At 36.5% G+C, this 72,089-nt stretch overlaps 4 protein-coding genes across 4 annotated transcripts; 3 read left to right on the forward strand and 1 right to left on the reverse strand.

The window, feature by feature from the left end:
* The first annotated feature begins 19,912 nt into the window (after positions 1 to 19,912).
* Positions 19,913 to 21,817, forward strand: LOC145787976 (uncharacterized). The gene is made up of 4 exons (XM_082599816.1): positions 19,913 to 20,077; positions 20,410 to 20,616; positions 20,951 to 21,077; positions 21,678 to 21,817. The coding sequence occupies exons 2-4, from the start codon at positions 20,473 to 20,475 to the stop codon at positions 21,710 to 21,712; spliced, it is 306 nt and encodes a 101-aa protein (XP_082455942.1). The 5' UTR covers positions 19,913 to 20,077; positions 20,410 to 20,472; the 3' UTR covers positions 21,713 to 21,817.
* Positions 21,818 to 23,159: 1,342 nt separating this feature from the next.
* Positions 23,160 to 32,942, forward strand: LOC145787656 (alkaline phosphatase-like). The gene is made up of 12 exons (XM_082599448.1): positions 23,160 to 23,244; positions 23,497 to 23,751; positions 25,081 to 25,239; positions 25,927 to 26,005; positions 26,476 to 26,578; positions 27,678 to 27,820; positions 28,225 to 28,375; positions 29,115 to 29,249; positions 30,516 to 30,624; positions 30,720 to 30,861; positions 31,106 to 31,269; positions 32,323 to 32,942. Exons 1-12 carry the CDS (start codon positions 23,190 to 23,192, stop codon positions 32,391 to 32,393), a joined length of 1,566 nt encoding a protein of 521 aa, XP_082455574.1. The 5' UTR covers positions 23,160 to 23,189; the 3' UTR covers positions 32,394 to 32,942.
* Positions 32,943 to 37,585: 4,643 nt separating this feature from the next.
* On the forward strand, positions 37,586 to 46,232 carry LOC145787906 (alkaline phosphatase-like). The gene is made up of 12 exons (XM_082599744.1): positions 37,586 to 37,640; positions 37,877 to 38,131; positions 38,720 to 38,878; positions 39,265 to 39,343; positions 39,847 to 39,949; positions 40,249 to 40,391; positions 41,057 to 41,207; positions 41,779 to 41,913; positions 42,472 to 42,580; positions 43,524 to 43,667; positions 44,336 to 44,497; positions 45,146 to 46,232. The coding sequence occupies exons 1-12, from the start codon at positions 37,586 to 37,588 to the stop codon at positions 45,280 to 45,282; spliced, it is 1,632 nt and encodes a 543-aa protein (XP_082455870.1). The 3' UTR covers positions 45,283 to 46,232.
* A 19,343-nt stretch (positions 46,233 to 65,575) lies between these two features.
* On the reverse strand, positions 65,576 to 71,066 carry LOC145787085 (uncharacterized). Its single transcript, XM_082598803.1, has 4 exons — positions 71,004 to 71,066; positions 68,549 to 68,654; positions 66,351 to 66,452; positions 65,576 to 65,926 (listed from the first exon to the last, which is right to left on the reverse strand). Exons 2-4 carry the CDS (start codon positions 68,643 to 68,645, stop codon positions 65,808 to 65,810), a joined length of 318 nt encoding a protein of 105 aa, XP_082454929.1. The 5' UTR covers positions 68,646 to 68,654; positions 71,004 to 71,066; the 3' UTR covers positions 65,576 to 65,807.
* Positions 71,067 to 72,089: the final 1,023 nt, after the last annotated feature.

Here is a 72,089-nt window from a genome sequence, read left to right on the forward strand (position 1 = left end):
TACTGTCACACAAGAAGTAGTTGCATGGACAATGGAGTCTCCAGGGGGGACGATCGTCTAAACCAGGGGTCACCAAACTACGGCCCACGGGCCAGAACCGGCCCGCGAACTGCTTTCATCCGGCCGCCACGTGCTGCGGAAATAACAGCTGCACTACAACTGATAAGGAAAAAAGTTACCCAACTTTTTGTAAAGAACTGACGTTGCTGTTGAGCTACACGCAACCCTGCTAATGATTTTTCTATATTGTTTCTTCTTTTGACATCTCAACCTTTGTTGCTCAAAACACCAATGTTTCATCAGTGTAATGTTTTTTCAAGAGCACGATGCCCTGCACTGTATCACAGGAGGGGATAACTTTTCCAACAACCTTTCGATTTTCATTACAACTTTGCTATTCCACCGCTGACTTTGTTATTTATTGTGCTCAATTTAAGTCAATGGAAATTTTAAATAGTTGTATATCTTTTCGCAATTTGCATCCGGCCCGCAGCTGTTAATCTCGCAGCAATCCGGCCCTCAGAGAAAAAAGTTTGGTGACCCCTGGTCTAAACCACAAAAAGTAACTTTATTTAACGCTTGACTCACAGCTAAGCATGGATTAATTAGCCTACAACTTAGTCAGGAAAGTTATAATTAAGGGTGAGAAACATAGGATTTGAATACGGTACAGATAATCTTTCTAAAATTCAATGTTGTAAACGGCCCGGAAAGTATCGGAAAGCATTATTGTAGCTCCTACAGTGCTGTATTGTCTTAATTTTTGGCTTTGTAATGATGCCTGGTGAGAGAAAATTCATTGAATTAACGTCTGTTGGGTCCCATTTATCTCATATCAGTAGCGCTTTCTGGTTGTAGAATTTAACGTGTTACGTACTAAAAGTAGTCATACTTTCAAAACAAAATCACAAATAACGTATTTCATACCATTTTCTTGGAACACATTCAATAAGCAGGAAGTGATATATGACAAAACTATGATAAAACGATAAGTGATCATAAAGTTTTACAATTTTCACAGGTTCTTGTTTAATTATTGATGATCTACAGCAGGGCGTTTAAAATTGGTTTTCGAGCGGTTTGTAAGTATAGGTTTAACAGTGCTCCTTCCACCAGATGCAATGCACTTACGGTTTAGACCTAATTAGAGAATGTGCTGGCCTCAATTTTGGTTTGGCGTAGCCTTAAAACGACGCTTTCAAAATAATAACATAGAATAAAATAAAACCAGACCTTCACAATCACATTACAAAAATTCAAGGACAATTCTTACAGTAGGAAACGACATCAAAGTTTAAATAAACCCAAGAGTAACATGAGGTCAGAAAATATATTCAGTATAGGCCTATAGGCTACGGTGTTCAGTTCATTTGTTTTTATTTCTGACCATCACAGCAAAACCAATACACGTCAATATAGCAGAAGTCTAGATAAAGGTAGAAGTGGCAATACGCGAACTGAGTTTACTAATGGATTGAAATAATTCATTTGTAAAGGATGTTTTCCTAAGATCGTGAGTCCCAGGTTCGACGACGATCAGATACCGATGTAGTGTAGCCTATAGTCAATGTGATATATGTTAAACAATATAGGAATAATCCACTAAGGATAAAACAAAAGATCACTAGCAGTTTGGGCAGACTTATGTTTAAACATCATTTTGAGTGACTAATATTTAGTGACAAACAAGAAAGCTAGATGCAGCCCAAGAAACATTGGAAAGTGCATGTTGGATATAAACAGAAAGTCCACACAACTCAAATATGTCAATTAAGTGTCACAAAATATCACTAACAATGATGTGGCCATGTTACAATAATAACGTACAACAGATGGACTAAAATTAGATTGGAAATTGGAAAAGAACTCGAGGAATATAGCCTACGGCAGATATATCAGTTCAATACATTTCAACAGAATTTTTTTTTTATTTGAAAAAGCGTTGCCCCTAGAAAATCATGTAGATCTTAACCAGTTTGTAGCCTAGCAGAACATAGTTAAATTGAATCATGTGGAATTTGGTTGTAAAAAATGTTTATTATTAGTTTATGTACCGTATCGGTAGGCTAATTTTTGTCATGTTTTAGTGTTAGCCTACAGGATGTTCTCAAATAGCATGATTTTTTACTCTCAACTTCTGCTTTTTAAGCTCCACTCAACTAATGAAGTGTTACAGAGGAACGTGAAATGTTAGCCTACAGTTACAAAAATATTGTTATACAACACTGTCCTTACCTTTCTTGATGATGACATTGGAGTCTGCATTGTCTGTAGATGGATCGCCTTGATCAGAAGTTGAAAACTATGTCTTGTAAGTTTGCAGGAACATCCAATATTTAAGATTATGCTTTAGCGGTGGGTCTGATTGCTATTAAAGACCACATTATCGCTTTTGCTTGAGATTAATAATATATGTAATTTTACCTAAGACGGATGCTGCATAAGTTTCTTTATAAATAAACAAGAAATTTCGGATATTCCTTTGCTGGAACCAAACTTTGGTACAAACAATAAGCGGTCGGCAAGCAAAACCCTTTCTCCACTAATTGAAGCAGGACACTGGAGTGCAGAAACTTGAACTATGGAGTTTGATGAGAACCAGAGATGTTGAAATAACCTGTTAGTGGCATCGGTATACGTTTGACTGAATGATGATGATAATATTTTAATAGCAGAGATCTACCAGTCTTTAAAAGTTAAAAAGATCAGATTTTCTCAAACATCCTTTTTGAAATTAAGGATAGCCTTCCAAAACTCCACAAATAGCCTTTTAAACCCACTTTGTATTTTCACAGATTCAGGGACGGATCAAGCAAATAGTTTAAGAGCAGGGCAATTTCAACAAAAAGCAATGATGTGGTTATAATAATCTCGCCCTAGATTAGGCTCACATTAAACCAACTCTGTAAATACACGGAGAATAAATTTGATTTTTTGTGTTGGGGGACGCGAACCCCGCCCCCTCCAATCTCTTCCTTATGGATGCGCTATTGCACAGATTGTAAACCTAAATCTTCAAGTGCATTTCCTGCTTTTCAGACCAGTATTCCCCAACCCAGTCTACGAAATTTTCGCAAGTTATCGATCCAGCTGTAACTGTTTTAGAAAAAGAGACAAAGGGAATGTTATCCATCAATGTAGAATCGGACATCATGGCTTATATCTTGTACTGTCACTACGAAGAGTTTGTTAGGATCCAACAGGTAATCACAGGCTATGCAAAAAGAATTAATTATCAAGATTATTAACCAACCTTCCAGCAATCGTGAGAACATAATATGATTATGTTATGAATAGTCGGCAGCAGTGTCCGAGTGGTTAGCGCGTTGGGCTCGCAGTCGAGAGCCTGCATGTTCGACTCCAGCACTTGCTGTTGTTTCTCTGGGCAAGAAACTTTAGGATAATTGCCTCTACCTAGTGATCGATTTCGAGTAATGAGTAGTACCAAATTTAAGTCATAAGTAGAGTAGACAACCGGAAACAGACATTGCCGTCGGCTGCAGCGTGGGTCAGGTCAGGTTATGTCGGAAGATGTACACCGATGCATAGCGCTCAAGTCCGCTTTCGCGCAATTCAGGATAAAGATATGAAAAACAAACAACAAAAACATATGAATTTGTTACGGATCAAAGAAAATATACTCAGTGAAAGCATCACAGCTTTGTCCAAAGAGAACTCATAAAAAATAACTAAAGTCAAAGAAACAGGTTTTAGAAACAGAAACAGGTAACTTGAAAAGGGTGTGATGGGCCGTGCCATTCAAACAAACCTTTAATTTGCCCTTTTTTGCAAATTAATTGCACTATTTTTTTATTTTTTAGTAGCTTGTAACCAAAAGCTCCCTTAGACCTGCCACAGGGTTGTCAATTTGACGCTTTCAAAGCTACATCTTCATCACAATGACATCATTATGAGACAACCCAAAAAAAGCTTATACAAATGCACAGGACCGTTGAAGGGACAATTGGGCCCGGTAGCAATGAGATCCTTGGGCTCCAACACAAGACATATCCAAACAAACTCACTATAACTAAAGAATACGCGGTGGTTTCTTTAAGTTTCCGGTACTCTTGAAAAGGTTACAGGCCCTTGAAATCATCTCGGAACAGGTTCCTAAATTACCCCCTGAATCCCCTGGTTGAAATTGCTTTCTTATTACTGGTTCAGAATTACAAGCCTTTGCATTAAGATGCAAATCGTTGAAACTCAGATCATTTAACAATTTTATGGTTAAATTACAACACACAATTTTCTATAAGGTTTTTCTTTTCTTTTTTTTTTCCAGACATATCACGTAACGATTACGTGGTCCGGAAGGGATAATAACGTCATAATTTGTGCAACGTCACGTACGAATGCTTCGAAGCTCCATCTTGCGACTCACCAATTCATTTTCTTTTATCAACAAATCGCAGAAGTATTGGTTGCAGTGCCGCTCAGTAATCACGTGACTAATATTACACTACATCAATATCATAAAGTGGTGTACGAAGTCAAGAGAAGTCATCCCAAAGCAATGATAAAAGGTTTATTCCTGCTTTGTAAAGTACTGAACGCAACGCATATTCTTAGACAACAGGTCACCATTTGTTACATCGATTTAACGTCTGCAGGCGTTGAGTCTGCTATGGATCTGGAGTTCTTTTTATATCGCAACGTACTGAACGCAACGCATATTCTTAGACAACAGATCAGTCATTTTTCACATTGATTTAACGTCCGCAGACGTTGAGTCGGCGATGGATCTATAGTTCTTTTTGTATCTAATCACACTATTATTATTATCATAATACCAAACTGCAGATTCAAGGTAAAGTGACTGGGTTGTGCTAACGAATTGCATTTTGAGTATACTGTATATTAGTCTAGTTTTTCGAATTTTTTGTGCTTCTTCTCTGAACATACTGTAACAAAAAAATGTTTGTCCATAAAATGAGCGACTGTAAAAAAAAACGAATCGTGTGCATAATATCATGTATAATGACTATTTAGAACTAATTACACTTAGTAATGACAAATGAAATGACATTAGTTTTTGTGTATTTTAGATATTAACACTAGCGGACGAATTGCTCTGTATTGTCCAATTCATGAGATGCATGCAGCCACAAGCACATTTCTGCAATCTTTGAGCGGTAAAAACTTCCTACAAGTGTCTTTTCCTGTTCAAAAAAAGTATGGAAATTCATTCCCGAAATCTAAGTATTCTCAAAATCTACCACAACATTCCAAGAGGTACAAAATCAATCATTATCACAGAGAAATCAACAATCAGCATTCCAAATCTTTTGCAAACAAGTCGTCTTCTCCTCTGGCACACATTAAATCAACTTCTACTTACTCCCAACCAAACTATCACGAATTTGAAGAAGATACGGATGCAGAAAGAACCGATTCCATTGAATGTGCTGAACTTGATTATGACAACAGAAGCAAACCATTGAAAACAAGGTGCTGTATTATCAAAACCTTTAAACCTTTGTGCTTTGTTTGCATAGAATTTATTGTTGTTGACTCCCCAGACAGCCGCTTTATCTGGTCCAGATCTTTAACAGATCGGGTACTGATCTGAACCAGATCCTTACCAGATCTGGGCCAGATAAGTGGTTGTCTGGGTCATTTCAAAGCTTTTTATCATGGACTTCTAAATAGTAGTCCATGCTTTTTATAAAATGCCGTAGAAAGTATCTGATGTAGGATGCTCAGTCTTGCTTCACAAGAAATTGAAATGATTCTTGAAAACATGTGTGGGATGAGAGAGCGACTGCTGGAAATCCTTCAGACGTAAAAGATTCCTCCAATCGATTGTATATTTTAAATTTAAATAATTTGAGTCACAACCAGGCTCCTTGTAATGTGCGACTTTAAACTGATATAGTTAAACGTACGGTAGTTATGTTACTACTAGGGCTCGTCACCCCAAGTCGTACGAGTCCCAGAGTCTCTAATAGATATAGGTTATAAGCTATACTGGTCTTTGCTTTTTTGTATGTGCTCCATCTTTAAACATTGTAAGAAAATTTAGTTGGTCAGATTTATTCAACAACTGGTCATGCAGCTGAACAAATAATTAATAAAGCGAGTTGAAATTTATTGAAACTTGTTTCAGGTTTGCGGATGAAACAGGCTCATCAAACGGATCGTCTGGATATGGAAGTCATAATGGAACAATGAATCGTCACTTTGGCTACCATGACGTCATGATGAAGCAACATTCTTATTCAGGTTAAAGTCAATAGATCGTTTGAAAATTGCTTCTATTCAACATAAATTAACGATGATTTTCAAAGTCTACTCTAGGTGTGCTGTGTCACGAATGGCATTGATAAAGAAAAAACTACTATTTTTCCAGTGGTCGAATTTTCTTTTTGTTATTTCAGCATGTTTTGATTTCTACTGTCAATGTGAAATCTATTTAGAGAACATAACATAAAGTTGAATTGAAAGCACGTACATGTGAAAAAATCTATTTAGACATCCGTAATAAAGTTTTTTCATTATCTTACATTTACTTTTTTTACTCACAATGATACACACACAGTGAGCTTTAGAAGGACAATGTATCACTATGTTGTGTTCTCCAATGTGCATGCGTTATGCCAAGTGACGAGAGCTTTGATACGTCGCTCGAAAGGACATCGGTTCAACACCGCTCAAGAGCATGCGGCTGTGTCTCTAGCAAGACACTTAAAGGCATGCCTGAAGGTAGACACGAAAATTGGCTTCCTTGCCTTCCTGTCCACTTAATCAAAATTTTCAACCACAGGGCGTAAGCCTGGATACAAAAAACATTTTTGGATTTACATAACAAGCAATAATTATGTTTTCTACCAACTAAACGGAAATGCATTCATTCTTTCTTCTTACTTTTATAAATAATATGTTCGGTAGCGGCTCTGCATGGCTACACCGACACTGTCTGCTTTGTGAAGCGATGAGAAGCGACGCATATTCGTGATGGATACAAGGCTGTATAAAAGCCACACATTACTATGGTAATCCTACTTTGCAGGTGTTTATGGCAACAGCCAATACCGTGTCCTACCAAGAATAAGTCCTCGTCGTAGACTTGATTACGCATTGAGACAATCACACAACGATTCGCCGAAGAAATATAAATCGCGCTCTCCTGACTACATTGTTTACTATTACAATGAAATACAACAGAGCGGTGAAGTTAGTCCTCCCAACTATGAACAGAGACCCAGCATTCAGGGCAGCTTCTCTGACGACTGCAGGATTCAAGGCTTTCGTAACAATGACCGCTCAAATGAGAAGCTAACTCAACAAAAGCAGCACCACTTTGAAAATGACGCAAACTTGAGGACACCAGATGCAATGAAGGTGAAATACGTTGAATAATTATGACGTAGTTGATTACGTATATGACATTGCGAAGGTATTGAGAAACTTTCATCTTGCGATTCCTCAAAATCTGGTTAAAGTAGTAGGCTATGCTATGAGCCTTAACGTAAAGGTGAATCCCATATTTGAATTCAAGCATCGAGAGATGAGAAGATGGTTCCTATTATACTTAGCCTTATGCACTAAAGAGTAAGTGCGAGCCTTAACTGAAGCTAAAAGCCAATACAACTTAAAATTTGCAATAAACAAATTTTGTTGCAAAATTCAAGATCAAGGGACGGTGGTTTGGTTCCCGATGTCTGCGCCGTATTCCAAGGAGATCTCTTCATGCAGTCGCACTTAGTTGATATTATTAGTGGAAACTTTACTCTGTCAACCTCCGTAACCGGGCCTGGGTCAGTGGTTCAAAGCTTCTACCCGTATGGGAAACTGCCAAGATTAAGCTTTCAAAGAGGTGTTCTCAGCCTGAATCGTTTTTGGGTTAGCACAAAATTTTGACTATTTTTTGTATAGGTTTACATTTACAGTGATTGTGTTTACATCATCTAGTAATACTTTTTCTTAAACTGAAATAACTTTTAGAAATCAAGTCTTGATATGAACACAAGACGACATGGACAACCATTTATGATCAAACACAAGCCTTCTGTTATACCTAAAACGGAGAGTGCTTTCAAGTTTCAACAAACTCCGAAAAAATACTTTGAAGTTTGAAAAACAATCAAACTGTAGTGAATGACGGTTGAAGTCGGGAGTTAAGGAAGCCAAGCCTAAGAAAGGCAAGGAAGCCAAGCTTCGTGTCCACCTTCAGGCATGCCTTTAAGTGTCCTGCCAAAGACACAGCCGCATGCTCTTGAGCGGTGCTGAACCGGCGCCCTTTCGATTGCCGTTCCAGGGCTCTCACCACTCGGCTATGCAGCCGACGTTTAAAGTCATGTAAGCTACTGCACATTTTGCAATATAACAATTTCTGCTATTCGCTTTTAGCCTAATTATAATCTTTCATTTTTGCCTCAAAATAATAATATTTACAGCACAAAATGTTGCAACACAGTAGGCTACAGGCCTTAAAACTCGTTTTTTTTTCGGCAGCCATTGTGGCCTACCGGGAGCTCCTTCTCGGCGGCCAAGTCTGCGTGCTTGGAGGCCAAAACAAAAATAACACAAGTAAATAGAATTAAACTTGCAACAATGCTAAAATGATCACTTAGCGTTGTTGAAGTCTGGGCCTGGGCGACGTCCTACAAGAGAATCGTTGCACCACGCAATGCTACTTTATCGGGATTGTAATCCAGTAGGCTACTATTCAAACGACACTCGCACGAGTGTCTCCAAGGTGGCTGATTTTATAGAAGTTCGCCACTCCCTTAGAATTCTTTTTAGCAACGAAAAACAACGTTCGACATGTGTTGACGATGACGGCAAGGTAATAAAATAAGTATTTCAATGATTAAAACATTACTTGTAGGCTTTAACTGCCCTTTATCAGAACTGACGATGCACTATAGCAAGTGCGAAATATTTTTTCTGTTTCATCTATTGACATCTGATCCCTGTTGCCTTAGCAATTGAGGTTTTAGCTATTTCAATGATGTACATTACTAAAAGAAGCATATAATTTTTGCAAAATATAATCAAAAAATGTTTTCCCCATTGATGTCAAATAGCTTAGTTCTCCTTTTTAACAACGGTTCAATGTCCGACAACATCGAATCGACATAAAAACGACAATATTGCCAGCCGATGTAAATTAGCACTTCGGATTAAGACTTTGTTAAAATAAACGTCGGGAGTTAAAAACAAGACTTACAGCGCTGGCGATCGCAGATGGATATATTCCATCAATAACAAATATTCCCTGCACAATGCAACAGTGGCGATTATGACGCGCTAACCTAATTTTGCGTCACTCTTTGATACTGCATATTTTCGACAGTTAATCCACGATCATTCTATTGCGAAATTAAATAATTGGCTAGAAGAGATCGGCGGCCAAACTTGGCCGATTGAGGAGGTAGCACCGGCGGTTCATTCAAGCACTACTTAGCGGCCATGGCCACAGGCTGCTTTAAGGCTTGACAGTAGGTTACATCATTATAACATAGAATGGTGCCCTTCTTTGTATACCGGATTATCATTATCGCTATATTTTATCTTGAAACTTGAAAAAAAATTGGCCTTTTACTAAACAAAAGTGCCCTTTTTTCGTAATCTTGCCCCCCCAGTCAAAAATCGTTCCGGCGCCCCTGCATGTCAGCACATAACAATCCGATTGGCCAGAGAGTGGGAATCGGTGAGATTTGTAAACTTTAAAGTTTTCCTCTTTGAAACGTAAATTACGTCACAATAGAAAATGACGTGTAAATTATTGTGACATCACACACCTTTTTTGGGACCATAGCTCAACCCTTCAATGGCTATGCTAATAACTAGGGCTATTTTTTATTACTAAAGTTACTTTTTTTTTAGTTGTACCAATTAAGAAAAGGAATGTAGAACCAAAATTTCATGGTTGTGGGGTCAATATTTAAGAAGTTATAAAGTTACCAAAAGTCACTTTTTGTGTTTTTAGGTTACTTTTCATTTGTTAGATCACTTTATTTTGCATACTTTTTTGTCTAATTCCCTTATTTACTTATCTTTCATTGCTACTGTAGATATGAATTTACATTCTTTGTAGGCCTAATGCTAAGACTTTTAATATAATAATCTTCTACTATGGTACGGATTTTAGGTTTGCACGAGCGCATGCTTGTTCGTATCGCGTGTATTCCCGAAAACTCTTAAAGTAATTTTTTCGATGAAACAAATTGTGTTAATAACACTATAACCACTTGTTTTCCCTGCAACAGCTAAAGTGTTTGATTGACAGAAACTTACTGCCAGAAAATGTAAAACATTACATATTATGTGTAATTTGAATGTGCAACTATAATTTGAGCACAAATTGAAGCTAATTTAAATGTTTTTTTATGTTGAATTGCTGCTTTTTCTTTCGCCTTCTTGTTTTCGTTAAATAAAGTTACTTTTTGGTTACTTTTTGCAAAATTAAAGTTACTTTTTTGAATATTTTAGGTTACAAAAAAATCGCCTTACTAATAACATGTTACATCTAAGCCTATTACTGCCCTTGGTTTTAAAAAGAGCAAAGTTATTTTGATTCAAAATGGTGTTTGAAAACTTATCAATACCTGTTATCTTTGTATGTTTTTCTTGAAACTGCTACAAAAATATTTTGTTTTCAGGTGACGACACCTACTGGCTTGGTGATCGAAGTTCAGGAAGGTGACGTCACCGAAGACAGTTGTGACGCCATGGTCAACGTCACAAACCAACAGTTGCACGTGGCAGGAGAATTGGCATGGGCAGTAGCCAAGCATGGTTCGTTTGAGATACCGAAGCTAACCAAGTTGCACATCGCCATGCACGGGCCTCTGATGGAATCAAAAGTAGGTATTTAAGAGTACAACATTTTGAAGACAAAGGAATGCTTTATTTTTCTTGAAATAGCCAGAGAATAAGTTTTTTCTACGGTGGCGAAAGCTGTATCAATAAATTATACTACAAGTTTCATATCGTGACTGATTATGTTTACTTAATAAGTTTTTAGTCGGAATTCAGTTTCGTTTATCAAGGGGTTCAACTTATAAATTAGGTATTATTAGCGTTGAAAGGAGATTTCCTCCAGTTCTTTTTAATCCGAGCTCAGAATTGTTTTAGATGTAGGAAAATTTTTGCAAGCCTGGTATGAAATGAAAACGCCACGGGCTTGCTTTCTCATCCTTTACATGTTCTTCCTTGCCAGAGAGACACTTAATTTTTTTTGTGGAATGAGTTTTGTTGCAGATGCCTTCTTTTGCAGAGCCCCGGATATTAACTTGGGACCAGGCCTTTAACAATTCGGATAAGATGTATAGATGTGTAAAACAGAGGCCTTAATTATGGTTCAAATATAAGTGATGGGAGCAAATTTATCATAAAAAATCGGAAAGAAATAAAGGAAACTAGAAAGGGGAAAAACAGGGCCGTTGAAATAGAAAACAGTAAAACATATTAATTTAAAACAATTTGTTTTAAAATGTTACTTGGAAAATTATTTTTGTTTTAAAATGATTTGTATTTTTGAACAAATGTTTTCCGACAAACAGTGAAAACACAAAGCCCGAAAAAATCTGTTTGCAAGAATTTTAACTGAATTTTATTCTGATTACAAAAATTACCAGAAAATATGTCCCAAAATGTGTGGGGTTGTCATTTTATTCTCCGTATTGTTTTCAGGTTATGATGACACCTAGCGTTGGTCTGCCAAGTAATCACATCATACACGCGGTGACACCAAAGTGGAATGGAAAAAAGCAAAGAAAAAGCAAAAAACTCTTATACAACACATACAAGAATATATTTAACGCAGCTAACCTCGAATTAAAAGCTAAAAGCATCGCTTTACCTGTCATTGGTTTAGAAAACGCTGCAAAGTCTGGTAATCTTCTTTATTTTAATATTGTTAATGTTGTCTTAACTTTTTGGTAGATCAAATAGCCTATTACCGTAACTAACAAACTAAGATAATTTATGGAAAATATAAAACAAAAAAATTGAGATATATTACAGTTATTCAAGTGTTAAGTAAAAAAACTTTTTTAAATTAGGCCAGTTTTAAAAATGAATGGAATTTGATTATAGCCAATCAAACGATGATAAGGCATTTCTGTGTGATTTACTTTGTAATATGGTATACAGTACATTATGTACGCCTACTTCGCTATAGCGGGACATGTATGGTGTTACTAGAAATTTTTAAAAGAAATGCAGAAACTCCAATATATTCAGCTACTTGGTCAAAGATTTTAAATAATAATATGATTTAAACATAACCAATTAGCAGAAAAATCAAAAAGGATCAAGTGTTTAATCTCAAAGCAATGCTTTTCTTTATTTTTTTAAATTGCTACTTTTTCTTTACAGGTGATTCGTTTCCCTTCCATGTCGCAACGGAAGTGATGTACCAGGCTCTTGTTGCTTTCATCAAGCTTGGTTCCTTGTCCTTACGTCACATCCGCTACATTGACAGCGACCCGGATCGTGTAAACCTCATTATGACGTCAATCAAACCAAAACTTGAAAATGTGACTTACGACGCAAGGTAGGCTACAAAACATTAAACGTTACCCAAGACACATTGATAAGGTTATAAAGATTTCTGATCCATGCAAGCCATGCCCCTGTGTAGGTATGTCTGTCAAAACTTGATTCATAAGTAAAAGTTGCTTTCTACTTGATACCAAGCATCGTAGGATGTGAATGTGAGGTTCCAGTTATACCAAACTTTCGGCACTAACAAGAGTTGTGTGGCCAGTAACTTTTTTCGCTTGCTTTTTTTGCAACTACGTACGCCCAAATAATTTATGATACGGTACCCTGGATAAATGTGAGCGGTGATACTTCTAGAATCAGCTTCAGCCTGGAGTCGGACCAGAATCAGGTGAATGGGAAGCGAACGTCTTATTCGATGAGATGGCTAAAAGTAATTCTCAGTCATATTAAAGATTCATTGTTGTATTTACTTTTAGATTTCTGAAACAAATCAATCCTCAAAGTAATCTTGCAATGAAAAGTGTCGTCATAATGGATAGCAATCGCACGGCTTGCGGCGGGGACTCATCTGGCACTGTGACATCACCAAGGCATAGTCTGCAAAATCGTCATCTTAGCGTTCGAAGCTTGCCAAGGCTGAAGGACCCCAAACAAAAAGTGAAAAGACGATAAGAGTCGAACTCCTAAGCTCTGTGATTTGCCAAACTTGAAGTCCAGCAGTTTATTTTTGTGACCACAACAAAAAGAAACAGTATATGCCAAACATACTGTAGGTCTAGAAAAAGGTAGAAGCATCTATGCTAGAAGCCACAAAACGCTGACGTTATATAACGTGCTTGATACTAAAATAGAACAACCAGTTTAAAATATGGCACGGTCGCAACACCTTAGTAGAATTTAAACATTTAGAAGTTACTTCCTACAGAAGAACCCGATTTTGTTCGCCTGCAAATGGCACTGCAGCTTTAACACACATTTGACAATATAAAATAATCATGTCTTTCTGTATTGTTCATTTTGTGCTCTTGTCATAATAAAACATAAAAACTAATACGCTATAAATGACTTGACCAATTTAAGGAAAAGATGGGAGCAAAGATCAAAAAACTTTTCGGAGGAAAGTTTTTCTGTTAATCTATAACCCTTTTGAGGAAATGCTTTGTGACTGAGGCTTTTATTTAAAACAACGGCTATCAATCAATTGACATGAATGATATCAGTTCTTTCGTGACTTGCCGGTTATAATCCATTAAAGGTTGCATGATTCGTACTGCATCATTCTATCACCTTTTTAGGTCTAACAAGTGTCTAGAAGTAGACCTCATCAGACAAAATAAAACCTCATTGTTACATAATAATTATTTCAGTCTTGTTTTGGTAAACATGTCATTGATAGGCAGACTGCTAGATATTCAATAATCTGTATTTAGTGATAAACAGATAAGCTAGAAAGACGTTTTAGTGACATGCGTTTTTGTTGCTTGACAAAAAAGAAAGATTAAGTTCAATTCACTAAATATGTGTAGCAGAGTGGTAGAAGACAGAGCGAAAAGAAATACGTAGTTGTTGGTCATGTCTTCTGTCGTGCTGACCAATTCATTAAAACACGTAATCGCCGCACCTTGAAAGCAACAAAAAAGTATTTTTAGTCTCAAACAAGTGACCTTTTTTTACTATAATCTGTAATCGGCCTGAGGAAAATTGCTTTAAGCTACTGGTTTAAACGTTTCTAGTAAAACATGTTTCCATATTTGACCAATCGATATTTCATTTTGCTTAGTGGGAAGCAATACATCAAAAAGATGTTAAAGCTTGTAGGTTTTTGCTGTAAATGATAGATCGGTGATAGTTAGGATAGCTAAAATTTGGTTTTGCACCCTAATAAAAATTAATAAAAAAAATAATTATTGATATATATTATGTACCATAGAGAAACCGATAAGTTGAGCAATAATATTGTACGGTACACACCATAGTTCCAGGTAACTTGAGCAAAGTATTGTTAGTCCGGCCCTATAGATTAGTTGGAAATAATGGATGCCATGATTCCCCGCCAACAACACTTCAACAATAGGAAACTTAACTCGGTCAATCTCAGCAACCGGCCCTGCGTCTAAAAAAGCCTCTACTGGTTGATTGGTTGGTTTTGAATCTTTATCCTCGGACTGACAAAGCCTTGATTGGTTATTTCTGGTAGTTTCGCATACTTGCAGAGGCTCTTAAAATGTTCTTACCTGGAAATTATTCCATTCACTAGGTGCCGCTGAATAAAGAGCAGTCCTGAAAGTGCGTTGCTCAAGCGCATACCAGAGAGTCGAACAAGCGCCGCGTGATTTTGAGCCAGGCGCGTAACTACTAAGCTAACGGGGCGGATTTATGGTACGCGAAACTACCAAGACAAACCTATTAAGGCTCTGTCAGTCCGAGGATTAAGATTCAAAGCCAACCAAGTCTTTTTTTACTTTGGTTTGGTCAGAACCACATCAGATAAAACGAAGTATATTTTTTATTCTATCGTTACAACAAACACCGCTTACGGTGAGTTAGACTGAGATAGTGATGAACATAAAAACCTTAATGTAAAACCGCAGTTCCTGCAAATTAAAATATAAAGAATAAAAGTATTCAATTTTGCATAAAAGAACTTAATTGAGGCGAGATAAAGATAAAGGAATTGCAGGCTAGTTGTCAAAGTAAACGAGGCATTACTATAGAGTTGTTTCGATAATTATTACCAAACTTCTTGGTTTGAAATTGGTTTTCAACACAAATTCTTCATTTATAACCAGTAGTCTATTTTATGCCATAAATTGGTAGCCTATGTTGTGCAAATGAATCGAAATTTCTTGCTTAAAATAATTGTTTGTGTATGACATCCGTAGCCTCACGATAAGTCTGCTTGTGCCCGTTACAGCTTTTTGTTGTATTTGCAAACAGAATAAGCAAAAAATGTATTGCTTCTGTTTACAACGAGCGTGTAACTTAATTTTGACATAACAAAGGCAAAAAAACTTGGCAACCCTCGACGAAAGGAAGGAACCTGATGATGGCGATTGCGATATAATAGAAAAATACTTCACTAGACAACCAGAGGCAAAGTGAAGCAGTTTGTAAATTTAGAATTTAAGCGCCCCACTTTTATCAAAGCAGATTTTGTTTGAAAAGCACAGTAAAGGTCTTCTCATTTAGGCGAAGAAAATTTACACATTAAACATTTTTAAACGATTAAAATTATGCGATCATTAAACGATCAACAGTCAAAAGGCTCATCGGGAAACTATCCAAATTTCCGTTAGGAAATTGGCCTATTTGGAAAAGTATTTGGAAAGGAGATAAAATAAAAATTGTAGCCTTAGCTTTCAAGTTATTTTCATGTTTCTTCATTTTTCATCACACGTGTAAGTGAGCACCTGACACTGCAAGCTGCCTATCCTACTAGTTGATCCCATAGTTGCGAAATACTTATATAATTTGTTTATAGTATAATTATACTATATGAACCTGGGGCAAATATTTCAGTTTACGATCTTTGTTTGACGATGGATACTGATAGACTAAAGTAAAAATAAATATTGCATGGACTGACTCTTATTTCGAAAAAAATATATTAGCAGCAGCAGGTAACGGACAACTTAAATTTCAAATTTTCGTCTTTACATGGATTCAATGTGTGCAGATTTGAAATCAGTGTAAAAAGGGATTAATTTGCTGCCTTGTCTGTTCTATACAAAACTAGCTACCTATTATGCCAGAGTAGAATTGTAGACGAAATTATCTGGAATCATGCCTGAATCTCAGACAGAACTCATAATATTCGAAAGCGCACGCACTTGCGTTTTGCATACTAAACAACTGTCTGACATTTGCTTGGACAGCAGTGCTGTTATCAGTGAGTTTAGTTAAATGAACCACTACCTTTTTCTAGACCTCTGCTATGTTTGTCATATATTGTTTTTTCCTTGTGATGGTTAGAAATAAAAACAAACTGAACTGAACTGACCTGCAGTTTAGCAGGAGAACAAAACAACTTTCTCCAAAGGTTGAGCAGAACTGCTTGAAGGAAAAATATGATGATTTTACGGAGATCAAGCGTCTCAAACATTATAAACTTAGATACTGTCGCAGATAAAGCGTAGCCTAGATACTGGCGTTTTCTGTTTTTTAGCAGCCTGGCAACATAAGAAAAAGAGGAAAGTATAATTGCTCTAAATGTTTAAATTGTTTGGAAGTAATGGTATGCAGGAGTGTCATTTTTCTTTAACATTAGTTAAAAATGCGACTCCCTCAGAAATTTTAGATGACGCACCAAGGGCGTTGTGACGCACAATTTAAGAACCATTAGTCCAATGTTTCAGAAATGGTTGAAAATTATGGCTTAGTTGAATTTTTGTTATTATTGATTCAATGTCGGAAGACGTGTAACCATTAATTGTAACAATGGCTTATTTTGGATGTGATGTAATTCGGAAAACAACTCAACACAATAGTCTCCAGTAAAGTATGGCAAACTTTATGAATGTTTAACCCATTCGTCATTTACGCTATATTAACATAACGTCAAATCTTGTAGTTGCTGCCCCAATCTTAATCTGTGACATTTATACTAAAGGCTACGTTAGCATGTTCAAAGTTTAATTTAATGCGAAATGATCGCTGTGAAAAATGCCAGAGGCCACAGACCACTACCATAAACAACTGTATATCAGCTACTCTTCTTCGTCTACTAAATTGTGCAGAAGGCCTGTTCTTCAGACAGAAGATCTAAGGATGCTCTATCGTGGGGATACCGCGTAGTCTAGACAGGCATCGGCCATCTTGGGAAAAAAAGTCTTGAAGACAGAAGCTCACGCATGCTTTACCATGTTGCAGTGATGTTTTTAATTTGGTTTAAATGCGTAATCATTCATTGAGTGTAGGTTAGTTTTATAAAAATGAAAAAGAACGTATAAGTAAGATGAAGGATGAGTTAGATCTAGAATATTGACCAATAAAGTAAAGAAAAATATAATCATTTACTAAGTTTGAGAAAGTGCATTATACACTGTAAATGAAAAAGGTTCGTTTAGGGTTCTTTTAGGGTTCTTTTTTCGAGAAAAACCCTAGGCTTAGGGTTCTTTTAACAAAAAAGGTTCTTTATTGCAAAAAGAACCCTTTGCTTGCCAAAAGAACCCTAAGCCTAGGGTTCTTTTTCGGAACTTGTTTCGAAAAAGGTTCGTTTAGGGTTCTTTTTTCGAGAAAAACCCTAGGCTTAGGGTTCTTTTAACAACAAAGGTTCTTTATTGCAAAAAGAACCCTTTGCTTGCCAAAAGAACCCTAAGCCTAGGGTTCTTTTTCGGAACTTGTTTCGAAAAAGGTTCGTTTAGGGTTCTTTTTTCGAGAAAAACCCTAGGCTTAGGGTTCTTTTAACAACAAAGGTTCTTTATTGCAAAAAGAACCCTTTGCTTGCCAAAAGAACCCTAAGCCTAGGGTTCTTTTTCGGAACTTGTTTCGAAAAAGGTTCGTTTAGGGTTCTTTTTTCGAGAAAAACCCTAGGCTTAGGGTTCTTTTAACAACAAAGGTTCTTTATTGCAAAAAGAACCCTTTGCTTGCCAAAAGAACCCTAAGCCTAGGGTTCTTTTTCGGAACTTGTTTCGAAAAAGGTTCGTTTAGGGTTCTTTTTTCGAGAAAAACCCTAGGCTTAGGGTTCTTTTAACAACAAAGGTTCTTTATTGCAAAAAGAACCCTTTGCTTGCCAAAAGAACCCTAAGCCTAGGGTTCTTTTTCGGAACTTGTTTCGAAAAGAACCCTGCAGAAAGGTTCTTTTCGAAACGTTTTTTTTTTAACCTTTTTTTGAGATTCTTTTAGCAACAACACTGTAAAGGAAGAAGGCTCGAAAAAGAACCTATTAGGGAGCTACTGGGAATAGGGTTTTTTTTTAAGAAAAAAACCCCATTCCCAGTAGCTCCCTAAAAGGTTCTTTTTCGAGCCTTCTTCCTTTACAGTGTTGTTGCTAAAAGAATCTCAGAAAAAGGTTAAAAAAAAAACGTTTCGAAAAGAACCTTTCTGCAGGGTTCTTTTCGAAACAAGTTCCGAAAAAGAACCCTTTTTTTTAAGAAAAAAAAACCTTTGGGGGTTCTTGAAAGAACCAATACAGGGTTCTTTCAATAACTTTTTGAGGTACTATTATGAACATTCGATAAAATACCTTTCAGGTTTTTTCTTATTTAATACCTTTTTGAGGTACTATTATGAACCTTCCGAACGTTCGATAAAATACCTTTCAGGATTTTTTTCTTATTTAATACCTTTTTGAGGTACCAACCTTAGAAAACGAAAAACGATGAAGCATCTTTATTCTTTACATAGGACGATAAAAAAATACAGACCACAACAACTACAAAAATTACATAGGATGATCGATAGCGTTTAAAGAGCACAGAAAACATGCTTGTAACAACGAGATACCGGTACACGTTTTCTGATCTCCTAAAAATCTTCCGAGCATCCTGTATAATCACTGCCCATTACAATTTATTCACAAAACGCAATACCTTGCTTGTTACCTCCACATCTAAATGTAAAATGTGGGTAGAGAAAAAAGACAAGGTATGCTTAATGGATTTGGGGTACTGGATGTTAAACACCCAGTAAGTACTCAACAGCACGGCCACAGCATCCACTAAATTATCCATGCCAATTACTTGACACCCGTTGACCATGACAGTGAAGCCATCTTCTTCTTCAAACTGTATAACCGGATATGTTGATTCTGATATTGGTGCATTACATTTTGGTAAAGGCAAGACTGTACAGTTTGTGCATGGGCAATCCGATATTGATGCAGTAAGGTTTGATAAACGCAAAACTGTACAGCTGTGAAGAGAGAAGGCATATTGCGTGACCGACAATTCCAATCGACTGAACGAATGATGATGATGATTAAAACATAGTCTACAACATTTGTAAAATGAGATGAAACGACACACGATTTTTGATTTGGTTTTTGTTTGTGCTTTTAATATGCTTGATGTGCATTAATTTAGGCTACTTTAATGTGCGTGTTAGACAATTTCACTTGCGCTGTAACTTTTGAGCTTTCGATTTGTGACTGTCTTTGAAATTATGAAATATTGAAATAAGCAATTTTAGAACGAATGCAATACAAACCGATTTGCCAATTACGAATCCTTTTTTCTTTTGGCGATCAGTGCAAGAGAGTGCAAAACAATAAAGAACGCATGACGAAATAAAGGAACACAAGTAGGCGAAACAAAAAACTAACGTAAAATTATCAAAACAACCTTGTGTTTTTATCGTTTTGTGTCGCTGTTCAGTCAAGCTTGAAGTCGTCGTTTAGAAAACTTTTTTTTCGTCTTTGTAAGCTGAAGGAAGCATTTGTGCGTCTCTTGACGTAATTTCTACTAGTTATCGTACGTTTACGGGTCAGTCAGACCAGTTTACCGGTCAAGCCAGTGTATGTGGTGACTACAACGCATTTCACAGTTTACGATAGTTAGATTAGTGTATAGACATAGAGTCAAGACATCTGCTGCTGCATATATAAGATAGTATCAGTAATTATGCCAACTATCGAAGTGCAGAAATCAACTCGTGAAGATCTGTATGCTACAATTAGTTGGTAAGATACTGTTCTTTATATTATTAATTATGTCGTACTTTGGCGATATACTGGTTAAAAGTTTGTATTCTAAGGATCCTCTCACGTCAGATTAATGTTCTCGTCTGTTGTTTTGTGATTACGCAACGTGGTCTTCTTTATACAATAACAACAACTTTATACTTTGTAAAACAACAGTTAATCCTCTGTTTCTATTTACAATTTAAAATATTGTCTTCAGAAACCGTCGCATCTGGATACCCGTCAACTGTCAATGTCTACTCTACTATAAACCTTATTACTGCAAACCTTGTATCTATGGTTGTGTGCGTGCTAATTGTTGTGTTTTACAGTTGGTTGGCGAGGTAGAAGATGCTTTCAACATTGAGCGTCATTTGAAACAATTGAGAGGGGAGATGGCGAAGGGGGAGAGCTGTCGCAACAACGGCTTGATTCGCGACCGAATGTTGTGCACTCGATCCACGTGTTTGCACAATGGGAACGAAATGTCGGTTGCGGATCTGCAAGCGAAATATCTGTCGTTGGGAACCGCTGTTTGGGTATGTTGAACATTACGTTCATTTTTATATATATACGGCACTATTTAAAGACTAAAGCCAGTGTGACGTACTGGTTAGTAAGGTGACTGGGATCTAGCTGACATCAGATATATCAGGCGACAACTATCAGGCGATCGCTGCTGGAACTTGTTAGCTCAGTGCAGTAAACTCACAGTATAAACACAGAAGCCTGATTAATTGACAAATATATTTCGCCTTTAAGGATTATTATCCAACTGACCCTGTGTTTATACTATGAGTTTTAATATATCCTATATAGTAACAGAAATCGTGGATGTATGTGAAGGTTAATTTGAGGTTTTTGTCTTTGCAGATGATCGAAGAAATGAACAGTCTGGTGCAAAAAGATTGTGTTGAACTGCTCTCAGAAACTAGCCACCACCGTTTTTATCAGGACGTTAAAAAGCAGAAATTGCCGGCGGACATTCTGAACTTAACAGGTAACATAACTAAACTTGCATTTTCATTATATCAAGTTAAGTTTAAACTATCTTTTTTTGCTTGAAGAGAAGGGTTTACAATTGACGTCACCCAGCTTTTCACCCCCTCCTCCAATATCAACTTTCAGGTACCCTCCCCAGTTACCGGTTGACGTTGAACGCTCCCTAATTTGTAGTTCGTACAGTATGTATAGCAACTATTAATTAATAGATAATAATAGATCATTTTTTAGAGAAGAACTAGTTTAATCCAAGCTGGCTATACTCACGGTACCGTCACTCTTTCATGAGAGTTATCATGGCTACATCACAACCAATGCTATAAGCATCAATTTTCAATGCATGCTTTGTTACGGAAATTGGTGGTTATAATTAAGCTAATTAAGAATGTAAAAGTTGATTAAGAACATTACTGATGTCCTGCATGGCGAGCCATCGCACTTGATTGATAATCGCTAAATGTGATACCAAGTAAAAGGCTCTTGGTTGTGTGTCTCCCACCCATTGTAGGCTATTTGTTTGGTGAAGTGAATGTTGCTCAATGCCCGCACTTGTGCTGGCCATTGAGTTGACATATAATATGCTCATTGTTTGTTATAGAATCCAGAATCAACATATCCGGTTATACAGTTTGAAGAAGAAGATGGCTTCACTGTCATGGTTGACGGGTGTCAAGTAATTGGCATGGATAATTTAGTGGATGCTGTGGCCGTGCTGATGAGTACTTACTGGGTGTTTAACATCCAGTACCCCAAATCCATTAAGCATACCTTGTCTTTTTTCTCTACCCACATTTTACATTTAGATGTGGAGGTAACAAGCAAGGTATTGCGTTTTGTGAATAAATTGTAATGGGCAGTGATTATACAGGATGCTCGGAAGGTATTTAGGAGATCAGAAAACGTGTACCGGTATCTCGTTGTTGCAAGTACGTTTTCTGCGCTCCTTAAAAGCTATCGATCATCCTATATAATTTTTGTAGTTGTTGTGGTCTGTATTTTTTTATCGTCCTATATGTAAAGAATGAAGATGCTTCATTGTTTTTCGTTTTCTTTACACTTGTTCATTTCTACAAAACACGATTTCTTGATAATCGTGTTTTGTGAAGGTATTTGCTTTGTAACCGTCTTTTTCAATAAAACCTTAAAGCATCAGTTATAGCACTGTAAGTTTATCTAAAGGTGTCTATTGGAACCATAGGAAGGTTGGTACCTCAAAAAAGTATTAAATACGAAAAAAACCGTGAAAGGTATTTTATCGAACCTTTAGAAGGTTCATAATAATACCTCAAAAAGGTACTAAATAAGAAAAAACCTAAAAGGTATTTTATCGAGAGTTCATAATAGTACCTCAAAAAGGTACTAAATAAGAAAAAAGCCCTGAAAGATATTTTATCGAACGTTCAGAAGGTTCAGAATAGTACCTCAAAAAGGTACTAAATAAGAAAAAAACTCTGAAACGTATTTTATCGAACGTTCAGAAGGTTCAGAATAGTACCTCAAAAAGGTACTAAATAAAAAAAAACCCTGAAAGGTATTTTATCAAAGGTTCATAATAGTACCTCAAAAAGGTACTAAATAAGAAAAAAACCTGAAAGGTATTTTATCGAACGTTCAGAAGGTTCATAATAGTACCTCAAAAAGGTTCTTTTTAAGAAAAAAACCCGTTGGGGGTAATTGAAAGAACCCTGTATTGGTTCTTTCAAGAACTCCCTAAAGGGTTCTTTTCTTAAAAAGAACCCCATTCGCAGTAGCTCCCTTATAGGTTCTTTCAAGAACCCCCTAAAGGGTTCTTTTCTTAAAAAGAACCCCATTCGCAGTAGCTCCCTTATAGGTTCTTTCAAGAACCCCTAAAAGGTTCTTTTCTTAAAAAGAGCCCCATTCGCAGTAGCTCCCTTATAGGTTCTTTCAAGAACCCCCTAAAGGGTTCTTTTCTTAAAAAGAACCCCATTCGCAGTAGCTCCCTTATAGGTTCTTTTTCGAGCCTTTTTCGTTTACAGTGTAGCAATAACTAAGGTCGTAGTTTATAAATGATAACGATTGTATAAATATGAGCTAAATAGCAAAATTTTTTTTTTTTTAGATTTTGTGGCTGAAATAGAGCTAAGCCAATATGAATATTTTGATTGGGCTTGCGTTGTTGTCTGTTGTCAGTGTTACTTTTGCAGGTAAGTAACTATACTTAGATAATTAATATGATTCGAGTTCTGTTTGAATTATAATACAAATCATTATTACAACATAAACCATAAACAAGATAATTGATTTTTTTTTCTATATCATTTCTAGCCAACTTGTAAAAGTTATTGTTTTCGATTTTAAGTTTGGTGGTTAAATTAGAACCAAATGAAACCGAAGGATACATTTTCCACCAACACTATTGGTCACTTCTTAGAAACACAACGATATTTTTTCCACAGCTAAATCGGCCGAAAGCACAACTGAGTATTGGAATTCAGTGGCTGATTCAGAGTTAAACAGAGCCAGAAGAGCTTTTGATTCTTTAAACACAAACAAAGCTAAAAACATCATTCTTCTCGTTGGAGATGGGATGAGTTTGAGCACTGTCACTGCTGGAAGGATCGCCATTGGTCAGAAGCTTAAAAAGGACGGTGAAGAACATATGACGTCATTGGACCGAATGCCTTATTCCGGTCTTCTGAAAACTTATAGTGGTTAGTTTATTTTTAATATTGTTCAAGGCGTGACAGGCAAGGCCATTGGAAAGCAAATTGTTGGCAAGCGAAATAAAATTTTGGTATTCATGAGGCTTACATTGACGTGAACATCTGGCATTATCTTTAAAATGTGACCAGGAACTTATTTTAGTTATGCTCCTCCTCTGCACTATTATTTAACTGTTCCTCTAGATATCATGACCATTTATTCCTTTCCACAAACGATAAGATTGAAATATTTCGCTTTGGTCACTTCTTTTATTACATGTAGATAACACAATTTAGGTTTTTTATAAACGATAAAGTGACATATTTTGCTTTAATCACCTTTTTAATATCTATAGATAGGCTACGACAAAGTAGCTTATTCGTTTATATTTCTTGATTTTGCTAAACAAAATATATCAGTTTATTATTTTGAAAAGACCAAAGTGTGAAAAAGTATTAATGTAATACTATGTGAAACATCTCTTGAATGGTTTTTGAAAAAACCTGCTCGGTATAGGCCTACATTTTATTAAACAACAATGTAGGCTACAATCGCTTCAGGCAACAAATTACGTTTAATAAAGCTTAGAAATGAAGCTTGATTTAAACTGTACGATGTAAATAAACTCATTAATTCAAAAACTTGACTGACAAGAAATCTACCTTGTGATAGTAATGCCTCAATGTGGTAAATCGTTTTATAAAATCAATTGGTTGTGATTGCGTACATCACGTGACTTTGAAGATACCGAACACGTCGTACCCTAACACCCTAATACCCTAACACGTCGTTGTTAGAACAAATTCATTTAGTGGTTAGTTATTATTTTATACCTTGTATAGCAGTAAGCTTTCGGTAGGCGGATTACTCTCAATATCATAAAAAAACATCTGTATCAAAGTCAAGCGAACTAGGTTCCATGCAACTACAAGAAATAATTGTCTAGAAGCAGAGATAAAGAGGTAATTTAGGCTTTTGAAATCTTGCTTGGGATAAGTGGTAAAGGTGAGTCCCATACTTGAATCTAAGCATAGGGGATGAGATAAGGTTCTCATTATACTAAGCCTTTGGCACTAACGAGAGTAGGGTGGCCAGTTCGTCGGCCGCCTTTCCTTCAGCAACTACGCCCACCCAATTTATTACACCCTAGGTAGAGGTGAGCGGTGTGTGTCAACAACCAGCATAAGCCGGGAGTTGAACCAGGATTGCATTATTGAAAAGCGAGCGCCTTGCTTGGGATATGACTGCTGATCGAAGTTTAGCAAATTTGATGATCTTATAAAGACGTTTACTTTGTACGTTTTCGCTTTGCTATTGTTGGTCATGTTTCGTTTCAGTGAACAATCAAACTCCAGACAGCGCTTCCACAGCGACTGCATTTCTGAGCGGTGTGAAAACCAATTCTGGGCAACTTGGGGTCAACGCAAAAGGGTCAAGTTGCTTAACAATTTCAGAAAACCGGGTCAAATCACTGCTGGAATACGCAGCGGAAGCTGGTAGGTCCCTAATTTATCGTTTTCTTTCTGTCTCATAATATTTAAGATAATTCTTTATTTCATTGCTGTAACCCTATAGAAATGCAATCCGTAAAATGTTGTAATCTTTGATTTGGCCTAAATTAGAATTGAATGCAAAGAAGCGAATGTACTTCTTGCTAATGTGTATTCTATTTAATAAGATGCCTTTACAAAGCGTAGTATCCATTGTCCTCAAAGCTTTACAAAACAGACAGTGTCAGTGCAGCAGAGTACATTATTACCTGAATCCATTTCTTTGCATGGTTGCCAAACAGGAATACCATACTTTACCACTTAACTCACTCGCTTTATCTCTGAACTGATGCAGTTCAAGTCTTTGATTTGATTCAGCCTGGATATAAACTTTCGTTTTATATAGTTAAAAAAGTAGTGAACATACCAGGATTTACTTTGTTCACGTACTGGTAATGAAATACTTTTTTTATACACTGCTTGTTCTATAGATCTTCCAGTGGAGGCAAAACAAAAAAATTTTCAACCATAAACACAAAATTATTACAAGAGCACCTGTTGAGCTTGTTTTAAACTTTATTGTCATGTTTTCACGTTTTTGTAGTTTGGAATTACGTTTTCACATAATCACGTAGTTGCACTAGGCTAGTGCTTTGCAAGCCTCTGTTACATTCGTACAATTACTCATTTCAGGAAAATCTACTGGTATTGTCACCACCAACAGAGTACAAGATGCTACTCCTGCAGCTGCTTACGCGCATGCGCACACACGGTAGGTGTGCGGAAGGATAAAACTTTAACTACAAATACAATTTTGGTAAAGAGGTGGCTTTCTTCAACCATAGACAGATAAAACCAAGCAACCACACGGCATTTAACATAATACATTTAAACTGAACATAAACTATAAACTATAATTTACTTGAAAAGGGCTAACATGTGTATGGCCGAAAACGTTCGTAGTTTGTAGTTTATGTTCAGTTTAAATGTAGGCTATTATGTTAAATGCCGTGTGGTTGCTTGGTTTTATCTGTTTAACTACAAACACAAACAATTCTCTACAAATTGTCCTTGAACAGTGCCGAATAAAAGTTCATGCTAAACGTTTTATCAAATACCCAAATACTGCAACAATATATTTTGTAATAACCGTTTTTTTTTTTAGATTTGCAAAATTAGGTAAAAAATTTTGATTAACATTGATTCACAATTGCAAAATCTTGCCTTTTCTTTATTTTGCAGGACATTTTACTCCGACAAAGAATATTCCGATGTCGAGCGAAATTTTTTGCAGCATTGTCCAGATTTATCAACGCAATTGTTCAACAAGCGACATGATATTCAGGTACTTGGTTATTACAGAAATATTTTTCTTTGGACCTGGCGAGGTTTCGCTGAGGCTTCATCCTTTCTTTCCATCCTTCACGACACAAGTTGTTACCAGAACACAACTAAATGGAAGTAGGCAAAGGTCTTCTTTAGCCTCCTGGAAAAGCAAATGTTAAACTAAGCTTCAAGTTTCTTAGGCCTACAACGATTGAGTTTACATGGGTCTGAGTTCAGCTGTTAATAGCAAATTTTCCACCACAGCTACAAAACAGCTTCGTCTTTCTCAACACCAGTTCAAATTACCATCATCATTATTAAGTTTCTTCCTCTCGTCGAGGGTCGGAGGCAATGAAGCGCCGAGTTTCTCTGTTGTGAGATTTTTCTTCTGCAGTTTTGTAATCAAGTCCTGACCAGTCTTTAATATCATTAGTCCAAATTCTTGGTGGTCTGCCCCTTATTTCGTTTTCCATTCATTTTTCCTTCGAGTAGTTGTCTTTGAATAGAATTGTTGCGAATCATATGGCCAAAATACTTGAATTTTCTTGTTTTAATTGTTTGTAGGATTTTCATGTTGGTTTGCATCAAAAATAGTAGCCTACATCTTCGTTGCGATTTCATTCTTCCATGGAATTTTAAGCATTCTTCTATATACCCACATTTCAAATCCCTCTAGTCGTTTTGCCATTTGTGATGACAATGTCCATGTTTCTGCATTGTAAAGTAACGTAATCCATATATAGCATTTCATAATTCGTTTTCGAGTGTTGATGTTAATTTTGCGTGTTGTTAATGTCTTTTTCATTTTGACAAAGTTGCTTCTTGTTCTTTCTATTCGCCTCAATATTTCTGTATCGCATCTGCCATTTTCCGTTATTGTGTGTCCCAGATAAGTAAAGTTTTTGACTTGTTCCACCAGCATTCCGTCAATGGTCATATCTAAACCTGGTGCATTTTATTTTCTTGTTATAATCACCGTTTTCGTCTTTTTGTGTCAATTTTCATGTTATATTCCGTTCAAATCACCAAGTTACTTTATTTTATGAAGCTCAATAATCACGTTGATAATAAAACTTTACTTATTGTAAGTTATTAAATGCAAAATTTTTTATATGTAGGTGATCCTAGGGGGAGGTAGAAGTCACATGACCCCTACATTCGCAAGAGATCCAGAACATTCAGCAGTTTTTGGTGAAAGAAGAGATAATAGAAACTTAATCAAAGAATGGGTGAATGACCTAAACAAACAAAACATAGCGCGGTAGGTGCTCTTTTTATTTGCAGTTTAGGCGCATTTATGACGCAGCAATTGTGCAAAAACGTGTTGAAAAAATTGTTTTTGATGTTCTCCCTTGGAGGCAATACTTTTGCACAGCAATGAGCAGTGTTGCCCGGGCTTCTTAGATTACGTTTAGACACGGACTCGGAATGAATTTAGAGGCCTAAAACTTTTCCAAGAAGTCAGGAATGTGGAAGAAAATGTCCAACGGCCCTTTTTTTACCAATGACACTAGTCTTGGTGATGTAATAAATGAACTCTATTTAAAAATAAAAACGTAATTATAAGCTAATTACTGCAATTTGGATACAACATTCATGGTTCTTTTGAAATTGCACAAAGATGGTTTTATTTTTTCAATGCAGTTCGAAAATTTTTGTTCCCAGCTATGTTTGGAACAAAACAGCATTTGATGCAATTAACCCTAAAAAGACGGATTATCTATTGGGGCTGTTCAGTCCATTCGATACAGACTTTGCAGCAAGAAAAACATTAAAAAGAACAAAGGAGCCATCTCTTGTAAAAATGACAAAAAAGGTAAAAGGTTAGAATATTATCTAAATTCGGATGACTTTCATCACTAACAAGCTGTAAATTCAGTTGTACATTAATTGAAAAGAACAAAGTAGCCATCTCTTGTAAAAATGACAAAAAAGGTACTGTAGAGTGTAGAAGGTTAGAATAATATCTAAATTCGGATGACTTTCTTCACAAACAAGCTGTAAATTCAATCTTATTATATTAATTAACTTATGCTTTTTTTGTACCAATAAAAAAGGTTGATTTTCGTGTTGGGACGCGCTTTTTCAGAATGATTAGCGCGGGTTTACTAAATTTGCATTTAGTTTCAAATAAGGAAATGCAAAAGTTTTAAATCACGTAGCGAAGACAAAACAAAAATGAGCTGTTGTGTTATTAAGAATATTTGTTTGTGTTCCATCCTTTCCAGACTTGTATAAACACTAAACAGTCCATATAATCTCACACTTTCCTCCCTCTCTCTCTTTTTTCTCACTCCCTCCTTTCTCTTTATTTCTCTCTTTAGCTCTTTCAAGTGTGTTGCTATGGTAGGCCACAGCATCGTGCTTTCTCCGGAAGTCAAACCGACATCTCTTTCAATGTCGAGAACAGGCTCCTTGCAATCATTCATGTTCATAAAAAATATTCGTATTGTACAATATTACCTTTTATGATGCAAGTCTTGTGGAAAACAGTGTGAATAGGAAAACACATGCAATATAACAGCTATATAACACATGCAATTTAACTCTTTCAGGCGATTAGGATTCTGAGTAAGAATAGAAAAGGATTTTTTCTTCTCGTTGAGAGCGGATTGATAGACAAAGCTCATCACGGAGGAAGAGCAAGAAGAGCTTTGGAGGAGTTTTCTGAATTAGACAAAGCACTACGAGTATGATAATGTGCACATTTGAGTCTTAAGCAATGCTTTTCATGGCATAACTTGATGAAATTAATTTAAACCACATATCTGTAAAACATAGCATAGGTTACAAACAAACCGTTCGTGATTGTAATTTGCATTAACCGTACAACAGAAATGCTGTTGATGTAAAGAACTGGCTATGTAAAATGAATGTTTGTTGATCTTTTACACAACCCCGGCCACTAGTTTATTGATCTATTTAATAGTTATTCAGCCCTATGACCCACTTACCTTAGTAAATATTGTAATACAAATTGGGTAGAAAGGTTACTTTTAAAACCGTAAACAGACATACTTAAACAACAACACTATATTTAACATTATAAAAAACAAAAAACAATAAGCGAACGTTTTCCTGCTATTCATACAGCCCTTTTCAAGTCAAGTAAAGAAAATATTGTAAAAACTATTCTAAAGAATCATAGAATATCACAGCAAAAATATGTTCAAATCTGAACATATAAGAAATTGCTTAACTTGCTAACGCAATAATATTTGTATTTATATAACAACTGATAATGTGCAACATACAGTAGAATATTGCTACCATCTCAATCTTTTTGCACATTTTACATGCCTTTTCAATTGTTTGCCTTTCTGATTTGCAGATAACAATACTTCCAGAACAAGCGAAAGTTAAATTCTGTTAATTTTGATAGCCGCACCTAAGTCAGAGGTTCAAAGCCTCCACAAATATGTGAAACTCCTAGGATTAACCTATTAAAGAAACTTTCTTAGTCTTTATTCTCATGAAAAAATCTCACACTCAATTAAATCAACCATCTACATTTATTATGCTTTTTAACGAAACATTAACAGTGGCTTAGTTATAGTGAACGGAAATACATTTTTTTTTTAATTAACAAACTTTTCCATTTTTATAAAAATGTGTTATGTTTGAATGAGTTCAAAACTCAACCAAAATTCACGATTAGCTCATGCTTTTCAAGTATCTTAAAGATTATGCACCGACAATTGAACGGTAGCTTTGTTGTGTCGTAAAACCATCTGCAGTGATTAAAAATTTCGAATTTCAAAATTTAATACAAACGTTAATCTGGTTTTGTTTTACAACCAGCACGCTTCGTCGCAAGCCGCAGCTGAATATGTTCTTGCAACCTCATGAAAAAAATTGCAAGTGTATCTAACATTATAATTGATTTTAATTGAAGAAGCCTTTAAACGCAAGAATGGTTTTTCATAGAACGACACTTGAATAATTCTTTTGTACAGGCTGCAAGAGCACTCACTAATGAAAAAAATACCTTGATAATCACCACATCGGATCACGGTCACATGTTTCTAATTGGAGGAACATCAAAAAGAGGAAATAATATTTATGGTAATTTGATTTGATGTTAGCAAAAATAACCGAGTGATTAGTGAGCACTGATAAAACTAAAGCCTCTGTAATGAACCTTTTTTTTTACTATACAGGGCTTGCCACTTCTGACACATCGCCAGAGAGAGCTAGAGATGATAAGTTCTACACATCTATTTTGTACGGAAACGGACCGGGATACATTGAAAGACGGCAATCGTCACCACTGTCCGATAGCGTTGTTAGTAAGTGGAATGTATTTTAAGTTAGTCATTTTTAAATCTGGGAGGTAGAGCATTATGCATTCACATTGCAGTTGGTTTTGTTACAGTGGTAGACTAAATGAAAACATTTCATTCACTTTTTAATTTTAAAGTTGCGTTTTAATGTCCAGTATTTTTTGTGCAACGCAATACCTTGCTGAACGTGATTAGTTTCACGTTTTGCAAGTCCAAAACAAAGGCTAAAAAGGGTAACAGAACAAATACATCCGTATTTTTACAGCCAAAAGTTGGTATCGTCAGCAGAGTGCTGTTCCCCTAACCCTTGCAACTCACAGTGCAGAGGATGTTGTTGTGCTGGCTTCTGGCCCAATGTCACATCTACTCACTGGAGTTCACGAGCAAACCCACATTGCCAGTGTTGCCAGATTTGCTGCTTGTCTGGGTAAGTTGTTTTTCTGGCAGACTTTCTATAGTTTAAATAGGCTACCTATTAGAAACTTTTGAATTTCAATGTCTAGGCCACCTTTATTATATTATCTCCCTTTCCCACTTCATATAGAGCGTAATCTATTTTCTATCACACGAAAAGCTTCCCATTGTTGGGATTTTCTTAACTTCACCCAAGTAAGGAACACTTGCTCATTTTATTGATTTAGTGGGCTGTAAAAACTTTGTAGGGGTCAAACTTTTGACATAAGTTACATACTATCGAGTGTAATAACAATTACACAGCAGCATATTACATTGAGTGCAATATTTCATTGCCTGCTCCTCTTGAAAATTGAAAGTATGTCTCCAGCTTTGTTGATAGATTGTGATATGGTTATTTCTATGTCGCTTGTCGCTTGAACTTAGGCCTACGATCTAGAAAATTTTCAGCAGTTGGTTTATTGAGGTATACAGGATTATTTACCCTAATTAATGTGCAATTGGTTACTCCGCTGCACTTCTGCAAGATCTGCCTGGTGGAATGTTGATATCTTCGAGCAGTGGCGTTGATAGGGGCCCGAGGAGTATTTGTGAACCAGAGCCTAATTTTAGAGGCCCGTAACGTTTTTAAGCGATCTAGGAGTTTGAAGAAATCTCTGCGTAGTGTTTGGATATAACGAGTTTTTCGTAGAAGCTTCTTGATTTGTGGCACCGAGGATTTCATTGTTATCGGGTCCAAATTATTCTTTTAACGGCCTGTACTGGGAAGACTATAGAGCAAAGTATTAATGAACAAGACACATCAACAACAGAGCATTGGGTTTTTCAATCGCTTAAGGTTGTTCTTAATACAGTCACGTAATTTCTGCGCTCGAAGTGGCTAGGTGGCATGTGCTTCAACAATCTACATAACAAGTTTTTCAATCAATTGCCCTGCTCTATAAGTTTTTTAGTTGTAGAATTTCATCGTACAACATGTTTTCTTTTCGTTTTCTTATTCATGCGTTTCAAAGACGCAATGGTCACGTGGTTCTGGTGACGTATTCACATGGTGACGTTTTTGCAGGCAATCAACACAACTATGAGCCTCACTGTAGAAGCAAAGCCAATCAACGAAGGAAAGCTAAACGTGGATAGGCAACGTTAATGACGTCATCATCATATCGATATTTGATATATTATAGCATATAATATTACATATTATTTATATGAATAAGCATTCACTTGATGAAAGAATTTCTTCTTTTTTTTAACTAATTTTGGTCATTCCTGGCCTTTGTTATCGAATTTAGACGATTATTGTTCTGGACTACATAAGTTCCAACGGTGCTTGCTTCAAAATGCAAACCATGTACTCGTATAACAGCAATGTGCATGTATCATTGTACGTGAAATATTGTGAAGCAGGAGCTTCCAACTCATTTTTGGGGCCGACAACCCCCAAAGACCTTTTTAAAATTGCAATTAAAGCAAAGAAATAATAGTATTCTTATAGTAACCAAATACAACGCTGAAGCCAGATTGGGTCGTCATGCCTCGTGACAATGCTGCTGCTGTCTTCAAAGCTCTCAATCGCTATTGGCCACCAATGCAAAGCTTAAAAGAAGCTTTAGTTTAACTAAAGAAAAAAAGTTACACGATGTATTATCGTTTCTGTGTACTTTCTTGCATAATAGTTTAATAAAATACTCTATTAAATCTCACAAGAAGTTACTTCTTTAATTGTGAATTGCTTTGTTTGACAGTACTCAATTTGTCAAAATGGTTATTGATGACGCAGTTGCTTTTATTGCGTAGACAATAAACATATACGTCACTTGACAAAGGTCATAGAGGGGACAGCATGAAAACCATTTAAAATCCGTGATGATTTTTATATAAATAGAGAAAGCACGTTTCCGCTTAAGCAACCATTGCTTCTCTGTCCGGAGATAGAGCGATTTCCAGTAGAGCTACAACCACTACCGCGAAAGGTCATCATCACTCATCTATGGACTTCCTTTGCTTACAGTAGAGGAATCGACACCGCACTTTACTTCATGTAACCTTTAATAGTATCAACCAACAATCATATTATTAATCAACTTTTTGTCGTAAACATCACACTGGCACATGGTATTTGGCCATTCCATCCAATACTGTACTTTACTTCAAGTTTCGTTCTGCTTCAACGAATAATCAAGTAAGTTAAGATCGTTGAGCAGAGGTTGTTTATTGAAAGGCATTTGAAGTTTTTACTGCAATACACAGGTAGAACCTTTGACAAGTACAAAAGATAAATTCCAAATCAGTCATGAACGCTACACATAAGCTATTGACTAGACTAGACAAATGGAGGTTTAATGGGGTTTTACACCTTTAGTTAAATAAATTTCAATAGTTGATGAATGATACCAATGCAATCTGCAAATGCAGTGTCAGTGATTCAAGCGATCTGTTGCTGGCACTTGACTTTTTCCAAACATCCAAACGCCGTTTGGTAATGCTTAGTGGTCTCTCTTTAACTGATTTGCGGTGTTACCACACCATTGGCCGAGTTATCCTCACCCTTTATGCAAGAAAAAATCTGCACCGTTATTTTAAGACCTGGCCTGGAATCGAACCCAGAGCTACCAGCACTGGAGCTGAAAACGAAACCACTCACCCACTGAGCTTGTAATGGAAAAACAAACAACAAAAACGAAAAAATTAGCACGTGATCAGCCAACACACAAATGAAAGCAAAACAACCGGCAAGCTTCATCCAGGACATCAAATCAACTGTCTGTAGACGTTAAATCAATGTAAAAAACGGTTGCTTTGATATCTGGGATAATGCGATCAGCCAAAAAGGAATATGAGTGACGAATAATGCCTTGCTACCCACCACAATCACAGCTACCAAATCAATGGAATGTTGTTGAGCCGCAATAAATATACCACAACGTTTTCATCATTATTGTTACCGTATTAAATAGGCGACAAAGCAAAACTTTCTCGTTTTTTTTTATATCTAACGCCTGAGATTTAAGCTGCGGTTCCCACAAAATCTAGCACCTAATGTCGCGCATTAAACAACTTCGTTGATGCTTAGCTACTGTATAACCAGTGTTTCAACGTGTTCTAGCTTTGTGCTGGGTCACTCACAGCAGTGCAGATAAAGACTATCCACTTGATGATGCAATACTGAATACTTGACGTCATACTTGTTACGTCACTGCAAACGAAAGTTCGCTATTATGACATAAAGGAAATGGTTTCTTCATTAACCTTTATGTATTGTGCGAGCTTGTAAATTTGTAATTTACTAACCATACGAATTCATCTGAATCAACGCATTTCATTGATTTAGCTTGAGCCTGCAAAATTTAAATTTCTAACTTTATTTAAAAGTTCTATCTGCCTTTATGACTTGCACTGCTTGTAGATCATCGTCGCAGTAAACTTATTTATCTGTGTCCACAAAAAAATGAAGGTAATTTAAAACATTGACTTTACTAAGTTTAAAGTTTTATTTTTGGTTTGAAGATCAAACATAATTATCATTATGTTTAAAACAATGTGTACTGAACATGAGTTTAGTTAAGACCATCAACATCTGTATTCTATATGTGTATTTAAATGAGCTCCCTCTGGTCCGCTCGGTTAGCTCAGTGGTCAAGCGCCTGAATCAAGATCAAGCGGTGCTGGTTCGGCTCTCGGGGTGTGGGTTTGAGCAACATATTTAAGAACTGCTCTCCATTCAGAGGTACCGTGTGGATGGAATAATTCCCCGGCAACAAGACTTCAACAACTATCGGAAACTCCACTCTATCAATCTCGGTGACCGGACCTGCGTCAGTGGTTCAAAGCCTCTACAAGTATGCGAAACTGCTCGGATTAAGCTCTCAAAGAAGCTTTCCCAGTCCGAGGATAGAGATCAAATCAATCAATGCTGGAAGTCTCTGAATAATTTGGGCTCTCCATGTTAGGAGTCTTCTGGCTTTGCAGAGAGCAACTGAGCAACAGAAGCGAGTTTGGTTTCTGCAAATAATTTCCCTTGGAGAGGTCTTTTGCTTATTGCAAGTTACAAAGTTTGACTAGAACTGTCCAAAGTTAGAAAAGATCTCGCAATTACGCAAATATTTTTTGATGGCCTTTACCGATATTGTTCAAAACAAAATGTGTTATCATTGACGTGCATAATACAAATAAGGTTTCACTGAATATTGCTTTGTGGTATGTTCCAGAGGAATAAGCCATGCATCACTCTATTTAAAAGCCAGCTAAGACAATATCCTCAACGTATAGCTAAAAATTTGACAGAACCAATCCAAATATACCCTGTGCAGCCTAGGGTTCGGAAAATAGGTTTTTCTTTTTTGTCTGCCAGTAGTTTTTTTTTTTGAGCCTCTTGAATGAAGAGTATCTTTGTATCTTTAAGGTTGTTCATGTTTCCTGGACGACAACAAAAAGCTGCTAGAGAAAAGCCAGTCTTTGGTCTCATCTTCCAAAAAAAACAACATATTCTCTACTCCATTGAGTGATATAGTGATATATTTGGTGTGCCAATGCAACCAACTCTGTTTGTACAACTCATAAGTCTAGTGAAATGAAACAAATCAAAAAGAAACTTTAAAATATAAAAAAATGAAACCCCTTTTAACCTTTGATTGCAAGTTTGGTTTAACAAACTACCCATGACGTGAGTAAAAGCAAATTAGATGCAAACTTGTTGAAATTTCTGCACGGCACCATTTTGTTCGTTGATTCTGAGGAAGTGGGGAAAGTCTTTATTATTGCAACCATCATCATGATAACAAAATGATTCAATGAAATAATAAGCGTGAGAGTATGATGATTAAGTGAAATAACATTGCTTAGTTGTGTAACACATTCGCTAAACCGTTTCATAAAAGTAGGATTGCTTTTTGAAAACGATTAGGGCTGTACGTTGCTTTTGAAATTCTGAACTGTCTTTACGTAAAAGATATTAAGTTATCACTGGACAAATATAATGACTTCTAATTAGTAACTTAAACCGCGTTTCGTAATAGTTTTGTGACGCAGTGATAGTTTAAGAAAAAAAGAGTATTTCAACACAAAATCGATATAAAAGAGATAAATACTTTCAATTTTTATATACATGAACTTACAAAAATTAAAACTAGTCAATATAACAAGATGAAAAATAAGTTTTTATGATCAGTTAGATTGTGATGAAGTCTGGCGTACTTAATCGGTTAAAACGAACTGAAGTAATGCCCTATAAGATTAAGCGATGCCTCTGCTTAGCTTACGATTTAAGTAAAGAAAATTGGGCTTGTCGGCTCATGTTTGTTTGTTTTTTCGGCTGAATAAACTTTGAATACGGCAGGATAGAGCTAGTGAGGTAGGCGGATTATTAGCAATAGGAGGCAATTGAATTTTTTCCCCTTTATGACAATGGGGGGAGCAAAGCATGATGATTTGCAATAAATTTGAATTATTGAAACGTAAAAACCTTAAATTAGCTTTATAGTGGAGTATTTTCAGGCTACAAGGACATTTTAAATGAAATATAAAACTATTATGGTCGTCGTCGTGTGAGCGTCTGGCGCTGAGGGTCTATCCTTTTACCACCCCAGATTCACGATGTTCCCGGACTACACTGTACCCTCTCGTAATGCAACCAAGACAGATCTCCTCTTCATTCTAGTACGTCACTGGGTGTAGCACTAAACGAAGTGCATCTAATTTTATTCAAGGTTTTTAGATAGAAAACTTCGTTATAACGAAAAGAATTCAATGCATTGGAGTACAATGCACAAAAAACAAGTACATGTTTGCAAAGGGATCTACAACGTAGGTAGGGGGTGCATCGGGTTTTAAGAAATTCGAAGCATGCATTCACAAATTGTGGAGTATACACATCGCTAAAAACTAAAACAATGTCTAGGAAATTAGAATACTCATTTAGTCTTTGGTATAGAAATTTGCTTATTTTTAAAAACTTGGCTTAAAATTAACGTTACTATTGCATTTCGTTTACTTAATGTGACTATAGAGAAATAAAACATAGTAACTAATGTGACTACAAATTTAAAGTCATCTCAAGCAGTATGGAAAATTTAAGCACAAGATATTTTTTAAGATTCTTATACTGCAATGTCGCTCCTAAAGCAATACAGAAAACCAACAGTTTTATAAAAAATTAATTGACCAACACACTCATGGAAGTCTTATTTTGTTCATTATTAGATTTAACAGTTGCTTATTATACAGAAAGTTAACATAATCTTAATAGCTCGTGCTAAAACTGTCAGATTATACTTACCGTTGTTTTAACCCAATTTTTAACTCTGAGTGCTTTCTTCACCTCAAGCAATATCATGAGGACTTTGCTTGGATTTGTATTGCTAACGATCGTGAATGTTGCTATAGCAAGTAAGTTCAATTTTGACAGTTATCAAAGTCATTGCTGTATGTAATCACAAATGCATGGCATAATGACATACCGCATTCACCCTACAGGAAAGATTTTCAAACCGTTTTCTTTTATTTAAAAATCCATTTGTATATTTTATTCGATAAAACTTTCAGTACGGTAATTTAGGTTATCCCTAGAGGCAGTATTTTGTTTGTTAAAGGGCCTGTTTGAATTTTTTTTATTTTGGTTTCAGTAAAGGTCGCCGAAAGAACCACTGAGTATTGGAATTCAGTAACAAAAATGGAACTAGATGAGACGCGAAGAGCGTTCGATTATATCAACACAAACAAAGCTAAAAACGTTATTCTTCTCGTCGGAGATGGGATGAGTTTGAGCACTGTCACTGCTGGAAGGATCGCCATTGGTCAGAAGCTGAAAAAGGACGGTGAAGAACATGTGACGTCATTGGACCGAATGCCTTACTCAGGGTTTCTGAAAACTTACAGTGGTTAGTTTGTAATAATTGTTTGATTTTATGCTAAGTCTAGATCAGTATCCAATGTTTCCTTGAGCAACTTTTAAAGCGCCATTCAACTGTGACTGTTTATAACTCAATTAAAGTTTTTTTTTATTTGATATCAGAAGCCTTGGTTCTGACACATAATGCTCCCTGATTTTTCTGGTTAAAATTATGCCCCAAGCTAGACAAAACATGATTTAACAGAACTTGCTGTTTGCCAACCCCTGATTTAGAGGCATGTTGTGTGGAAGGCATAGCATCTTCTATTCAGCTACAAAACATGGCCCCTTTTAAGTTTGTTCAACGTTGTTAGACGTTGAATTATTTTTAAAATGCCAGTTTTACTCGATGAAATATACAGATCATTTTCTAACCTTGCAATATTGTTTTACGTTTCAAGAAGTAACCCTGCTCGAAAAAAATTCTGTCTACAAGCTTTCTGTTTTTACTTTATATGACAAACAAGCTAGAATACCCAACAAAAAATGCATTGTTGCTTTGTTTTAGCCAAAGGCACCCCAGCAAGCACTTGCTCTTGTAATGTAATATTTCAAAGTAGCTTATTGTTATGATTAGTTGACCACCAAACGCCAGACAGTGCCTCGACTGCCACTGCATTTCTCACTGGAATCAAGACTAATTCTGGTGCTCTTGGTGTCAATGGCAAAGGGTCAAGCTGCACTTCTGTTCAACGAAATAAAGTGAAATCGCTATTGGAGTATGCAGCCGAAGCAGGTAACGCTATATAAAGCTAGAGAATCTAGGGCATATTGTTTAGTAAGTTTTTGGTGTGTTCTGACAATCAAAATCAAATGCAAACCGTTGGCCTCTCTTGTACAATGTATCGCAGGTAGTTAGACTATTTCCTTTTCTACCAAAGGAATGTCCCAAATTCTGAATGCTTTAGTTTGTTTCTATAACTGGTTAATTATGAATTTTCAAACAATAATAATGGTAGGCTACAATAGCCGTAGATGGCACTTTGAAATCTTGTACTTTTCCAGTAACCAAAATTATTGTACATTCTAAAAATTGAAATAATTACAATCAAGCATATAGGTCTAAACATAGCATCAAAGCCTTTGACATTGCTGTAAGCTTACAACGTATATTTGCTTTAGGAAAGGCTACTGGGGTAGTTACTACGACAAGAGTCCAGCATGCCACACCAGCAGCAACATATTCGCATATACACAAACGGTGAGTAGAAGAAAATGGTGAATATGTTTTTAAAAAAAATACAAAATATTGAATATTTGTTTACTTTGTTACACCTATACTTTCTTTTGCCAGTCTCAGTTTTTTGATTTTTTATCATATTTACCATACTGAACACATAGCGAATGGCACTAATCAGTCTGATAATTGGCTGACTGTCTTTAATCTAACTGCAGCGTAAAAGAAGCCAGTGACAAGTGTCTAAGCACTGATATAGCTAAAGATTGCTGGAGCGCCAAGAACGACTGGGCAAGCTGTGTTGAGGGTGTTGTGTGGAATGTAGCATCAATCCAGTTACCAAAAATGGCCCCTTTTAATTTGTTCAACGTCTTTAGACGATGAATCAATTTAAAATCACAAGTTTTGCTAGCTGGAAAATGCAGATAATTTTTTTAGTGTATTAAAATATATTAAAATACATCTTTTGTTGAACTGTCCAAATCTCCTTATTACTGTAATTGCTTACTTATACGTTGGGCATATAGGAGTATCTATTCTGACAAAGGATATTCGATTCAAGAAAGAAGACTTCGAGATCATTGTCCTGACATTTCCACTCAGCTGTTCAATAAACGCAATGACATTCAGGTATTTGAAACGTTAAACGGTAAATTGATTGTTGCCTTTGCCTAAAATTAACCTGATTTAGAGCTGAGCACATTGATCACAGTCACAACAAAAACGCTTTAGTTTAGAGGCAAACTAAAAGCGAAAGAGACCACTTTAAATAGCTGTGCCTACGTAGGATTTCAACTTCTCATACAGCCACTTGTCACACAGCTCAGCACTCAACAATTGTACTCTACAAGGTTCAGACAGGTGGTTTTGAGAAGTAATTTTACTTTTCCTACAACTTCTTACAATGGGTTTTGATAAATTTCTTTTAGGTTATATTGGGAGGAGGCAGAGCCCATATGACACCCACAAACCAACGAGACCCTGAATACCCCAAAACGTTTGGAGAGAGAAGAGACAGAAGAAATCTAATCAACGAATGGGTTGAAGATATGAGCAAAGACCATGTAGCCAAGTACAGTTTTCACTAAATAACTAATTTCATTAAGCTTTGAAGATGACGAAAGGATTGCTAATCGCCTTGCATACTAACTTTGTACAAAGTATATATTTAATAAATACATATATTGCGTCATTATAACGTGACGTCCCAGAGCTTTACGTATGTGTGAACGCATGAGACGCATGAGATACACTGCTTTATTTCAATTCTTAAGTCAAAATCAAGCAAAACAAAACGAAAGCTGACAAATTGTCTCAAACAAAAAGGCTTATTTAAACATGCACAGCAACTGACGTAAGTCGAGTGTATTTTACTTTAGGCTACTTATTTGATATGAACCGCATGGTTACCACACCGCGTTTTTTCCGCTGATTTAGACTGTATGGACAGGGCTGAAGTAAGGATGATGAAACCAAAGACTGTCTGCTTTCTAATAGCCTTCCAGGGTAGTCCGGGAACATCGTGAATCTGGGGTGGTAAAAGGATAGACCCTCGGCCTCAGAGGCTCACACGACGACAACGACGACAGGGCGTCACCCTCATTGTACTTTTAACTTCATTTATTTAAACATAATTCCATATTGAACAGCCCTGTTGCCATGAAGTCAAATATTTTTTCTGCATATTTGGAGTATATCTATGTATTTCTAACTTTTTTTCAAATATTCTTGCTTCAGGTATGTTTGGAATAAAACCGAATTTGATGCAATCGACCCTCTGAAGACTGACTACCTCATGGGATTGTTCAGTCCTTTTGACACGGAATGGGCCATTCGAAAACGAACTGACGTGGCTGGGGAACCAACTTTGCCTGAAATGGCAGAAAAGGTAGAAAGTTCTACTATGTGCTGGGTAATGACGTTATTTCCGTAGTAAGCTCTACTCTTAGTCAATGTATATCATGCTCAAATCATAGACTGTAATCATTATAATATCATTCCGTAATCTTTAAAATCTGCATCGCATGCACATTTTAAACTTTTGTAGTTTTGCCACCTTTTTCCTTTTGCTGGTTTTGTTTCTGTACACTATTTATAACTTTATCATTGCTGTTGTTTTCCAACAAAGAAAACATAAATTGAATTGAATTGAATAAAGTAACAATTTACAAAGTTGATAGCCATTCACGTTTTGCAAATTGGCTTGGTGGGTTTCTGGATTGTGCCCAACCTGAACCTTAACTCATGTCACCACTTTCTGTCATTGGATTTGCATTAGAAGTTGTTGTAGCCAGTTGGTTTTTATATGATTACTGACTCTGTTCTCACACTGTGACCGATCTCCGCTTTTTACGGAGGAACATCATGTAGTTGTACTACTCTGCCTGTCCAGTAATATAATAATTGTTTGGAATTGTTTGTCCAGTAGCCTAATAACATTCATGTCATTATGTTTTCAGGCTGTACAGATTCTTCAGAAAAACGAAAACGGATTTTTTCTTCTTATTGAAAGTGGAAGAATCGACCTTGGCCATCATGATAGCAGAGCGCTATATGCCCTCGAAGAATTTCATGAATTGGATAAAACTCTGAAAGTATGTTGCTATGGAATAAGTAAACACATACAAAACTGCAAATATTTTATCAGTCTAATGCACAAAGAAGATATGTCACAAAAAATATTGCTTAATACTTGTTTGCTAAGTTATTGTAAACTGTATGCCAGGTAAATGAAATCACTATTGTTCAACGTAACCCAAATAAAGCAAAAAGAAAGAAAGCAAGAAATCTTCAAAATGTTCTGAAGACAGGACGTAAAAAATAAAACCAGTAATATTGAGAAAAGCAAATAAAACAAAAAAAAAAACGATTTATTTTCACTCTACTTTTAATAAACTCACATATCATACATCAATGTGGAATCAAATCATCAATCTAAGACCAAAATGTAATTTTACCCTTTGTCACAAAATCTGTTCTAAGCTATTGCGTTGCGGGAATTCGTCTACTTTGTTTGATCATTGTTCTAAGCAAAGACCCCAGTTCTCCTTAGAAGCCTCATCTATATTATGATCTACTGACACTAAAACGTACACACTGTCTGTAGTGTAGGCCTTCCACTGTATGCATTTTCATGAGTGATTTATGTTTAGGTTGTAAAAGCTTTAACCAACGAAGATGAAACTTTGATTGTCACCACTGCTGATCATGGACACATGTTTATGATTGGTGGTAACTCCATAAGAGGAAATAACGTTTACGGTGAGTTTTAAAATTGACTGGATAATAGCTTTATAGTTCTAATTAAACTTAGCTGCAAATGCTGTTAAACAATAGACTGGAGTATCCATGCATCTTTGAATATTGTGAAAAATTATAACACGCATGTGAATTGTTATAACAAGATAGTATTATACAACATGGCACGTTCTACTGGTCCAAACTAAGTTGAATCATCATAAGATAGATCAAAAGGTGATAATCTGCTTTTATTCCGACGTTTCGTCAATCAGACACGACTGACTTTTTCAGGGGGCTAGAACCAAGCAGTGACTAGCCCCCTGAAAAAATCAGTCATGTCCTATTGACAAAACGTAGGAATAAAAGCAGATTATCACCTTATCCATCTTGTGATGGTTCAGCTTAGTTACACTAGTAAAACGTACCATGTCATTTAAGTAAATGCCTAGTGAACAGCCTCTTTCAATTTCAAGATAGTATTAGTCTGCTAGAAGTCTTTCAATACCATTTAAGGGGCAATGCTACAAAAGTATGAAATGCTTCACAAAGTTATGAAAAAGACACTTTTGATGATATGAGTTTATATTAGTTTCGTTTTGGGACATGAAATCTAACCTTATTCATTTACTCGCCTATGCTTTAGTTTTGGACTCGTCTAACGTTGTTTATAGCCTACTTAGATAATGTAATGGTTAAAGCTTGAAAGCTTTTGAAGTGTGATATCAAAAGTAGCCTAGCACCTTGCATGGTTTCATCTTATTTGGTGGAACTGTCTTTCAGCGATCTTTCTGTAGTGTGTGTATTGTGTCTTTGATTTTCATGCTTTGTTTCGACCAAAGACAAACTCATCCAATTGAAATAACTATAATTAATAAAGTTTGTTTCGGAATCTCCCTTTAAGCATAAATTTTGTAGGGTTAAAGTCGTTTTCTTTTTTCCCAAACATCTTTTCTTGCATTGTCAGGTCTTGCTCCTTCTCATACGTCACCTAAAAGAGCAAAAGATGGCAAGTATTACACATCATTGGTTTACGGAAACGGTCCAGGCCACCCAGCTAACAGGAACCCAAACGCTAAAGAGCGTCAAACTATCAACGGACGCACTGTTCGTAAGTACTCTACACTCTTTCCGATCTTGATTGATTGTGGGACACTTTATCTGAGGACTAATTAAGCCTATTCGAATTTTAATCCTGGAAGTTTCGTATACTTTCATAGGCTTTAAACCACTGGTGCAAGCGGCCAACGACTTTGACAAAAGAAACTTTCCGCTTGTTGTTAAAGTGTTCTTGTTTGTGAATTATTCCATCCACAAGGTGTCGCTAAATAGAAAGCTGCCCTTCAATCGAGTTACAAAAGCACACACCCCGACAGTTAAACCACCGGGCAATTTTCTAATTGAAATTTCGTGTCGATATAACTTGTTATAAAATTAAGCATAAGCGTTTTTTTTTATTCTTTTGAGTGAAACAGTTTGTTTAACTTTAAGTAAGTGTTGGTAGGCTAGGTTCAATTAAGTGCGTTTGGAATGCCTGAAATAATTGATCATAGTAGATAGAATTCGCAAAGTTCTCAAACGACTGCAATTAACTACAATAATTGTTGTACATTTTTATGCTTGTTCTTTGTTGCATAAAACAATAAATAATATTACCAGTTTTATTTGAATAAGAACCTTCTGATGATCCCAGTAAAAGTGAAACAACTTGTAAAGGTTTTTAGTGAATATAGCGACTGCATTTGATTGGTCTGTTAACTTACATATGTTTATTTACAGTTTTGTCTTGGTATCGTCAACAAAGTGCCGTGCCATTACCTGCTGAGACTCACAGCGCAGAGGATGTTGTTGTGCTGGCTTCTGGCCCAATGTCGCATCTACTCACTGGAATGCACGAACAAACCCACATTGCCAGTGTCGCCAGATTTGCTGCTTGTCTTGGTAAATACGATATTAACTATACTGTATGGCCAGTCATTTTTTTACTAAATGTTGTTTTTGTTTTTCTATTGGTTTATATTGTCATTAACGCGACTAATTATGTTTTGCAGAAAATGCGTTTTTTATGAAGTAAAAAATAGGTAGTGAACTTTAAAACTCAAAGTAAACTACATCACTTCACACTTTTGCGATTATTTCAACATTTTTTTTTCTTCTTTTTTTACGTTAGGCCTACATGGAATATATCTGGCCTTATGGTGCATCTAAATTTAACACCTTGTAATTTGACATATTCTTAATAGACATCTTCAATTTTCTGAATTTAAGTTTTAAATATTTGTTCAACTTGCAGCTCTTTGTTAGTAGTGTTGACAAAGGAGTCCAGGGGGTACTTTTGGACCCAGACAAGAGATGATTTTAGGGGCCCGTAACTTTTCTAATGATCCCGGAGACTTGAAGAAACCACCGTATTTTTGGGAATAATGCGTTTTTCTTAGAAGCGTCTTGAGGATTTAGAGCTCAAGGATCTCGTTGGTACCGGCTCAAAATTATCCTCGCAATGACCCTGTGCTTTGTCTTCTTGCTTCACTGCAAATTTCAATTACAGTATATCCTAATATTCATTGACAGAAGGTTTCTTTATTTCAGGAGACAAACACAAAAATGAACCCCACTGCAGGAGACGAAACGTTAACTACAAGGTCTTGGAGAAGAGGATGCGATCTTCCGAATCAGAAGATAACACTGAAGATGACAGCTTTGTCGTAGATGACTGGATGTATTAAGTGACAATACATCCAATGGACTTAATTTAAGTCTAGGGCGCAACAGACAAAGAATGGGGTAAAGCACTTCTCTTGCCAGCCAAATACTGAACAATAATTGTAAAAAAAAACGACCAAAGCACACATGTGCAAAAGTGTGTCTCGTAATACTCGTTTTGATAAACCTCACCTGACGCACATCTATATTCTATACTTATGTCACGTATTTAGATTGAAGTTATTCTTTTATATTTTGAATTTGCCTTGAAATAATTATTTATTCATTTATGTGTAACTTATTAAAACATGCAAGTTTGCAATGTCGAACAATATAGAATACTTTAAATTTACTTACTTTAAAATTACTAGATAAAACGTCACTGCAGTATAAAATGAATAATTACAAATTAAAGCTTTGGTTGATGTTTTTAGAAAAGTATTTTTTTTAACTTAAACTTTCAACTTTAATAAACAGTGTGGTTGCGCATAATGTTATTACGAAAACTCATAATCTTCAAATGTTTCATGGGTTGTTGTTTTTTCTCCCTTGAAGCACATATTGTACTACTGCATATTTATACTTTTTCATATTTGTAAACATTTCATTGAAGTTGCCATTCAAATATCCCTAAAAGAAAAATCCGTCATTTTTACATTAGTTTAAGTCTGCAAACGTTGAATAAACCGATGTCAAAATGGGATATATTGCTGTCAGAGATAAAGGTGGTATCAATTAATTTATATTGTACTATATGTGGAATCCTGCAGTGGAACAACAATGGCTGACAATGATGATGATATGTGATGTAATAAGGACTTTAAGTTGTGAAACAATTGAAGATAAAATTTGTCTTTTCGGATTGTTTAATATTGGTATTTATTTCACAAAGCCTTGTATTTACGAGCGTTTACTCTTACTGTACGTCATTGGAAGCAAAAAGCTTATTCACAGGATGATTTGCTGAATACTTATTTACAAATATATAAAGGAAAATACATGCAAACGTAGTGCAGAGGTTCAAAACTTTTTAACGTTGCAAAGGATTTTTTTATGACGAAAATAATACGGCAAGAAAAGCGAATTGAGGCTTTACGATTAGTAAGTTCAGGATTACGATTACAAGTTTACGATTAACTGTTTGCATCCATAGGCTTAAGCTTAGTGGCTGAATAACCCGATTAAGCAGATGGGAAGGCAAGGAACCCAAGTTTCGTGTCCACCTTCAAGAATGTGTCTTGCCAAGGCAAAGGCACGCGGTCATGAGTTCCCGTTAAGTGTTTAAACACAAGAGTAGAATCTGCTTACCTAGAATCTCTTCTTCTTCTAGTCACAACCACAACTTGCAAGCTTTTATTTATTTTCATTTCTTGAGTCTGAAGTGGGGATAAAAACCTGATTTTTTGCACACACTTATGAACTTTACAACAGACTGTAACTCAAATTCAAAGTACACACATCTCGTAAAGGCGTCCTGGCATCATCTCGCGCTTGTTTTACCAATGCTGAATTCAACACAAAAAGTTAAGTGGTCTCTCTGTGCACAACGGCTTCCGGCACGCGACAGAAGCCACAATTAAGAGTGAAGCTCCTGAGTCGCAGCCAGGTCACATCACGGAAAACAAAGAAGAAACCACGCAAACTGAACGTCAGCACAATTACAATTCAAGAGGGCAATCGAGCCGCCAGAACAACATCAAATCGACGTCTTCACTAGTATATAAATACATATGCGACTATGCGTGTAATCCGTGTATGTCAAATTGACGTTCTCAATAGCCTACTAAGCTTACACATACAGTAATGCAGTATACTAAGCGCACATCTAAAACATGAGCTCTTTAACGAAAGTTAACCGCAATGTTGATAAAGCTCAGTTCTTGAATTGTGAAAACAGAAAATTGCGCATGAAAAGTGAAATTAAATCAAGTATGTTTTACAAATTATGCAAATTGTGTATTATTTAAATGTACAATTTTTCCCCGTTATATTATTACCGTTGAAGTGATTTAATTAAAAATCACATTGTGTGTTACACATTGCGATAATGTTGTAGGGTGCGCTGCCAAACGGCACGACTTAAGAATTTTGATCAATTAGAAAAGGCGCGTCACCTAATTTCCAAAATTATAGCAAGAAAATTACGTTTAAGAAAATCTCAAGAACATTACGTCAAAATGAAATACTTTATCACGACTTTGGCTTGACGCAAATTTAACAAATTATTAAATGTAATTAAAGTATTGTAAGCTACCAATTTAAAAGCAACAACAAATCCTTTCACACATTCAGGAGCTGCGTTACACTTCACCAATTAAAAACAAACGTTATGCCCTGTCAGGTTCGCCTGAGTAAAATCGGTGGCATGATGCAGCTGATGCTATCGTTTTCCAATCGTGCGATGCTTGTTCGAATCCCGCCTAGCGTTGGTTGTTGACAAACTCACCTCACCTCTACTCAGGGACGAGTGTACAATAAATTAGGTGGGCGTAGTTGCTAAAGGAAAGGGTATTATTATTAAAATACTCAAACAAAAATTAGTGTTCTTGTTGTTTTTGATACTTTGTTGGTTTGTGCTCAACATAAAAGCTTTTCTTGCTTTTCCTACTGCACTCTTCTGTATTTTGCAGAGAAATAAAAACGAAACATAACATCTTCAAACATGTACTGCGCATCATCAAGGAATAAATATTATCATGCAACGATCGATGTCTTATCATCATCATCAATATTGAAATCAATTCATTCAGAAAACGCTTTGCTCGTGTAACAATATCTATGTTAATGTATTTCCACGCGATTGAACTTAATTACTTAGGCTACCAGAACAAATTTCAAAAGGGGCTTATCTACGATGCTTAGCTATCACAACATCATCAACAATGAAATCATTTTATTTTTTCATGTTTTGCAGACTATTGAAGAGACTTAAAATAACACAGAATACAAAAATATAAACATAACGAAAGAAAGATAATAAACGATACAAGGCAATGTACTTATTAAGAAGACTATGCATTAATTTAAATAACAATTCCAATGTTTTTGAGGTATCGCATTTCTTCTATCGATTTTTTTGTTTGTTTTTTGTTTAAATTATTAGCTCTGCAAGACTGCAAACACTTTCGTTGTAGAAACTTACAATAATTTCAAAGCTTCAAATTTGAACAAGATTGTTTAAAAATGCGTTGAGTCTTATAACAAAGCGAGCTAATTAAACAAAGCAATATCTCAAACAAATTTCAAACGGTAACAAAACTTAGGTCCTTGGGCAATAGAAAAATATTAGTTGATATTTAAAAATGATTGGGTAAATGGTAATGTTATAAGTGTGTGCTGTGTACATGTGTGTTTGACAATAGATTTAAAAAAAAAAAACTCTTCAGTGTACTCTTTAGTATTTATTAAGCCTGGACTTTTCTTCCTTTAGGAGGTATACACCCTTTTTCGCAAAAAAATCGCAGACGTCATCACTTTGTGGAACAATAGATAGCGAAATAAAACATCTTTACTTGAAAATTGTATGCAAAAATTTTTTCAAATAAAAATGATGTTTTTGAGTTGTACACACAAATTGTTTTGTTGGTGTCGGCAAACAAGAAATTGTCAGTCTTAGGTTATCTTACAAATCAATCTTGCTTCGTACTTTCGTTCGTAATTAGAAATGCATAAAAAATCAGCACACACACAAGGATAGTAGACTAAACCAATAAGCTTAGTTTGTAACTCAAATACCAAAAAATAGCAAGCCTATTGTGGATCCCAGAGATACCCAGAACCTAGAGATATGAAGAACCCAGGGATACGCGGACTCCAGATGAAGAACTACTGCTCTTAGAAAGATCTTTCCAAAAGTCACTTTTCTTTGTCTTTCAAAACGTCGTTAATTTATTATTTTGGAGAATGGGAATTTTTTCCAACAGTTTTTGTCACGTGATCAACAATATCTTCTGTCATACAAACTTTAGTTTCAATAACACCAGGCCCCGAGATATCGACCGAGATTTGCGTCTGATATTGTGTTGCAAGTACAAAGCCGCTTCCCTTCACATGACTCCACCCATTCTCCAACGTGATAGGATGGCTTCTTGCAACTCACAACGCACCTTCCGAGACAAACAGGAGCAAATTGCTTCTCCCCTGCACATTGGCAGGACGAGCGACCTCCAGAAGTATTCGCGCCGCATTTTCCAATTCGACAATCTTTGGAGCACTCTAAATAATGAAAGCGAGCTGTTTATTTCAAAATTATAGCTTTCATTTGTCATGTAACAAGCTTAATCAAGCCTGCAGAATTAAAAAAGTTATGTTTTGAAAACGTGCCTTGTTAAATCAATTTTAAACTATGAACAGATGAAACCAAGCAACCACACGGCATTTAACATAATATATTAAATTGAACATAAACTATAAACTACGAACGTTTTCGGCCATACACATGTTAGCCCTTTTCAAGTAACGAAAAATAACTAATTTTACATCTACATTGAAATAAATAACTGATCTACACAATGAATTGAAAACGAAATGCATAAGACGGAAAAGCAGAGAAGAAAGGCGCATCACAGGGTGGTTAATTCTGCAAGGCAAACACGCATCATATGATGAATTAAGATTGACATTAAGATTAAGATTTGCCTCGCGGAATTAACCTTCTTGTGATGTGCCTTTCTCCTCTTGTTGATGAGTGATCCGCTTTTACACGAATCAATGTGATTTTACTTTGTACTTCGCGTGGTCAAATTGCCTTTCTCATTATTCTTATCGAGTGTAGACTGTATATAGCTGTGAATACAATTTGCTATGTTAAGAGTATGTTGTGGTCCTTGGCTCCCTATTAAGCAGGTTAACAACATGGTGGCAGCGTGAATCATCATCTTTCTGAAGAATAGTTAAAACCTAGCCCAGAAGCCTAGCTGAGTGCTGCAGAAGTTCAACCCGTCAGCATTTTTGAAAGATTTTAATCTGCTTTAATCTTGAGTTCGATCCATAGCCAAGCAGCGAAAATGACAGAGTCACATATTCGTTTCCCTCCTATGTTGGATTTAAATGATGGGAATGTCGCTGAGAGCTACAAAGATTGGAAAGACCTCCTTGATATATACCTATTGGCCAGTGGCGCAAATACCAAAGAAAAGAACGTACAGCGCGCCATCATCCTCAATTGTGCTGGACCCCAGGTGGTCAAAATCGCCAAACAATTTACGTATGCGAATGAAGACTAGAAAAAAGATCCGGAAGTGCTACTTCGAAAACTATCGCAATACTGCAACCCAAGACAGAATGAGGTAATGCAAAGTTTTCGGTTCTGGAAGATGTCTTACCAGGAACCATTCGATTCTTTTTTGCGAGAACTGAGAGAGAAGGCAACGAACTGTAATTTCAATGACACAGATCGAATGCTCAGAGATAAAATTGTTTTCTCTGTCAATGACAAGTTGCAACAAATTTTGCTTCGTGAGGAACGGTTGACCTTAGAAAAGACAATTCAAGTATGCCAAGCTTTTGAAATGACCAACAAAAATGTAATTGAACTGCAAAGATCTACCACATTAGTGAATAAAGTGGTCACGACTGGTAGAAATACTGGTAAACAATACAAGTCGAATGAAAGACAATGGCAAAAAAGACCATCCGACAAAACCGATTTATATGTGGACAATTGCAAATTTTGCGGCAAGCGTCACAAACGAGGCGCTCAATTTTGCCCCGCCTACGGCAAAACATGCCATTTGTGTCACAATCGAAACCATTTCCAAGAAAAGTGCTTATCGCGAAAACACGTACACGAGACCAGGCAAGAATCACTGTACCATGACGACAAAGATAGCGGTGATGACAGCGATGCGTATCTCCATTCGGTTTTAGACAAAAGCAGAGACACACTCACAGCGCTTTTAGAAATCAATGACTGTCAAGTCCGTTTCCAAATAGACACTGGCGCACAGGTCAATACTATTTGTCAGCGCTATGTTCGCAAAAATCAAGTCAAGCCAACACACAAAAACTTGGTCATGTGGAACAAAACGAATGTCAAACCTATTGGCGAAACGGTGCTAAGTGTGACAAATCCCAAAACACTGAGCGTGCATGATGTAACCTTTATTGTTGTAAAAAATGATTTCAATTGCTTGTTAGGTTTATCAACGGTAAAAGAGCTTAACTTAATAACTATTAACAGTGGTTGTTTTCTTGCAAATGTAAATGCTACTAACGATTTGGGTGATTTAGGAACTGTATCTTTAACGCTTGATTCAAGTGTGAAACCTCGAGTGTTACCGTCGAGAAAAATCCCTATTTCACTGCAAACTAGAGTAAAAAATGAACTTGATAATTTGAGTGATCGAGGCATTATTTCTCCTGTGAATGAACCGTCCGAGTGGGTCAGCCAAATGGCAGTAGTTGAAAAATCTAATGGTGATTTACGTATATGCATAGACCCACAACCCTTGAACAAAGCACTCTTGCGTGAACATTACCAATTACCCACTGTTGATGACATATTGCCCCAGTTGAATGGTGCCAAAGTGTTCAGCAAACTAGATGTGAAACAAGCATTTTGGCATTTGAAGCTCGATGAGGAATCGAGCAAACTGACCACCATGATTACACCCTATGGGCGCTATAAGTGGAACAGACTCCCCTTTGGCCTTAAAGTGAGCAGCGAATTTTTTCAAAAGCATCTCACTTGTGCTTTAAGCGGTCTAAACGGGGTGTTGGCAGTTGCTGATGACATCATTGTTTTTGGCTGTGGAGATTCTCAGCTAGCCGCCGAAGCAGATCACGAAAGTAATTCGCTGAAGTTGCGTGAACGATGTGAAGAGCAGCAAATTAAACTAAATGATGACAAGGCCGTGATCAAGACATCCGAAATAAAGTTCATGGGGCACCTCATTTCCAAAAATGGCATAGAACCCGACCCCAGCAAAGTAGAGGCGATCAAAAACATGCCATCACCCTCCGATGTTTCGGGAATCAAACGATTTTGCGGCATGGTGCAATACCTGGCTCGATTTATGCCAAACTTAGCAGATGAGTTAGAGCCACTACGAAAACTCACCCGCAAAGGGGTGGAGTGGAATTGGGCTGATGATTGCGAGAACGCGATGAAACAAGTCCGAGCAAAGATCAGCACAGCCCCAGTGTTGACTTTCTACAACCCACAAGATGATTTGACATTGCAGGTCGACAGCAGCAAAGATGGCGTCGGGGCTGTCTTACTACAAAATGGCAAACCAATCGAATATGCCTCGCGTGGGCTAACTGTTTCGGAAAGAAAGTGGGCCCAAATTGAAAAGGAAACACTTTCTGTTGTGTACGGACTCGAACGATTTGACCAGTACACGTATGGACGAAAGGTGTTCGTGGTCAATGACCATCGACCGATTGAGACAATTCTAAAAAAGTCCCTTAGCCAAGCCCCACGACGTTTACAAGCTTTGATCATGCGATTGAATCGCTACTCTATTGACTTCAAGTACGTCCCAGGAAGCTCGCTTGTGATAGCTGATACTTTAAGCCGAGCTTACCCCGAATTGAATGACACCCAACAACCTATCACCCGTGTCATGGCTATTTCATCATTTAATGACATACCCGACAAAAACTTGCAACTAATTAAAGATGCCATGTTGCAAGACCAAGAGGCGAAAGACCTCTTAGCAAATATTCAAAACGGATGGCCGCTTGACAAAAATGAGCTCACCGATAATGTTAAGCCGTATTTTTCATTGCGTGACACTTTAAGTTGTGATAACGGTTTGGTGTTGAAAGGTGAACGTATTTTTGTGCCTAAAATGTGTCGTAGTCTTTTTAAAAATCACTTGCACCGAGCTCATCTTGATTACGCCAGCATGATGCGCAGAGCGCGAGAAACCATTTTTTGGCTGGGTATGGCCAAGGAAATCAGCCAAATTGCTGATAGCTGCATCATTTGTCAGGAGCTCAAACCAAGTAACCAAAAAGAGTCTTTAAAACAGCACGATGAAGGCTCATATCCTTGGGAAAAGTGCGGTGTTGACATATTTGAAGTGAATGGTAAAAGTTTTCTTGTCGTTGTGGATTATTTTTCAAATTTTTTTGAAATTGACCTTTTGACCCAAACTACCAGTATGCAAGTTATTTGTTGTATCAAAAAGCATTTCGCACGATATGGAATTCCCAAAATAATTGTATCTGATTGTGGTTCGCAATTTTTATCTTGTGAATTTAAACGTTTCTGCAAAAAGTGGAGCATTTCACACGTTACTTCCTCACCTGGCCATCAAAGGGAAAACGGGAAAGCCGAAGCTGCGGTGAAATCAGCGAAGCACCTCCTTCGCACAACAACCCGAAACCATGAAGACCAATATTTGGCCCTTTTAGAACTCAGAAACACCCCGAGACAAGATGTTAATATCAGCCCGGCAGAGATCGTATTTGGAAGACAGACCCGTTCCGTTTTGCCCACTGTTATTAAAAGCACTCCAACGAAAAGGTTCCACCCCGAACGCAGAGAAACTCGACGTGAAACCGTACTCCGCCACTATAACAAAACAGCTAAAAACCTACCCCCTCTACTCCCAGGTGACCCCATATTTTTCCAATCCCCAGAAAAAAGTGAATGGCGGAAAGGCGAAGTTGTCAAACGCACTGGCTCCCGCACATACATTATCCGATCTTCAAATGGCAGAACGTACACACGAAACCGGGTACATTTACGAAAGGACCTAAATCAGAGGTCCCCCCGCTCCCATTCCTACGACGACACGTTAATGCCTTTTTCTTCACCTAGCCCTTGCAGCCCCAGCCCAAACAGCAGTGAAACAAACGAACAAAATAATTCTGGCCCAGTGGGAAGACCCACACGAACCCACCGCCTACCAATTAGATTACGCGAATATGTTGTTTACTGAATTGTTATCGTGTTTACAATTATACTGCCGTCAAGGGTACCCAAATTACCGTTATAAAGAAATTTTGTTAAATAGGGGGATGTTGATGAGTGATCCGCTTTTACACGAATCAATGTGATTTTACTTTGTACTTCGCGTGGTCAAATTGCCTTTCTCATTATTCTTATCGAGTGTAGACTGTATATAGCTGTGAATACAATTTGCTATGTTAAGAGTATGTTGTGGTCCTTGGCTCCCTATTAAGCAGGTTAACAACACCTCTGCTTTGCCGTTTCATTCTTATGCATTTCATTTTCAATTTAGTGTGTAGATCAGTTATTTATTTCAATGTAGATGATCAGTTATTTTTCGTTACTTGAAAAGGGCTAACATGTGTATGGCCGAAAACGTTCGTAGTTTATAGTTTATGTTCAATTTAATATATTATGTTAAAAGCCGTGTGGTTGCTTGGTTTCATCTGTTTATGGTTGAAGAAAGTCACCTCTTTACCAAATTGTACAATTTTAAACTTTTAAAGAGTTTACTGAACACACTTTTCCCGCAATGGTGTAAGATATTAATGCAATTACCTTGTTTAGTAAATTTCACATTCGAGTCGTATCCGTGAGGATCATTCCCCATGGTGAAGTATTGCGCAACTACATAAACTTTATCTCCAGATTTAATTGAGCCACAACCGACACTAGTAGTGTCCTTCCACACAACTTGAGTAAAATGTTCTGGAAATAAAAGTTATTATTAATAGATTATTTCATTGATAGCCTAGGCTACTAATGTTATTACATTATCATTTATCAATAGCTTTTCGCTACAGTAGTGTGATTTTCCCTATAAACATTGAGTTACTTAATACTATTCGGTGGAGTGGCCCAGCGGATAAATTGTTTGCTTTCCAATAATGCAAATATGGTTCGACTTCTGGCTACAACTGGTTGTTGATAAACACCACTCACCTCTTTCTAGGGTGTAATAAATTGGGTTAGGTTTGGGTTGGGAAGGCATAATTGCTTAAAAAAAGGAACTGTAGGCAACATCTGCCGAAGGCTAAGTACACTTAAGACCTCATCTTTTCATCCTAGATACTTGGAATCAAGTACGGGACTCTCTTCACCTTTTTAAATACTATTATTATTATTGTAATGAGATTAAGATAGCTTGCGATATACGTTGTAGCCTACTAGCCTATTATTACAGTAGATAGCACAGGTTTGAAACTAACACAAAAGGCAGGCAACAACAAGAATAGAAAACCGCTGGTTCTTGAAAGGAGCTAGACTATACTCACTCGTTTAAATTACAGATTTATGTTTTAGGGAAAAACCGTAATTGATACCAGTACTAATCAACAGGGCTGTTGAAAGGATATTTGGGCAAGGTAATAACGAGATTTTGGACCCATGGGTGGATAAAAAGACCCTCCTAATAAAACTTTACTTTTCAAGGTAAAGAGAATCACAAAAATATATATGAGCATAAAAAACATAGATAAGTTTTATACCAAAAACAAGGATCTTTAAAACAAAAAGAATTGGACCTACATTGAAAAGATATGATGGTAGAATTGTATTTAAGTTTTCGGCCTAGGTTTGAATTATATTTAACCACTCCTTGTTGATTTTATAATTTATAGTTGAAGTTTTGTTTATTAAATCGTTTAAAAAATGTATTAACAGTAATATTCTAACACTTTTGTTTTATCTTCTAACATGCATCTCAACTTACTTGTATGATCGCTAACACCGGGTTGTTTGCGATTGTAGTGCAAGCCTTCTGCGTACCATTCAGCTACAGCTTCTTTGGCTCCATATTTCCTATCTTGGAGATCATTCATTCCAAGGTTTTCACCAATGCCTTCATTTCGTTTTCGTCCTCTGACAGAAAATTGCATCGACTTGCGAGTAACTTTTTGATTTGCCATTTCATTGGCGTAGAGTCGGGCGCTTTGTGCAAGGGTGTGGTTGTATCTGAGAGGGGCTACGCCATGAAGACATCGATAGTAATTGTGAGCTAATAAGCACTGTTCTTCTTCCGATGCATTTTTCTTTTCAACTCGAACGCACCTTCGTGGTGGCGTGAATGTTGCTGTTGCTCTCCTCCCAGTAATTGTGTCTTTCATAGAAGTAACTTTTGTGGTTGTTGGAGCTTTTGTGGTTGTTGGAGCTTGTGTGGTTGTTGGAGCTTTTTTGGTTGTTGGAGCTTGTGTGGTTGTTGAAGCTTTTGTGGTTGTTGGAGCTTGTGTGGTTGTTGGAGCTTCTGTAGTTGGTGGGGCTTTTGTAGTTGTTGGAGCTTTTGTGGTTGTTGGAGCTTCTGAAGTTGTTGGAGCTTGTGTGGTTGTTGGAACTTTTGTGGTTGTTGGAGCTTTTGTGGTTGTTGGAGCTTGTGTGGTTGTTGGAGCTTCTGAGGTTGTTGGAACTTTTGTGGTCGTTGGAGCTTGTGTGGTCGTTGGAGCTTTTGTGGTTGTTGGAGCTTTTGTGGTTGTTGGAGCTTTTGTGGTTGTTGGAGCTTGTGTGGTTGTTGGAGCTTGTGTGGTTGTTGGCGCTTTTGTGGTTGTTGGCGCTTTTTTGGTTGTTGGAGCTTTTGTGGTTGTTGGAGCTTTTGTGGTTGTTGGAGCTTGTGTGGTTGTTGGAGCTTGTGTGGTTGGTGGAGCTTTTGTGGTTGTTGGAGCTTTTGTGGTTGTTGGAACTTGTGTGGTTGTTGGAACTTGTGTGGTTGCTGGAGCTTGTGTGGTTGTTGGAGCTTGTGTGGTCGTTGGAGCTTGTGTGGTTGTTGGAGCTTGTGTGGTTGTTGGAGCTTTTGTGGTCATTGGAGCTTGTGTGGTTGTTGGAGCTTTTGTCGTTTTTGAGACTTTTTTAGTAGTTTGTTCAGGTGCACTTTGTAGTTTGAGTAGTTGCTGTGATTGTGCATAGCCAGAAGACAACAGATCCAAACCGGGATAGCTTGACAAAGAAACTGGATAATTAGAAAGAGCTGGTGGTTTTTCGCTCAGATTGGAAAAAAGTGAGGTGCTAGGCCTAGGCTTGTTGCGGTTTAATGTGCTGCCAAAACTTTGTTGGGAATTATAATTTGGGACATTAAATCCTGGAAGTGGATTTCGAAAAGGTGTGTTTAGAATGTTAGAAGCAGAAGCATTGAGTGTGTTTGCAACTTGAATGCTGCTTGTAGTCAAGCTTGTACTGTTGGTCTCTGAAGTGTGATTGGTGGGTGCAGCTGGTGATGGGGCTGCATGTGTTTCTGTAATGTCTTTTTTAGATGTTGTCTTTGCTTGTTCGGTACTTGTTACGTTTAAAGAGCATTGTTGACAAATATTACAAGTTTTTGGGCAGTAACGCTTCATCCATCTTCCGTATTGCCGACTGTTGCAGTACTTGAAAGAGTCTGAGTATCGCGAGCACCTTGCATCTTTATCATGACAATCTGTGACATATATATGAAAAAATTTGATAAGAAAAAGATTAGTCATAAAAACACTTGAACGCATTTGAAATTGGATCTCACTTAAAATTTTCTAGTTATTTGCTATCTGCTTTTGCTTTACATCAAGTCTTGCGTTGTATGCTTTGATCAATGTAAAACAACGCTCATGATAATGCTCCAGTTGGTTAAGTTTAAAGTTCTTAGCACTCTGTCATGTATTCGATAAAGCACCAACAAAAGGCATTACATGAAAGTTCATTCCAATGTAAAAGTTTAATCACCAAAACTGCAGCTCGAATCTTGCTTGGTATCAGAGGACGATCCACATTTTGTGCATATTTTGCAGCTTTTTGGACAGTTTTTTGTCATCCATCGTCTATACTTGCGGTTTTCACAGTACTTGGACGTTTCAGCGTATTCAGAACATTTTGGCATTTTGTCTTGACAATCTATAGTAAGTGCATTGTTAATGCAATAGCAGCTTGAACTGTGTCATGTATTCAATGAAGTGATACGCTTTTATGGTGTAAACTAAACTAAACTAGGCTATACCTTGTATGGGGGAACTTTGATTTTAGGAAGTCTAAGTTTTCATGCCTCTATGTTTTCATTCACCAATCGTAATTCTCTGTCTAAAATCGCTGATTGCTGATCGACCGATAAACTTTGCGCAAACTGATTTTCGATTAACTCATTGGACGGTTAACGCAATCGGCCATTTAAAAGATCCGCTGTTGATGCATATTACCCTTGTAAGTAGCAAAACATAAAGAATGAGCTACCGTTGTTCAATTCTCAGAGTGAGAAGTGCCTATAGTCAATTGATGTTCGCCCTACGTTTCCAAAGATGGTCAATGAGACTGAAAACAAGCTTTTTTAGTGTGGGCTACATGAGTGCGAATATGACTGATGAGGCTTATCTGTGCGGTGAAACTTCTACTGCAGGATGGACACTGGAAGGATGGTTGGCTAGGGTTCTTGTTTAAGGCTCAGGCCTTGCGGTGTTCTTGGTCAATTAAACTGGACATAAACTCACCATCAGTGCAGCTTGCAGCTGACGTAACTCCTTTTTTCGGAAGTGCATCCAGAGGAGAAGGACATATTTTGCATATGTTACAACTTTTTGGGCAGTTTTGTTCCATCCATGGTCTGTAGACGGGGTCAAGGCAGTGGTTTGCAGTCTTAGCAAGGGAGTCACACTTTTCTTGTTTATCGGAGCAGTCTGCAAAACATCGTCAATAAAAAAAAACTAATATTTATTATACAAATGAACAAACATCAACAACTTTAAAAATTTAGGATTATATTGTTTGAAGCGTTTAAGTATTGCTTTGTTTTGTAGAGATGGCTATTAAACATACGATAACAATAATAATACTGTAGTGATCATAATCATCATCATTATCCATTCGAGCGTACCAGAACACCATTGACATAGTTTTTCCAAACATCCCTGTCCGTCATCAAATTTGACAGTATCATAATAATTATAATAATAATAATAGAAACGTGTGTTTTTATATTGTGTTGGATCGATTGCAGTATATTGAATATAGTTGGATAATTTGAAAGATATATGTTTCTTGTTTACCTATTTTACTCACCAGCTCTACATTGGGGTCCTGGGAGAGTTGGTGTAGCGCAAGGGACGCAGGTTAAGCAAGATGCAGGACAGAGCCTTTTCCAAGCAAAACCTTGCTGGCCCACACCACAAGTGCCAGGATTGGCAAACCAAGAACATGATCTGCTTTTGTCCACACAGGAACCGTCTGCATGAAATAAGTTAGAACAGGTTACAGTTGAACTTAAAACGGAAAACTTCCACACATAATGGATGACATTGGAGAATATGGAACAGTATAGACACCGAAATAAGTGGCGCATACCGATGACAATGAAAACAAATAAGTTAGAACCTGTAACCAGTGCCAATCACAGTTACCTGCAGTGCATTTTCTCATGTATATTGGACAAGGTTTACATACTCCACATGTTTTTCTGCACATAAGCTTTGCAGAACTGCCAGCAAATCCGGGTAGTTGACATTTACTGGCCATTGTCAAACACAATATTTCGTTAAAATCCCGGCAATTCTCTGTAAAAATACAAGATCTATAATATCATTGTAGATCAGATCAAATTTTTTAAGTGGATTGTCATTTTCATTGAACTTATTTCCGAAATTCCGTCCAACACTGTTTCGGTGAAATGTTATAGATTATGTGAAAATTTTTCTTCACTAACAATGGGATTGTGGTTTACACAATTGCATACAGTAGTCTGTATTAGTTAATTTTTAGTCTACAGTAGAGTATTTAAAGCTTCACTTAACTCATATGATGAGCAAAGTAACGACCACCATGTCTACTTGGTTTTATATCAATCATCTCCGTGTTAGCAGAAACTCACAAATTTATTGTTCAATTGACTACAAAACATTAGAATACTCTTAATTTCATTTGACTTATTAAAAAAATGAATAAGAATGAGTTGTATCGTGGTCCGTGACTAAAGAAATGGGATGCTTGACTCCTTTGCTCTTGACAAAAGAGAGTTTTCAGAGCATGATAATACTTAAGCAGTAAGCATTTGTATATAGCCAAGCTCGTTTCTGAAACCTGCTACTTAACAAATTTGCCTCATAGATGAAATTGACTATACACAGATTTCGTTGATATGAGTGTCAATGTACTCTGGTGACTTTTCTCTTGTCAATCGTGAAAGAGTCGATCTTTTTTTCTGATATCCCTGATTAATATGACTCCTACAGGTATACATTTATGGTATCCAGGATTACGCCCAGTTGTTGAAAATTTAGATTAAGTGGACGAGAAAGCAAGGAAGCCATCTTTGTTACCACCTTTAGGCATGCTTTTCAATGTTCTGCCAAAGACACAGCAGCATCCTCTTGAACGGTGTCGAACCAACGCCCTTTCGAGTGCCGTGCCAAGGCTCCCACCACTTGGCTATGCGCCGACTGCTTGTACCAACTACTAGTAGATTACTTATAGCTTTCCAATGGCTAGCAACAATGCAAAATGTTCTATATTTTATTTTCGTGGTAACCTATATACTTAGTTTAAAGAGATAGTTTCATAAAAATTCTTATCCCATATGGAACAGTTTTATTAACAAACTTACCGCATTGGCTTTGGGGAGAAGAAAATTGAGTATTTCCCCCTGACGAAAATCCTCCAAATCCACCTAAGCCAGGATTTTGAAGGTATCCATTTTGTGAAGAACCAAAATTGCTCGGATATCCACTTGAGTCTCCCAAAAGAGAGTTGCTACCGAACAATTGTTGATTCCCATTACTTTGAGCAGAATTAAAAGGAAACCCTCCACCCGTTGCATAAGGAAATCCACTTGACGCCGAATATCCTGTTCCGCCAGTGGATGGGACACTACCAGGAATTGGATAACCTGGGTAACCTGCCCCAAAGGGATTTTGCTGTGAAGTCCCTCCCGTAGATGGGACACCACCAGGAATTGGATAACTTGCCCCAAAGGGATTTTGCTGTGAAGTCCCTCCAGTAGATGGGACACTACCAGGGATTGGGTAACCTGCCCCAAAGGGATTTTGCTGTGAAGTCCCTCCAGTAAATGGGACACTACCAGGAATTGGATAACCTGGGTAACCTGCCCCAAAGGGATTTTGCTGTGAAGTCCCTCCAGTAGACGGGACACTACCAGAGATTGGGTAACCTGCTCCAAAGGAATTTTCTTGTGAAGTCCCTCCAGTAAATGGGACACTGCCAGGGATTGGATAACCTGCTCCAAAGGGATTTTCTTGTGAAGTCCCTCCAGTAGATGGGACACTACCAGGGATTGGAAAACCTGCTCCAAAAGGATTTTGTTGTGAAGCTTCGCTTGTAGATTGGATGCTTTCAGGAATGGGGCCGCCTGCTCCAAAAGAAGTTCCTGTGTCCAACAACCCCCCTCCTGTTCCTGGATATGTCGCTCCAGTGTCGGTAGCAAATGGAAAATTGGAAAAATCTTGTCCTTGAGATTTGTGGAGTAGGTTTGTTGATGTAACTAAACTAATGAGAAATAAGATCTTCATCCTACTTTTAATAAGTGTTTATTCCAGATTCTGCAAGCATAACAAAATTTGATTGTTTTTTATTTCAGAAATGTTAAAAATTATTTGAAATCGTTTCTTGCGTTTCCAATTTGTTTACATCGTTGCCAAACTAACCTGCCGATAGTCTACCAAGTTAAAAAGGAGTTTTCAACACAGCAGCACTATTACAGAGCAATACAAGGCATGTATTTCTGAGTCGATATATTCAATATATTGTATTGTATGCAGTTCACCCTGTTCACTGGTTTATTTTTTCATCATACTGATAGTTTGAGTAAGATTATTATTGAAACAGCAGGCTACCTCAAAAATTCTCAGCGACAATCTGTCAGATAACAAGGTTTTGACACAAGGTGAGTATCTGTCAAAGCGAAGCTTCACCGCGCAGATAGGCCTCATCAGCCATCTCCGCACTCATGTAGCCTACACTGACCAAAGGCTTCCAAAGCCCACATTAAAAAAAAGCTTGATCTCAGTCTCATTGGCCATCTTCGGAAACGAATGGCGAACATCATCCGGCGAACATCATAACCATGTCAAATATCCTACATAACTCAAACAATAAGTGGTGATTTGTAATCGACCCTTAGCTTCTTATTAAGTCCAAACTTTTGCACACTGTGTCAAATGGGATTCTTATTCTTTGCAAATTTTTTTAATATAAAATATTAGAATAAACAACTTTTGGCAACATAGTTTATCCAATCAGAAACATTTAGTTGAATAACCGCAATAGAAACTGATCCATGACGAAACCTACACCGTTTTGGAATGGTGTACAATACATGCGAGCAAATTTTTTTATAAAAATGGTTTCGAATTAAAAAATAAACTTTTAGACCTTCTCTACAAAAGGAATCATTTTGAAATGATCAGTGACACAACAATTCGTGTTATTTATATATGAAACTCTAGATTGACCTTACTAATTATCGGTGACCTGAAATCAAGCCGGCATTGCTTTGCTGCAAACAAGTGATAATTTGCGGGTGTGCCTACGAAGCAAGTTATATGAGAAAATAATAACAAAGATTCAATGTCTCTTCGTCCAAAAATGCTGGTTTGAGATTAATTAATGTTTAAACATTTTCTCGTGTCACGTTTCGGAAGCCCATCCTTTCATGTGCGTCATTATCACCAGCTCTTGATAGGAACTCGCGATTCTATTATCTATTGTTGTTGACGTCACTTGTAAAAATCTTTTAGCTTTAGATTGCAAGTTAATTGGAACAGAATTAAACGCAAATCAATTGCTAACACTCTTAAAACGTTTCATGCTTTGATTAGGGGTTAATTGTGCCAAAAACATTTTATTTCGTACCATTCTCTATCAAAAACAATCAAGAAGAAATATAGGGCCTACAAGGCAAATTATCTCGTTTATTTGAATAACATTCCACAATTTAACGTAACACTGGAGAAACAATGATTAAAATAAATGTAATGCTAGTTTCGGTTTTCAACTTTAAAATTAAATACTTTCTTTTTTTGCATGTGAAAGATTGGCTAAAAAAACGACGTCAGACAGCTTCTGCGACTTCACCTGTCTCATTGAGAAGTTCCAGATTGCTTCAACCGTCAGAAAATCACGAAACATATCGCGCGTAAAAATTTTAACATAATCCAAATTTTCACAACCAGATAAAAAATCTTGTCTCAACAAAAAATTAAAATCCTAAGCTCACTGATAAATAATTACAATGTGGTTGAAATTATTAGTGTACTGTGGCTGGTAAAAATGAAGAAAACTAGAATTTTTTAAGATTTTTAACTATAATTATGTAATATATAATAATTATTCTAATTTTTAAACAGTTATTTTCAGATAAATTTATTAACAAGCGGAAACGTGTAAAAAGCTGCAAGTTGTTGGTTAAAAAGTCACTCTGGCAAATAGTAATTTAATCAATTATTACGCTGAAGATAAATCCTGCAAATCGTTTTTCAAATCAAATTAGGGCCATAATTATACTTTTGATCGTAAACATCAAGGAGTTTTGGCAACTTCCCAGTCAGCATATCAGTTTTTTCACACTCAACGTTTCAAGATGTTGATTCAATGTAAAAAAGACTGATTTTCTGGCTGCGTTATCTTCTTATTCAAATGAATCATATTTTTATTTTGTTTATTACCTATGTCCTGTACTAATCAATAGTCCTTAAAGATTCTTTGATTTTCCATATTAAAAAGCGTGCAGCAGTGAAGTTTTACGTCCAAAAGTTGATTTAAGATTTGGTCTACCTTATCCTAATTAAACATGAAGAAACAGCGACATTTACCTTCTATAGTTGTTTTGCTTGTGTAGTTGCCAATCAAAACATTGTGGTTACTGAATTTGATTTTTTAGTTTCAAAGCTAGTTAGCAAGACGAATAAGTTGAAACGAGCAGTAACATAATCATAATTGATTGAGTTTCTACATTGTGAAATAGTCATAACTACTTTCAATTATATCCGCATGACTTCCGCAAAAATAATTTCAAACTACGTCTCACCTCAAGATTCCAACACACTTGCGCCACCTTCCGATCGGTTACAATTAGTATAAATGTTTTATCAGACAAGCGTTCAAGTGATTTGTGGCTTTGGTTTCAGTGATGCTTTTGCTGAGTTAAGTCAAGTCGGATTATGGCAGAGACTTGAAAAAAGATATTGGAAATGGGGAGTGGTGGTCAAATCATGGCTCATAAAACCTCAAATATCATGAAGGCGGCTACACCTCGCTTAAGCGAGAGAAATGATAATTATCTCTTTTTTTTATTCCTTGCATGAAACTTTTTGTGCACTCACTTCATGAGTGAAGGCTCAGCCTTTTGTCACTCATGAGACGGTGGCAGTGGTTTGTCGGCAACTAAATTAACTTTTCAAATCTTCTATAAAGGATATATAGCTGAAAACTTATTTCATTCTCTTCTGTGTAACGCGAAGATCCTCGATGTTGCTTAATTTCATTGGCTTATAGTTGTTAAAAAGTTTTGAAGCTATCAAAACAGCTTGACTTATCACATCTCAACTCTATCATCGACTTCACATAAAATCCTTCACACCAAATCAAGAATCCTCCTAGTAACCGAACAAGTCACATTTACAGGATCAATTTTTTTTTCTAGACCTTTGCTGTGTTGATATGTTTGGTTGGTTGGTTTGGTTTTTGAATCTTTATCCTCGGACTGACAAAGCCTTGATAGGTTATTCCTGGTAGTTTCGCATACTTGTGGAGGCTCTTGACGCAGGGCCGGTTACCGAGATTGGCAGAGTGAAGTTTTCCGATTATTGAAGTGTTGTTACCTGGGAATTATTCCATTCACTAGGTGCCGCTGAATGGAGAGCATTCCTGAAATGCGTTGCTCAAGCGCACACCCCGAGAGTCGAACCAGCGCCGCGTGATCTTGGGCTGGGCGCGTAACAACTGAGCTAACGGGCGGACCATTATATATCGTTTATGTATTGTTTATTGTATAGGTTTGTGATGGTCACAAATTAAAAACCTGAACTTATTTCAATCTCTTTCTGTCGTATTTTTTATTTTTAAGGTAAAGGTGGTCGCATACTTGATTCTCTGTTGGGCATGAGAAGATAAAGTTTTCATTGTACTAAACCTTCGACAATAAGAAAAAAAAAAGGTGGCTAGTTTCTTTCTCTCGGCCGCTATTCTCTGGTTTCTCTCTCCTGGTTGAGTAGAGCAATCAACTAAATTAACTTTCTACCAAAATTCTTTCATTTTGATATTTTTTTAAAATTGTTTATCATATAGCTTTCAATAAGGTTTTCAGTCATAGATTACCACTTGTTTTCTCCGCAACTTTTTCCATTGCAAATTTTTTAGTTGTCAATAAAATGGCTTCCAAACAAACATACACAAACACTGCAGTATTCATGAATTCTACAGTAGATTACAACCACGAAAAAAAAAAAGAATCACTCATGTACTAAGATGGGAAGAATAGGATGTATTGAAGAGTAAAGCAAAGTGGCAAGAAAGCGTATTGACTGAAAGTGAGCTCAGTCATTTATAATGGCAAAATGATGAAGTGATTTTATCAACAACAGTTTACAATGAAAGTCAAAAGCACTACAAAGAACAAGCAAAAGTATTGCAGACACTGAAGTAATATAATTTAAAGGTACAACATCATGTTCAACGTTCACTAAAATATTACAAATTCATCGAAGTAGGGTTTTCTTTTTTCAGCATCACAAAGTGATAGATTTTGTTGATGGTTTCATCTGACAGCATTTTTTCAGGTGAGATTCTTTTCATCACTTCCATATCTCCTACAAATAACAAAGGTCACAAAAAAGCCAATGATTTTTTCTATACAGATTTGTCTCACTTCAGAAAATTTTCACAAAACATAAAACGGATAACGCCTCAGTTTTTACAAACTGATTGTAAAACTTTTAGTCTTGATTGATGATCCTATAGCTAGTTGGTTTGTATTGTCATCGGACTATGAAAGCGTCTGATGCATTATCCCTGACAATTTCGAGTTGTAGAAGATTTGAACCATTGGCGGATGCCTGGTTACCGAGATTGGCAGGGTGAAGTTTCCGATTGTTGAAGTGTCATTGTCTGTGAATTATTCCTCATGCCAAGTTTAATTTTTTTTATTTACATTACAGATAAGGAGGAAGAACTTTTTCACAACATAAACTGTATGTGATTCAAGATGCTATTGCTAACATGGAAGTCACTCACTTGCTGTAAACTCTTTCCCACAAGCATTCTTCCACGTGTTGTATCCGACTTTGCCATACATTCTTGTGCAAAATGATTTACGCTCAATGAATGTACTGCCTCCTATAGCACAAGACAAATAGTAGCGTTACGTTAATTTACAGCAAAAAAACATTTGTAAAATCTAATTAAATGTGTTTCTGATGTATGTGGTGGAAGTGTAGTTAAACGTAAAAGCATAATTTCAAATATGACAACGTTGTGGTTTTGCGTACAGTTTGGTTTTTAAAGATTTTTTAAGCTTGTCAATCATAAACGGCAAGGTGATGATATAAGCAGTTAGTGAACATGCAACCGTCAGTAGGTATGGTCTACTTTAAGAGGAGGGACATTGCATTGGACGCTCAGCTCCGCTCTTCCGGCCACATTAGAAGGGTCGATTGCCAATTTGACAACTTTTTTACTCCTCGCTAAAAGCTTGGCAATAACAAAAAACTTAATTTGCTTACAAACCAACTTCACGACTCATATATAACCTTAAAAAGTACAATATTTTGTAAATCAGAAAAAAACGTAACTTTTCAGGTGTGGCTGATAAGCCAAAAGAGCGGATACAGCTTCTCATCGTCATGATTTCAAACCCCCATAACGATTCGTGTTTGTCATGATTTTAAAAGTTTGATTTATTGTACAGTGGAATAGTCAAAGCATTTTATCATATACTGTAAAAATTTATTACACACACGGATCAATTTCCAACACCTTATTTCGTGGAGTATCGTTAGTTTAATACATTTTAGCAAAACTTAAATTTTCTATTTCTCAACACCTCTCTTCTCAGCGCGTTGAAACAGTAGTCGTGAATGTGCATCATGACTTTTATTTTAATCCTATCGATTATTGCACGATTTTTATGATGATGTCACAAAACAGCCCACTATGATTGTGCACTAAGAGGAATCTAATCGCTGCAGAGTTTCACAAACAGTATGTAGCCTACAGTAAATCTCGCTCCAATATTTTTTGGATTGTCCACTTCAACTGGGGCAAGTGAAAGTTCCTTTGGCTCCCAGTCCACGACTACCAAGGTGTACCACAGCGCTTGTTATTGTATTGAAGTATGGACCTTAGTATAAACTTTGGATTCTATTGAACCGGTTTTCTATCTTTTGTCAAACTTAAGTTTGTGTTTAGTTGTAGAGTCGTCAGTCAAGAGATGCTGGGTTTGACTCTTACCGGTACCACTCTTAAAGACTTCCTATGTTACATATTTTTATAGTCGAATAAACAAAAGAGTTGATAAGGTATTTCCATAAAGCAAGACTGTAATTGCTAAGGGTTCAAATGAAAACATTTAGAAAAAATTCCAGTGAAATTATTTACATCAACAAGCAAAGCCTCAAATGCTAAACCTATAAAAAGTTTTTTAGATCACAAAATTTGTGACAAAGTTTTAAAACGACTGGTATTTTATTACTAGTTTGAAAATGACATGTAGCGTACAGTGGCATTTGGCTTGCAATAGCCTACGTTGTTTACACTGACATATTCATTGTGTAGTTAATAGCAAATGTCACAGATCATAAATATACCTGCTTCTTAATGGCAACATTAATTAAAAAGAAGATCTGGTATTACCCGGTCAACGTCACAGCTACGTCACTGGATGTACTCCTAACACAAACACATTAACAAGTAACGCTCCTGATCGATTTTACTGATGGATGACACAGACGTCATTGTCTAGTGTGGAAAGACCTTTCCGCGTAGGTCAAAGTTGAACACCACCGCAGTGGAACCACGGTCACTGATTAAAATAAAGTATCATCATCGATCAAATGAAAGGAATTGATGGAGTAGCAAATCAACAACGACCTTTATGATTCGGAAAGAAAGAATAAAAAATACTGAAAAGATTGTGAAGAAAGGGGCGTTCTTCCCGGCTATCAGCACAAGGCTGAGCACTCACTAGTCACTAGTACAGCGTGCAGTTGCGATTCGCCAACCATAACGATGTAGCTTCCACGCTAACCATTAAGACCATCGGCTGCCGAGAAACATATTGATGAAAAGATTATTAGTTCAAAAATTCAGCATATCTCTTTCTCAAGATCGTTATTTACATTTGAACTGTACACATCATAGATAACAGCATCTTTGACAAAAAAAGAGTCAGCTGTTTTAGCCACTTATTCTAAACATGCCAATCGTGTGCTTACTTTTTATTGATGAAGGAAGTCCGCTTGATGGAGGTGCGGAGCATATAAGAAGGATCAAGACAAAAAGACCAGCATAAAAGTGTGCCTTTGTTGTCATCTTGTGTTTCTGCAATGATAGAAATCAACAATTCATAAATCATGCCGATCGCCACAGAGATGTTTTGGGAATGTCCACTCAACAAAAGAAGCCATGTTGACGTTGTTTTAACGACGCCAAGCGTGGCAGCGAAAATTGTAGAGCAAGAAAAGCTGAGAGTTTTGTAAGCTGCGGTCGGCTAAGACCTCAGGCCTTAGCCGTTTTGGGTAGCATGGTTTTAACTCTGTGGAACTTTTTTTTCTTAAACTATTCAGTTCTTTCCTTTGGCCGTTTATTAGGCCTTTAGTTATATCACCATAGTGTAGTTGGTACGTTTTTTAGTCCTAGGCATGTTGTTACTGAGATTGACATAAGTTATTGATTTGAAATAATATATAATACACTGTCGTTGAAATGTTTTTCTACGGTATTTGGTATAATGGTAGGCCTATATTATAATTTTGTCATTTTTATGTGTGAATGAATATACGGTAGCCAACGTCATGGGATATGAATGAGCTAGTATGCTAAGGTAAATTTTGTAAATCCCAAGGATGCTGAATACACGTTTAAAATAGTTCCTCTTCAAATACAGATTGATACGTAATCGATTCAAAGCCCTGACATATGTTTCTCATAAAAATACGCTACCAAGCAGCATGTATGTGATTTTATCAGAGTCGAATAGTGGGCTTAAATTATGTGCTAACTCTGAAATGACTGTTCAAATTTACAAGCTGGCATTGTGCTAGAATGGTTTATTCGATAGGAAAAGTAATGGTTTCAAACGCATACAAATTGTATGAATTTATTTGCAACTGCGTACAGAGACGTATTTAAGGTCGTGGGTAATTTCACTCTCAATCATGTTCTACCAGTAAGACTCAGGTGAACCAATAAAAAATGACTTGAGCAAATGGTCACGAAATGGATGTTGAATGCATCAGGTTTCTTTCTTTTATATAAATACAATGCTAAAAGTTGTCTACACTTAAATGAGGGATTAGATTACAAGCCTAGCAGATGCAGATTCATAAGTAGAATATAAGTAGATATTTTTCGTTAAAATCTCCCGTTCCCCACTCTCTTCTTTCCAACATTGTCTATAAATTCACTTGTTCGTGTGACACGAACATGACATACACAGGTATGTCCACAGGACACTTGGTTACAAGAGCAAAGGAACATCTGAATTTAACAGACATCAACAAATACAGTGCAATCAAAGACCACATTTATGACTTCAGTATTTGTTGTAAGATTAAATTTGCATTGGATTCATTCAAAATAATTGAAAACTGTCGATCAGAGTTTCAAACTAAAATTTACGAGGCACTCCAAATCAAACAGCACAACCCTAAGCTCAACAAGCAATTATTCGCTGGAGGGGCATCTTTCTTGTTAAAAAAAAACATAAATAAATAAAAATATAAAAATGAAAAAATGGGAGTCATTAAATTTTTTATAATCAATTGTTTTGTTCATTTGGATATATTTTAGCCTATACTTGGTCAAACACATATTCGAACACCAAGCAATCAAGCTGTTGGTAATGTGGAAAAGAGAGGTGGGCTTTTGGAGTTAATAGCCTACTGGTTTCTATGATAAAATCGTATCTGCCTAACAAAAACAATAACTTTAACTACCAAAAAGCATAACTATAGGCTACATACGTACAAGTATTTTCGACAATAGTGTAACTTTTAAATTGCAGTGGGAAACCTAAAGGTCTTAAATAACAAAAAATTAAAGTGAAACATCTTAAGAGAAATATAAAATAGAGTCATGCACTATACGGCCTTAAAAAAAAAAAAAATTAATTATATATGAATATATGATTACTATTATACAATATGTTAATTGAACATACTTTTATTAAACTCAGTTTATAATGAGACTCTCTGGGTTAATAGAGACTTTTTCATTGACGCTATTTTTCACCCAATTGATGTGAAATAAATTATTATCATACAACACATAACATATTAACTTTGTTTCAGTAATAAGATAAGTTGCTGCAATCTTTAACACAAGTGCCTAACGCATTACAGCAGAGCCAATAATAGCAATAACAGCAAAAATTGACAGAAACACTTTATGCACTACCAAAATATGCTGGTTTAAAAAAAAAGATATATAAACTCTTTTATTAACGCATTCCAATAGAAAATGCTTACTACAATTACTATTATTATATGGGCTATATTAATTAGTAAAAAATTTAGCATTATTTTAATCAATTTACTCTTAACAGCTGTTTCGACAAGATATCATAAGGTATAAATAGCTTTTTGTCAGTTTTGTAGCCTACTGTTATTATTACACTTTCTTCCAACATTTCACCAGTACAGCTGTTCATAAAATTACCAATGCACTTACTGAGAATCTAATCCAGACTTGGACCTGAAATGCTTTTCAAAAATGAATCTTTTTCACTTGGTACAAAAGCTCAATGCACTGTTGAATTGATGACAGCTTTATTTATACGTCTCCGATGAGAAAAGGTGACTCACACTTTGTCCTATGGCTTGTTCCCAATGGATATGGAGACATTTCTGTTGTGTTTAATTAAAAATAAACTCATTAATTTTGCTGTTGCTAAAAGTCTAGATTCCAAATAATTGTCACATGAAACCGAGTCAGGTGTGTTTAGGCTGCTTTGCAAATTTGAATTATTTTAGAAGGTTTTTTTTTTTTTTACAGTTTTAAATCAATAACGCCTTGGATCCACCAGTCAAGACTGTCAAATTTTAATTAAATATTAATTTAGCCTTTAGGGTTATTTTGGAACCATGTGCACCTTTTACAGTATAAATTCGTATGCGATCTGAGTTCCTAATTATGAAGAAGTTTCTGCAAAATTATCCGGAAAGTAATAATTCAACAAAACAAAAATCCCCCTCATTTTTTTAATACACAGTGGTGTACACCTTAAACATACAACAAAAAAATTAATTTTTTTATGTCCAGGCTTTGCTTGATGGTTAAATATTTAGATAATAGACAGGGCGGCGAAGAAGCCCACATTTGTGCCCACCTTCAAGCACGTCATCATGTATAGTGCCAACTATACAATCGAGTATGTTTAATAGACGTCAAATAGATGTTCTACCTAGCAACTCAGTCAAACATTTTATGCAAGCAACATTCACATTTTTGAACATATTATGGCATTTGTTATTTGCACCAAATTTCATGTGTTATTTGCACTCTTAGTTTTACTGTAGAAGATAATGGTCAAGGTTTTGAGACAACATTACAGTAAAATCAATTTTCCTTAGGAAATGTTTGTGTTACTGGAAAACAATTCTCTCGGTAAAGGATCAAAAACGAGTGATTGTTTATATGTTGAATTAAAATCATATTAAATATTACTACGTTTTTAAATAAAACAGGGAATTTGAAACAAACACAAAACATTCACTATAATTTGGATTAAAAGTTAAACGCGTTTGGCTGCCAAAT

Source organism: Aplidium turbinatum, chromosome 18, assembly GCF_918807975.1.
Source record: "Aplidium turbinatum chromosome 18, kaAplTurb1.1, whole genome shotgun sequence".
NCBI classification, from domain to species: Eukaryota; Metazoa; Chordata; class Ascidiacea; order Aplousobranchia; family Polyclinidae; genus Aplidium; species Aplidium turbinatum.

Coding starts and splice junctions, on each gene's coding strand:
- LOC145787976 (XM_082599816.1), top strand. CDS start 20,473: ATGGCGAAGGGGGAGAGCTGTCGCAACAACGGCTTGATTCGCGACCGA. Junction 20,617..20,950: donor CGTTGGGAACCGCTGTTTGG/GTATGTTGAACA, acceptor TTGTCTTTGCAG/ATGATCGAAGAAATGAACAG. Junction 21,078..21,677: donor GGACATTCTGAACTTAACAG/GTAACATAACTA, acceptor TGTTTGTTATAG/AATCCAGAATCAACATATCC.
- LOC145787656 (XM_082599448.1), top strand. CDS start 23,190: ATGAATATTTTGATTGGGCTTGCGTTGTTGTCTGTTGTCAGTGTTACT. Junction 23,245..23,496: donor TGTCAGTGTTACTTTTGCAG/GTAAGTAACTAT, acceptor TTTTTTCCACAG/CTAAATCGGCCGAAAGCACA. Junction 27,821..28,224: donor AACAAACAAAACATAGCGCG/GTAGGTGCTCTT, acceptor TTTTGTTCCCAG/CTATGTTTGGAACAAAACAG.
- LOC145787906 (XM_082599744.1), top strand. CDS start 37,586: ATGAGGACTTTGCTTGGATTTGTATTGCTAACGATCGTGAATGTTGCT. Junction 37,641..37,876: donor CGTGAATGTTGCTATAGCAA/GTAAGTTCAATT, acceptor TTTTGGTTTCAG/TAAAGGTCGCCGAAAGAACC. Junction 40,392..41,056: donor AGCAAAGACCATGTAGCCAA/GTACAGTTTTCA, acceptor TTCTTGCTTCAG/GTATGTTTGGAATAAAACCG.
- LOC145787085 (XM_082598803.1), bottom strand. CDS start 68,645: ATGACAACAAAGGCACACTTTTATGCTGGTCTTTTTGTCTTGATCCTT. Junction 66,453..68,548: donor ACTTCCTTCATCAATAAAAA/GTAAGCACACGA, acceptor CTTGTGCTATAG/GAGGCAGTACATTCATTGAG. Junction 65,927..66,350: donor TGGGAAAGAGTTTACAGCAA/GTGAGTGACTTC, acceptor TGTTATTTGTAG/GAGATATGGAAGTGATGAAA.